The sequence below is a fragment of the Triticum aestivum genome, chromosome 1D, assembly GCF_018294505.1.
Source record: "Triticum aestivum cultivar Chinese Spring chromosome 1D, IWGSC CS RefSeq v2.1, whole genome shotgun sequence".
In the NCBI taxonomy this organism is placed as follows: Eukaryota; Viridiplantae; Streptophyta; class Magnoliopsida; order Poales; family Poaceae; genus Triticum; species Triticum aestivum.
Window position 1 is genome coordinate 394106190 of NC_057796.1, and position 72089 is coordinate 394178278.

Sequence of the window (72089 nt, forward strand, 5' to 3'; positions counted from 1 at the left end):
TTGTGTCGTCGGTTGTGAAATGTTGGGTTCTAGCGCGGATGTTTGGCCTTTGTTGGCCTCTTGGGATGTTGCGATTTCAATCTGGTAGCTTTTAGTCCTTCGTGTTAGGCTGGAGTTGTGCTGAACTTCTTGTGAATTGTGGTGGTTTTCAGTAATGAAAATCGGAAGGGGCAAGCCCTTCTTTGATAAAAAAATTAATCGTCCTTATATATTCATCAGTCTTGCTATAAGTCGCAGTAGATGCTATATAGGTCCGTCGGATCTTACATCAAGATCCGTGCTTTCAGATTTTCTTTTTTCTCTCTTAAATCTCAGTCGAGTGAGACATAGCCATGCCATTAAACAGAGGCTCGGGCGCCATTAATGGAGACCTTGGGAGAGAGGTGGACGGCAGATGGAGGTCAAAGGGCTCTCCTCCCGATAAGCACGCGCAGGGGTCTGATCGCACGCCTCTCGTACTCAAATAGCTACCCTGCACGGCGCCTCCTAGCTAATAAAAAATGGGGACGCGTGGCGGCACGTAAATGGTACTAGTAAGTAGAACGCCCACGGTTTCAATAATACTTGTGTTTCCGATTGTAACGTGACAACACTTGTTCCAAAATGACTTTGTTGATTGTTAATGTGTGTGCCTTCGCAAATCGGACTGCAAATTTACCACAGCATGTTGGTGCCATGTCATGGCACCAAGCCAAGTTTCATTATTTTCATGCGTGTTTTGGATTTACAGGAATTAAAAAACTAAGTTTCTCAATGTTTCCAACCCAGCCACGACGCCCAGAATTTTGAATTTCATTCCCATTTCTTGCATGGAACCTAGAAATTTACCCGAGGACACACATGTGATTTTTCAACCAACTTTGGTGCACTGGAACATGTGCTTGTATTTCAAATTTGAATTATGCACACAAAGGTGACACGTTCCCTCCCAGAACCACGAGCCTTCTTGAGAGAAGCTCCGATTTGCAAGAAGCTTATACCAAAATTTGTTCCTATTCGGCCAATTTTTTTACCACGGCATGGTACTACCATGACATGACACCATGCCAAGTTTCATGATTTTAAAACCAAGTTTCTCAATGTTCTCGACCGAGCCACGATGCCCAGATGTTTGAATTTTATTCTCATTTTTTGCATGGGACCTACTCCCTCCTTCCATCTATATAGGGCCTAATGTGTTTTTCAAGACAGCCTTTGACTATTGACAAGATTAATAGCACATGAGATGTATACTATGAAAATTATATTATTGGAAGCTCCTTTGACATACAAATTTGAAGGTATGCTTTGTGTAAGTTGCATGTCATATATTATTGCTCTAACGTTTGGTCAAAGTTAGCCTCGAAAAACGCATTAGGACCTATATAGATGGAAGGAGGGAGTAGAAATTCACCCGAGGACACAAATGTGATTTTTCAACCAACTTTGGTGCACGGGAGCATGTGCTTGTAGTTCAAATTTGTATTATGCACATTAAATGACCAAAAACTCAATTAATGTGTAAATAAGGCCAAACGAAGCCGGAATAATTCCAAAATTTAACAGGGCACTCATGTAGTTCTATGTTGCCTTTGTAAATAAACTCAAGGGGGACAACGTATATCGTTTCGCACTCAAAGGTGGCACGTTCCCTCTCAGAACCACGAGCCTTCTTGAGAGAAGCTTCGGTTTGCAAGAAGCTTATACCAAAATCTGTTCCTATTCGGCCAATTTTTTTACCACAACATGGTAGTACCATGACATGACATCCATGCCAAGTTTCATGATTTTCAGACGTGTTTTGGATTTACAAGAATTTTAAAACCAAGTTTCTCAATGTTCTCGGCCGAGCCACGATGCCCAGATGTTTTAATTTTATTCTCATTTCTTGCATGGGACCTAGAAATTCACCCGAGGACACAAATGTGATTTTTCAACCAACTTTGGTGCACGAGAGCATGTGCTTGTAGTTCAAATTTGACTTATGCACATTAAATGACCAGAAACTCAATTAATGTATAAAAAACGACAAACGAACCCGGAATAATTCCAAAATTTAACAGGGCACTAATGTAGTTCTATGTTGCCTTTGTTAAGAAACTCAAGGGGGGGGCAGCGTATATCGTTTCACACTCAAAGGTGGCACGTTCCCTCTTAGAACCACGAGCTTCCAAATCGGCCCAATTTTTTACCACAACATGTTAGTGCCATGACATGACACCATGCCAAGTTTCATGATTTCCAGGCGAGTTTTGGATTTACATGAATTTAAAATCAAAGTTTCTCGATGTTCTCGGCCGAGTCATGACGCCCAGATGTTTGAATTTCATTCTCATTTCTTCCATGGGACCTAGAAATTCAACCAAGGACACACATGTGATTTTTCAACCCACTTTGGTGCACCGGAGCATGTGCATGCAATTCATATTTAGATTATGCACATTAAAAGTCCAGAAACTCAATTAATGTATAAAAAGGCCAAATGAACCCGAAATAATTCCAAAATTTAACAGGGCACTCATATAGTTCTATGTTGCCTCTGTAAATAAAATCAGGGGGAGGCAGCGTATATCGTTTCGCACACAAAGGTGACACGTTCCCTCTCGGAACCACGAGGCTTGTTGAGAGAATCTCCGGTTTTGCAAGAGGCTTATACCAAAACTTGTCCCAATTCAGCCAAAAATTATACGTATGAAAACAGGGTTTAGATTATCCCAAACATCTCGCTACCTAGACCAATAATGTACTATGATTTGAATTCAACATAAAATGGATACAAATATTTGAATTGGAGAGCGTATGGTACATGTAGTTCATAGTGAAATATGATTACTGCTATATGTATGTTTTTTGTTATCAAGATAATATTTAAATTATTGTATAACTTGACAACAATCGTATTCAAATAAGGAAAATTGATTCAAATTTAGTCCATATGGTAGACGACAATATATATGTTCACATGGTGGAGTAAAATGTTCATATATGATGGAAGATCAAAATGTACGACTACATCAATTATAAACCGCAAGGTCACCTAACGATATATTCGAATTCAACATAACGTGGATTCAAAAATTGAAATTCGAGATCATGGCATCTGTAATCATATAAAAAGGGACATTACTCTTTCTTTGGTGGGAATTGATTTGTTTTTTGTTGTTGTTGAGGGAAGTGCGAATCGATTTGGTACTGTGCAGGGTAATCTTGTTCTCCCGATTTTTTTTACATTTTTCTTGTAGTTTTTTCAATGGCATCTATAGCAATATAGTAAAAGGGGACATGACTCTCTTGTGTCTTGTATGAATTGTTTTTTTACACGTTAAGTTTGTTCTGCCGAACAAGGAATCCGCACCTTGTTATCCCGAAATTTTCAAGCTCGAGTATCTTTTGTCTCACCTGCTTTGAAACTCCCGCTTCTTCAACCCGCGCCGCGCCTTGTTATCCCGAAATTTGGACGCGCGCGAGAACTCCCTCCTCATCCGAAATCGCTCCCGCAGCCCAGACACGCGAAATCCCCCTTCTACCCCTCAGCCGGAAATGAAGCTCCACGTCGCGGTGTCAAAACCGGTGGGGGTACGCTGGTAACTTACCCTACATTTCGGACAAGCGCGTCCCTAAGCTTGGCTCCCCCTCCCCCTTCGCCCCCCATTCGTACACCGAGGCCGCCAAAACCCGCGAAACCCCACGCTCCTCCGTCGGCCTCCCGACCGCCGCCCAGCCGGAGACTCTTCCCCGACTATGTCGTCCACCGCAACAGCTCGCCGTCCCTCATCCATCGCACCGGATGAGGATCCGTTGTCGATCTCGTCGTCCCGCCGGATCAGCCGCCCCGTCCTCCACCTCCAAGGAGCTGCCCCGATGTTCGCCTCGTCTATCGCGCCACCTCAATCCCCACAGCGCCGTCTTGACCTGCCCCACCGGAACCGCAGCACCCTCACCAATTCCTCCGATGAAGCCGAGGCCAACTCGGCGCCACCAAGGAGGTTCTGCACTCACCGCTGCATTTTATCTTTTATTCGATCTCACGGGGCTGCCGGTGCTCGATACCGAGCAGACATGGCGTGTCTCCATCGACGGCGCCGTCGCCGGCCACATCATCCACGGCGTCTCTCCCCCATGTCGTTGCTTCCTCAGCGGCGACTTCCACAATGGCACTAGCTGCACCTGCTCCGGCTCTCGCTCGCGCTGCGGCTCTGTTCTTGCTGTCGGTTGCGCTGCTGCACTACTCCTGCTTTCGTTCGTGCTGCTGCTCTACTCTTGCTCTCGCTTGCGCTGTTGCTGCTGCTGCACGACCTCCGGCAGCTACAGGAGTTGCTGCTTTAGCACTCGCTCGCGGTGCTACTGCATGACTTGCTCTCTACTAGTGCGTTCCCTGCTCGAGCGTCTGCTGATTTAGATCAGTGCTTCTCTGCTACTAGTGCTCGAACGCCCTAAACATCTATTGCAATGCTCGGTTACTAGTTCAATCAGTTTCGACAGTAAAATTCAGTTTTGACTGTGAAGTTCATTTTCTTCAGTTAAGTTCAGAGTGAACAGTACTTACAACATCTGTCGGAGCGGCCGTGGCGCGGCTGATGCTTTTACATCTAGCACTTTTTGGTGATGTTTTTACATCATTTATTGTAGATGATATTAGGGTCCCACTTCAGATTAACGTTGTCTGTCTTGTCATGCTTCAGCCTCGTCGCCGTACACCTTAGCGGAGCTGCTCCAACGACGGAACCGTCCATCACAGCGGAGCAGTACCCTCGGCGCCGTTTCCAGAGGCCTCGGATCTTCTTCCCCGCCTCCGACAGTCACACCAGCATCATCACCATCCTCCACGTCCAACCCAATGATGCTGAGGTCCACAAGGCTATGCCAAAGAGGTTGTACACTCGCCGCATCACTTTGTTTCTCCATTCCTCTGTTCTCCAATTCATGTGAGCCAAACACCCAGGTTGACTGAAATCCTATGTTTCCAAATGCTCTGTTTTGCACGTGCATTCCTATCCTATTCCTGTGTTTTTCCTGTCCCTGCGTTTATAGAATCCTCCAATTCTAAGGAGCCCTTATAGATTTACTTCATTTTCAGATAGGCGTCAAAGAAAACTTTGTTATGTCCTGCTCCTACCGTGCCGTCATCCACCCCACCTGAGGTGCACCATCGACAGAAGCGTTCAATGCAGCAGAGATCCCCCCTGCAGACTTCCTTTCGCCGCCTCAGATCATCTTCCCCGTTGCCGGCAGCCACGCCAACTGCATTACCATCATCGACTGAGCAGATGAACCTGAGGACTACACAGTTCCGGAAGAGAGGTCACAGTCTTTCGTGTTTGCTTACGTTATACATCGGTTATTATTACCTGCTACTTTATCATTCAATCTTGAGTTTTGAATTGCCCATGGGTCTCATATCGAGCCAGCAACGAATAGTATCTGTCTACTATCTGGTTCATCTGGGGTCTTCTATGTGGTTCATGTTGGGTGGGCAACAAACAATAGATGATCCATTGTCTATCTTTTTAAACTGAAGCTATAATCTACCTGCTATCATTAGTTTTGGATCCGTCCACTCGTTTGCTACCATCAGTCTTGATTTTTGCATGCACCCCTTAGGCCTTACAAAATCTAACTATTTTTTTATTATGCATGTCAGATATTGTACACAATCATACTGAACATGTAGAGAAAAAGAGAAGACCGTTGCATGCGAATATAATGTCATGCAGACGCCGCTCCATGGTGGGCGATGTGCCCCCCCTCCTGCATTTCCAGATTGTATTTCAGAGGAAGATAACTGTTCAGATGGAGATTCAGAAGGAGCCGACCACGCCTGTTTACCACCTGAGGTGTTTGCTCTAACCTGGCATGCCGATGTTGGTCATATCATGCATATGGCACCTTGCATTGCTTACATTATACATCTTATATGTCATCAGCTTAGTTTAGATTTGCTTTATGTGAATGCCACCTGTTTGGTTTCTATATCATACTCCCACCATTCCTAAATATTTATCTTTTTAGAGATTTCAACAAGTGACTACATACGGAACAAAATGAGTGAATCTACTCTCTAAAATATGTCTATATACATCCGTATGTGGTAGTCCATTTGAAATCTCTAAAAAGACAAATATTTAGGAACGGAGGGAGTATATGGGAATTATGCAATGCCATCTTCTTTAGCCAGGCATCATATACGTGAATCATGCAATGCCATCCTGTTTAGCCAGTCATCGTATATGTGAATTCTATTGTGCCATATTTTTTCCATAATGTATTCCATTTGTCAATAATGTTTATACATTCATCTACTCTTCCTGTGCATCAGCCATTTGAGTCGGTCATGGGAAAATCTGGAGTGAAAACAAGGTCTTCTGAGCAGTCAGTGCTACCTGTCGATGCATATTTCTTGCTGGTTACAGATAGCTCCTGAGAGGAGGATTCAGAGAGAGATGACCAGTCGTATTCCCCCCCCCCCCCCCGAGGTGCATGCTCTAACTTGGCTGGGTTATATTGCTCATATCATGCATATGGTGTCTTGCATTGCCATGCCATCTGCTTAGATTAGACATGCTTTGTGTGAATGCCTCATGTTTGCTTTCTATATCAGATATGTGAATTATGCAATGCCATGTTTTTTAGCCAGTTATCATATATGTGAATTATGCACCGCCATGGAGCCAGGCATCATATATGTGAATTATCTCATGCCATCTTTTTTTTCATTACGTATTCCATTTGTCGACAATCTGTGTATATTGAACTACTCTTCATGTGTATCAGCCATTTGAGCCGGTTATGGAAAAATCTGGAGTGAAAACAAGGTCTTCAGAGCAGGAAATGGTACCTGTTGAAGCATATATCTCGATGGTTACAGGGAGCTCCTCAGAGGAGGATTGAGAGACAGATGACCAGTCCTATATCCCACCTGAGGTGTATGCTCTAAGTTGCAATGTTTATATTTCTCATAGGATGCATATGGTGTCTTGCATTGCTTAGTTTAGACATCATATGCACAATATTGAATTCTATCTGCTTAGTTTAGAGATCATACATGCGAGTGCCAGCTGCTTAGTATATGAATCAATTATGTCAATTATATCATGCCATCCTGTATGCTTAGACAACATGTATGTGAGTTATTTCATCCCAACCTATTTTAGAAAGACATCATATAGTTTTGTCATGTCATCCTGTTTAGGTACTCATCATATGTTGAATTATGCTATTATATCTTGTTAAGTTATCCATCATATATCTGAAACTGTGTCATGCTATCCTGTTTAGTTAGGCATCATATATGTGAAATTGTGTCATGCTGTCCTGTTTGGTTAGACAACATATATGTGAACTACCACATCTGTCTATCATACAATGTCTGTACGTTCAATTTCTTTTCTTGTTTATCAGCCATTTGAATTGGAGGGGGTGATGGCAGTATCTAAGGGAGCAAAAACTCGTTCTTCACAAAAGACAGTGCTACCCGTCGATGCAGATAGAACCATGGTTGTACTGGCCCACAAACTAGCCCCACCACACATAATCGAGACTCTTCCAGATTGCACACTTACACCGTTGGACAGAGAACCAGCTACAACCCATCTAACCGCAACCCCAGCGGATAGTAACCCACTTATAGTTGACAAAGCACCATGTCCACCACAGAGTACCCCCACACGAGCAGTTTGTAAAGCTACTGCAGTGCCCAAAGCATGAAGACCACCACAGCTAACCCAAACTCCACGTTTAAAGCAGAAGAGCAACTGTTCTCAGGTCAGATTCCGTAGCTATGGTCCATACTCCTTTGATGTTGCATCACTGTATTTACTCATACCAACTATTTTCGAATTTGAAGGATCCAATTGAAACTCCAATGGCGCAACAGGTATGTTTTAAACCTATTTCTTTAACTGGATTGTTGTTCTAACTTCTTGCTCTATGTTGATTTCAGTTTAAGTTGTATAAACAGTTATGTTCTCATGTGATGCACATTACAAGTGCTGCCAATGCTGTGTAGTTTCTCACACTTATATTCTGTCTATGCTGCTGTGCCTTAAAAATATATGAGTTGAACTGTGTCTCTATCTTGATTAGGGAACATAAACTAGAATGATATGGACAATACAGTGACCATAGTACATAGATATATGTTTGTTTCATGATGTTATCCTGTCCACCTTACTACTAAACCGGTTTACCAAAATGAGTTTCGTATACTACAAGCTAAACCTGTGATGTGTCTGCTTGTTTGTCTTGTAGTATGCAAACACAATATTGGAGAAGAGCACCCCACTATGCAACGGTAGAGAAAGTAATGCAGATAAGGTTCAAGATAGTGAGACAACCCTGTTTGTCTCCAAGAAAGGTGATAAAAACAATCTTGTAGACAGTGAGAAAACCCCACAGTCCTGCATTGATATAGTGTTCGAGTTACTGGCCAGTACCGCTGGCACAAGCTCTTCGAACTCACTGCCTGAATCACTTCGGCTTCTTCAGTCTCAGCTACAAGCTGAAAGGCATCAGTCAGCTGTGCTGCGGCAAGAAGCCGAAGGACTGAGGAAGTCCCTGCAGAATTCAGATGCGTACTTTCTTGTGCAACAGCAAGCGCTGGAGGATTTAAGCTCCAAACAAGAGAAAGTTAAAAAGCTTGCTAAGCATCTTGCCAGCATTATGGGTACCCAAGATATTGTTTCTTGAACTCTTCTGAAGTGGTTTCAGTTCTGGACTTGTTTTGCTGCGGCGTTTATATGCTGCTTTGTTCCCTATATTTGCACTGGTGGCGAACTTTGATGCCCAGTGGATGTAATATGTCTAATAGCCGTGATAGCCTAGCATAAGTTGCTTGCTTATTTATTTCCTTGTTGTCTTGTTTATTTGTTTGCTTGTAGTCAGTGCAGTTCTTTTTCCGCGGTTTGCTAGTGGCTACAATAACCTATTTTTTAAAACTAGGCCACAATAACCATGGGCTAATATTTACTGTAGTGACACTGGGCCTCCTACGGGTCGTAGAAACAGTGGGCCTTCTACGGGCCGTAGAAACAGTAGGCCTTCTACGGGCCGTAGAAACAATGGGCCTTCTATGGGCCGTAGAAACAATGGGCCTTCTACGGGCCGTATCATCAATGGGCCTTATACGGGCCGTATGATCGATTGGCCAAACATGGGCCAATAACAGGCCGCATTATGGCCATAAACGGGCTAGACTTGGAATCGTCCATTCATGGGCCGACCAGAACGGGACATCGTTAATAGGCCGTATTTGATGACGCTATGAAAACGGCCCAACGTATTAACGGACCACAAACGGGCCGACTGTAACCACGGGCTGAATTTGGCCCACAAGCAGAAAATGACAGTAACGGGCCGTAAGTAATTGAATGCTGGAAATGAGCCCAAGAATAAATGGGCTCTGAGAATGCCGATAGATAACATGGGCTGTAAACGGCCCAACAGAATAATGGGCCTTTAATGGGTATAAAGTGATACACTGTTCATTACGGGCCAGTTTCACCACGGGCCGTTAATGGGTGTAAAGTGATACACTGTTCATTACGGGCCAGTTTCACCACGGGCCGTTAATAGGCCAAGAGTTACATAGGGTCTCATATGGGTCGAAAGACGTCATGGGCCATACATGGGTCAGAAGTGAAAACGGGCTGGAATCATATTGGATGGCCCAGATGACGCTACTGGGCCTAATTCGGATAGGGCGTAACAGGCCTTGGGTTAGCGGGCTGTAAATGGGCTATATGCGAACAGGCCGTTAACAGGCTTTCCATGGGCCGACCCGCCACCTTTTGACCAAGTCAAACGGGCCGGCCTTTTCACAGGAATGGGCCTCTGTTGGGCCGTGCCACGTGTCGACGTATCATAGGCGCCTTCTATCCAATGAGTGGATGATATCTGTCCCAACGATGAGCCGACACGTGTTTCCTCCAGCCAATGATGATTTTACACATGGAAAATCCCCATTGGTCAGGGCTGTTAACGGGTTATCGGATCCAAAACCCGACCCGATAGCTTAACGACGTTCCGTTACGGTGGATGCCACGTGTCGGCCACCCTTGACGAAAGCACTTCTGTGACGCGCGATTTATCGTCATGGAAGTGCACACTTTCGTGATGATAATTTTGATAATGTCACGGAACACTTCTACGACAGCACAGGATGACTATCTTGATTCTGTCATAAAATCGTCATGGATGTACATGCATGACAAAAAACGCGACCTACTGTGACAAACACGTATCATCACGGAAGTGTATTTTTTTTGTAGTGGAGGCGCGCTGAACTCGGGGACGATCTTCACGGGGCCTGCGGAGGCGCGCGCAACCGACGGGCCAGGTCGGTCGCACGGCGTAGATGAGGCGGATCGAGGCGGCGGGTGGGTGATCAATCCGATCGCGCGCGAGATCGGGGACGCCGCTCGGTGGAGGTGCGGTGGCGGCGGAGTCCGAGATGAAGCCGGCGGCGGCGGGCGGCAGGGCGGCTATGATTGGCCGCCGCATGGCGCGAGGCCGCCGGGTCGGGGTGATGCAGGAGTCCCGGTCGGAGCAGGGCGGTGACTGCCGACGTAGATCGACGGGCGGGTCGTCGCGCGAACGGCGGCGGTGAAGGGCCGCCGCATGACGCGAGGCCGCCGGGTCGGGGCGACCGGCGGGCCGATGCGCGGACGACGCGCGAGGCCGCCGAGTCGGGGCGACCGACGGGCAGACGCACAGACGACGCGCGAGGCCGCCGGGTTGGTGAAGAAGCCGGCCAATCACGCCGGTGTTGGAGTAGAGGCGCACGGGGTCGACGGCGGCGGTGGGCGACGCAAACCGGATCACAATGACCGGAAAACCAAAAAGTAGACGCCGATCAAAGCGAGCGGCGAGAGAGAGAAAACCCGAATCAAAGATCGGGAAAAAAGACTCTCTAGGGCAGCCGGCCAACACGGCCGGCGGACGAACCCTAGGTACGGGCGGAGCAACCCCCGGCGGCGGTCATGGAGGCCGATCGCCCCGGGGGCGGCGCGCAGGTGCGGAAGCGGCGGCGGCTAGGGTTTAGGATCGACTTGTGATAGATACCATGTTAGAAGGGAGAGAGAGGATTGGTGGAATATGATGGATGTATTATTGAGCCTCGAGGGCGAGTATATATTGAGTACAAGACTTGAAGGGTAAGACGTCTCTCCTAGAGATAAGGCAGGAATCCTAAACTACGAAATACATGTAACCCAAATATATCTCTAGCAATACCTAAACAATATGTGCAGACATGGTGAGAGATGCCGCTACATGTCACGGTTGTAGACCAGAAAACAGCTAGCCATTCCTATTGTGCAGATTTGCAAGTCTTAAGATGTGGTAAAATTCTACGTAAGCAGGTTAGCACTGCCGTACTTGTCATTTGGATCAAAGGCTGTTATACATCTCTGACTTCCTCAGTCTATCAGTAAAAGAGCAAACCATGTAAGGCTTGATTCATATAAGTAAGTGTGCACATGCAATGCACGTCTCAACTACAACATACTTTTATGATTTTAGATTCAAGACACTATTTAGGAAACACAAAATTCATCAAAGCACTGGAGTTAGTTTTTAGTTCTCCAATATCAACCTGACAAAATGCACTTAAGACTGATCCTAACAAAGAAATAGCAATTGTATAGGAGCACATCTAACAATAAAACTTAATGTATTTCTTGATTCAACTTTATGCAAAAGTTAAGGAACCAATAAAAGAAGAGTGTATACAAGGTTGCATATCAATCTGATTAATTCAAGATGCACATCAATGGGACACCATGCAAAAGAAAAATTATATCATGTAACACCGGGATTCAGCATCATGAAGAAACATAAGACTACTTATTTGACAGGGTTCGTAAATCTATATATGAGATGTTAGTTCGAAGTTAACAACAATGCAAATAGATCGACATGGAGAGAGGTAATTCTGCTGGACGGTTGCATCATAGGCTCATAGTAAATCACAACACTGTTACTTGACTGAAGTGAAACGCCATTTGTAGGCATTAAAGGAATGAGACCTGAAGCTGAAACACCATCATAGGCTCATAGTAAATCACAACATTGTTACTTGACTGAAGTGAAACATCATTGAAGAGGTTTCAGCTTCTTAATTTGCAGAGTGAAGAAGACAATCATCAAGTCTTGATTTAAGAGAAAAATTAAGTCAATAACATCAGGATTCCACTATTGTTTGAAAAAGGTCACAAGCTTTGCACTTGTTGAATCTCTTCTTCAACTCTGTAGTCTTGACCTATAGCTGCAACCTCTTGTTGTTGGCATTCCTCCCTTTGCTTCTTCCGTTGGGTCTTCTTATATGTATCCACAATGCCTTTATATCCTCCTTCTCTCCCTACAAGAAAATATATCGCCGTGATTTAATCAGAATCATGTGCCATTTGACAAAAAAAAAGATTTGCAGTTAACTTATAGCCAACAAAATCCTCACTTAGTCCAACCAACCACTTCAATCGTACCATAAGCGTAAGAAAAATGAAAATAAAGAATATTAGGAAGCCCATCTCCCAGGGTGATCGTTGTTATCGAGGATAATTGTGTCAATTGCATCGCAGGGAATTAACTCGAGTGAAGTCATAGAGGTCGAGCATAATCCATATCAGCCTTCTACAAGATGTGGTGTACGGGTCTGTCAGCACAAGATCAAACCGACCGAGGCAAGTCTACTCAAGGGAAAGGAAACTTGCTGAGGATGAAGCATCAACCTGACGAAGCAGATGTAACTGCTGACTTTTTTACATAGCCATCATATCAATGATGCAAAATTGGCTACCCGATCCCGTAGGTTGAAACGTTCAGCAAGATTTCATTGGTTGTAAGTACCATGATCTGACAGTTTACAAAATTCAGCAATATTTTAGAGATTGAAATGGTAGGCTATTCATCTACAAAATTAGCAGAGGAGGATATAGTAGAGGAGTTGCCGACACGGCACGGAGGTCGGAGTGGTGAGAGCCGGCTGGCCGCGTGCCATGGGTCGGGAACAAACTCCAGCAAGATATATACAGTGCACCTAATCTCAAACCATAGAAAATAGATCAAGCAACTACGGGCTAGAAGTTAAATAAACAAAATCTGATATGTAATCAGTAGTATTTCATCTACTCACTGCAATATTGGGGATATGCGCCTAATTGTAGATACAGAAGCCAGAAATCACCTCATATGAAGAAAAATCTCAACAACTAAATTTGTAACCAGATCGGTTGGGGGAAATGGTACTCACTTGGGCTTTCTCCCAGGTTGTGTTGGTGCTTCCAATCAAAGCTGGAACAAAAAAATCAAACAAAGGAGAGAGAGTTAGAGCATCTCTAGTGGATGGTGTAAATTTGGACGTGTATATCTCCATATACACGTCCATATACACCTTGCTAAAATATACACCTCTCAGTTTTTCAGTGGAACGTGTAAATTTGGACGTGTATATTCCAACGACTATATTTTCAAACGGCTATATTTCCAACGGCTATATTTTCAAACGGCTATATTTTCAACGGTCGTATTTCTAGTCTATATAATCCACCCCTACCATCTCTCTTCTAGCACTTCTATCTGTGACTTCTCTTCTCACCTAGATTTCTCTATCGTCTCTCACGCAACACAATGAACACATCCACTTTGGACATGAGTTCTTCGTCATCTTCATCTGGCGACGATGAACTCATACTTGCAGCACTCGCCGAGCGCGAGGAGGAAGAGAGGATGAACGCTCGACGCCATGGCGGTTCCAAGCATGGACGTCAAACAATCAATCGAGGCAGAGATGCCGGATTTGTTCTTCTGTGGGACGACTACTTCAAAGAAGTTCCTCGCTATCCCGAACATTTGTTTCGACGAAGGTTCGTAATTACTACACTTCTCTGCTTTAGCCCTTTTTTCATTTCCCTGTCTCATTTACTTTTTATGCACAGATTTAGGATGTCCCGTAATTTGTTCAAACGCATAGCCGATGGTATACTTGAGCATGATTATGATGGTTATTTTACTCAAAAAAGAAGTGCTTCTGGAGCTCTTGGGTTACATCCTCTGCAAAAGATGACCGCGGCAATGCGGATGCTAACATATGGAATAGCAGCTGATGGTGCTGATGAGTACATCCGGTCCGCTGAGGCTACTAATTTAGAGTCTTGCAAGAAATTTGTGATCAAAGTTTGTGAAGTTTTTGGGGAAAGGTACCTGAGATCTCCAAATGAAGAAGACATTGCTAGGTTACTTGCAATAGGGGAGGAAAGAGGATTTCCTGGTATGTTAGGGAGCATAGATTGCATGCACTGGGGTTGGAAAAATTGCCCCAAAAAATGGCATGGCATGTTTAAAGGCCATGTCAGCGAGCCCACTATGATCTTGGAAGCAGTTGCTTCACAAGATCTTTGGATTTGGCATGCTTATTTTGGTTTACCAGGGTCTCTGAATGATATAAATGTTCTTCAACGTTCTCCTGTTTTTACAAAGCTAGCTGAAGGCCAAACTCCTCCAGTGAATTATAGCATCAATGGCCATCAGTACACAATGGGGTATTATCTTGCAGATGGTATCTATCCATGGTGGGCAACATTTGTGAAGAGCATACCAGCTCCAGATACCAGAAAACATAAAACTTTTGCCAAGAGGCAAGAGGGGGCTAGGAAAGATGTGGAACGAGCCTTTGGAGTTCTTCAATCCCGTTTTGCCATTGTTCGTGGACCTGCTAAAGGATGGAAACGTAAAGAAATCGGTGATGTCATGAAAGCTTGTGTCATAATGCACAATATGATAGTTGAAGAGGAGCGACAAACTGGTCGGCAAAGCTGCACTTTTGAGGCAATGGGAGAAAGAGTCACGGTCTCTCGTACTCATGCGGAACAACTGAGCTCTTTTATTCAGATGACTCACCGGATTAGAAATCAAGGTGAACATGATCAGCTTAAACTTGATGTAATTGACCATGTGTGGCAAAAGTTTGGAAACGAGTGATGTCCTAGTTATAAGTCTGTAATCCATTTCTTTTCATCTAGTTTTAATTTATGCAATGAGTGATGTAATCCATGAATTTGTAGCTATCAATAAAATATTTATGCAATGAGTGATGTTATCAAATAGTTCATACAACAACTAGCGGAAAGCAGTAAATAGTTCATATAGCTCACATATCAAATAGCTCACATTACTCTAGGCCTCGAGCAAGGATCTCATTCTTCTTAGCTTCGTAGAACTGCTTTTGCACATCAGTCATACCACTAGAGTCGATCAGCATGACCCTCTCATCTAATTCAAACTGTCTCCATGCATCCTCCCTCTCGTTTCGTGCATCCTCCTTCTTTCTGAGTGCAATCTCCTCTTTTCGCAATTCAAATTGCTGTGCATAGCGAGCATTTCTTGCCGCTTCTTTGATCTCATCCTTCTCTTGCTTTGCTGCCCACACAGTTTCTAATGACAGCTTGCAAGCATTCTCATCAGCTTTACCTCTCTTGTCCTTCTTAACACCATCAGGTCTTTTCTCATGTTCAAGAGCATCAGTGTGTATCGAGGTTGCATCAGTGCGTACCAAGGATGCATCGGACGGATCATTGGTGGCTGTGCCTGGACTTCCATCAATGGTCTTCTTTTGTTTCTTAAGAGAAGTTTCAAGTTCTCTTGTCTGCCACTTTGGATACTTTTCAAACTCTATATAGCAATGCATCAATGTGAAAGGCCGTTTTTTTAACATCCATTTCCTTGAACAGAATGTGTGCATCGTTTGTCTGCACATACAAATATATTGTTAACAAATGCACAACACATATAGAATATTGCACATCACATATAGAAGTACAAGATAGGCAACCACATATACAAATGCACAACACATATAGAATATTGCACATCACATATAGAAGTAGATTATTGCGCATACCTTTTCTGCTATAGTCCTTCCACTTTCTTCCTTATTTAAAATCTGCTGAAGGCAACCACAAAATTTGGAGGTCTCTCTGTTAATCAATGTGTAACGGCAATTGATTGCATTAGGATTACGCTCCGGCCATGACGATTCCTTGTGTATGTTGTAGTACTCTGAAATTCTAGCCCAATAAGCATCTCGGTTTTGATCAGTCCCAACAATATCCAAACTTGTATTTGCCCATGCTGCTATGAGAACCTTGTCCTCATCACTAGACCAATTTTTTCCTTTGTTGGATTTTCCTTTCCCTATTATTGCAGAACGTTGCTGCGTTGATGGTGTTGCTTGATGCTGAGTTGATCGAGTTGCCTGCTCTCCAATTGGACTTTCTGGTTGTGTTTGCGTGTAACCAAAACCAAGGGTGTCCAAGAAGCTTTGGTCAGCATCCATCTGCAAGCAACCAATGCACAGCTATTTTAGACCACAATCTGGCATCAAATTGACAAGCAAAAAATTATTTTCTTCTCCTTCCAAAGAGCTATGCTTTGTGCATATGATCAATTTTACTATCCATTTACCCAAATTGCCTCTTAAATTGTGGACCTGGAAGCAGAGGCCAGCCCGGTCACCAGAGGCAGAGGATCCAGCAGAGGCCAGCCCGGTCACCAGAGGCCGCCGCCCCAGCAGACAGGCGCGCCCGGCCGCCGCCCCTGCATCTCCCCTCTCCCCCCACCGCCCAGCTCCCACTCGTCGCCCAGCCCCCCGTCCCCGCCCTCTATTCTCACCAGGGCGCGCGCCGGCACCGGCGCCGCCGCCAGATCGGGCTGCAGGGCGTGCGGCCGCCGCCCCTGCATCTCCCCACGGCGCCCCTCGTCCCGCCGCCCCAGCAGACAGGCGCGCCCGGCCGCCGCCCCTGCATCTCCCCCCTTCCCCCCACCGCTCCGCCGCCCAGCCCCCACTCGTCGCCCAGCCCCCCGTCCCCGCCCTCTATTCTCACCAGGGAGCGCGCCGGCACCGGCGCCGCCGCCAGATCGGGCTGCAGGGCGTGCGGTCGCCGCCCCTCTGCTCCCTCTCGCGAGAAAGGAAAAAATGGTTACCTTGGGCGGCGGCCGGAGAGGAGACGCGACGGCGACCTTGGGCGGCGGCCGGAGAGGGGCGACGACGACCTTGGGGAGGCGGCCGGAGAGGAACTGGAGCGGGAGCGGGAGGCTTTTTTCTCTTCTTTTCCCTTCTGTTCGCGAGCCCACGAGCGTGGTTCGGTCGTGTTTAGTCCCACGCCAGGTACGCTCATGGGAGCGACGTGTATAGGTACACGACCTGATACACGATCCACTGGGAAACATTTTTGATTTTGATCGTGTATATTTAGCATCCACCTCCATATACACCATCCACTAGAGATGCTCTTAGGGGCTGTTTGGTTGCCGGCCGCATCTTGCCACGCCAAAGGTGCGGCGCGCCACAGCTACCTAGACTGCCATTTGGTTTTCTACTAAGGTTAGGCTTGCCACAACCTGCAGTGTGTTTTGCAACAGATTTTCTGGCCAAAAGTGTGGCGCTGGTTTTGGCCGCCACACTCTGCGGCGCGCCACAAGTGTGGCTGGATAACTGCAAACCAGATCACCAAATCGCAAAAGCCAGCACCTGCTTTACTGCGAGGAGCTCGCCAGTGTCCAGATTCATCCCGAGGTAGACATGCCCGAACCCACCAGAGCCAATCATCTCACCCCTCCGACCACCATGCGACGGGACGGCGAAGGGCGCGGCGGCTCCCGTGGCGAATGGAGCGGGAGGAACGGCTGGGCGGCGAACGGCGCGGCGGCTCCCGCGGCGAACGGAGCGGAGGAACGGCGGGACGTGCGAACGGGGCGGCGGCTCCCGCGGCGAACGGAGCGGGAGAAACGGCGGGGCAGCGAACGGCGCGGGTGCTTCCGTGGCGAACGGCTGCGGGAGGAACAGCGGGGCAGCGAACGGCGCGGGTGCTTCCGTGGCGAACGGCTGCGGGAGGAACGGCGGGGCAGCGAACTGTGCGGCGGCTCCCGCGGTGAACAGCTGCGGGAGGAACGACGGGCCGGCGAACGGTGCGGGAGGATCGGCGTGCGGAGGCCCCCGCCCGTGCTGTGGCGTCCGTTGGGAGGAGGAGGAAGAGGGGGCGAGAGGTCGAGGTCGTGCGGTCGTGCGGGCAGCGGTTTATTTGAACGGCGGGGCTGATTAGCGATCGATGGAGTGCAGTGGCTTAATGCGTGGCTTGCAGCGTTAAACACAGAAGAATTATGAGCCATTAAATATTGATGATGAATGGATGTGGTTGTTTGGATCTGCCCCTCTCTTCCTTTTATAATGGTAGTAGATAGTAGATAAGGTTTTCATATTTTTATTGGAAACTTCGTTGCTGGAAAGGACGGAATAAAGTGTGCACACCAGCTAGTCATAGCCTATACTCATACGCACGAACAGAAGTTCACGACGTAATAGGCAACAATGAAATTATGTTTTGGATTTGTGAAATATGGCGAACCAGCGTATATAACAGACCGTAGGTTTTTCTTAATTGGTTGCCCTCGTCAAGACACCCAAGGGGAACAATATGAAGGCTATATTATGATGCAACTACATATCAGATAACAAAAGCAGTATTTACTTTACAACTGGCATATATATACAAGAACTTTCATGCATATATAATTGGAGGGATGTAGACCATAGTTACGAATTTATGTTTTAAAAAAGGAGGATGACCCCCGGCCTCTACATCTGGGAGATGCATGCGGCCATTTTTATTGATTATTCTTGAGGACCTTACAAAGTAGTACAACAATATGCCTGAACCCGCCATCTTGGCAACATATGCCGCTCCTCCTATCCAAATGATGAAGGGGTGCAAGCTGGGCCATATACCCAGATCTCTTACCTAGGCCTAACATCTAAAGCCGGAAGCCCCGACCGAGCCACATACCGGGTCCGGGGCACAATCCAGTCGGACGCACTCACATATGTCGTCGCCATCATCTTCCACTGGTCCATCTTCAGAGCAGATTGAGATACCATCCTTGGCAGGTTCCTCCGCCATCGACGCCACCATGACGCCAAACGACGACCACCATCTATGCCAGTCCATCTCCAAGCCGAAGGAGCGCTACCACAAGATGAAGACTGGCGGTAGAATAGATGAAACGTTGCACACATTGCCGCCGCCAAACACCTCACACGCACTGCAAAGCGCCCACCATGCTTTCGGGAACCCGAGGCGACGCCTTCAAGAAGGAACGCGACGAGGGTACGACGCCGTCGCCCACAAGGGGAACTAGAGCTTTCGCCCAAAAGAAGAGCACAGTGAAAGATCGGAGAGGACCTCGACAAGGCCTCCAAGAAGGGAACCGACGCCCAGCAAAGGCGCCGCCATTGTCGTGGCCTTTGCCGACGGCCAAGGGTTTCCCCCGGTCCCGCCCCCATCCCATCCACTCGGCCAAAGACCTGGCCAGAGGAGCGCACGCAGCCGGAGAAGGCGTTCGACTTCATCGATGCAGGCATCGGGTGACGGGGCACCCCGACCCACTGTAGTAGACGTCCACCGAGACCTCGCCGCCCGCGCGGCCAAAGTCGCGGACCACCAGCACCCACGGCCGTCGCCCGCAGAGGCAACGCCGTCCACACCACTCGAGGCCGCTGCCCCGGCATCCACACACCGCACACATCCCGTCGAAGCATGGATAAAGACCCACACCGCCACCACCAGGGAGCACCACATCGCGACCCAGGCCGGGCAGGACGAGGCAGGGCCACACCGGCCAGATCCGGGCGGATCCGGCGAGCCCTGGCCCACCAGCCGCCAGATCAGAGGAGCGCCCCGATCCAGGGCCGAGCCGGCCTGATCTGATGGGCAGAGCCGTCCCAGGAGGCCCCCGCACCGGATCGGGAGGGGACGACTAGACGTCAGCCGCCGCAGAGGGCCGGCAGGAAGCGGGCGGCGGCATCTGATGTGGGGGAGGGAGGGTCTCCAGAGGCCGAGGCGGGCGTGCGGGGAAGCCCCGCCGCCGCCTACCGCCGCGCGGGCAGGCCCGGCGACGGTTGCCGGCGGCGGCGGGGGAGGAGGAGGGGCGGCGGGAAACCGGCGGGTGACTAGGTTTTCGCCCCCGGGTCGCCCGAGAGCGGACGACGCGGGGGAGTGGTATGTGACCTCGAGAAAACAACATACCATATGCGGACACAATATGTATATCTCTCCCCCACCCCAATATGCGGGCACATTCTGAACTTCTCATAGATTAATGTGACAAATATGACATCCATCATAACAGTGAGATAATGTTCCGTTGTGAGGTTCAGATAGCACGAAAACAACGTACCATATCCAAATGAGCTCAAGATAGATGCCGAAATAAAGGGAATAGCTTCAGGTGCCGAGTTGATTAAAATATTAAGACCTATGCTTCATACATATCAATTGACCATGAGTGTGTGGAATTTCTGCTGATTCACAACCATCCGTAGTGGAAGGAAGAACCAAATGGCACTGATGTTTCATGGACCAGCCCCTGCAACACGAGAAATCGACATCAATGAGCATACAACGAATGGATCTGAAAACTCACAAAAATGAGAACTTGGAGGCAAACACAAATAGAAGAGAATAAGGAAACCAACTCTTCCGGTCCAATCGACCATGGGCGAGCCTCAAGTTGTTGAATCTGTACGACCTGACAAAAGAGGATGACATGGGAGGACTAACGAAACAAACAAATGACCTGACACAGGGACATGTATCACGGTGCCCTACAAACAGCAAAAAGTAAAGGTGTTCAGTTACATGCCATTATTTTCTCTTCCAACTTGTGTGGAAAACAGTGGAGAGACTATCAATTGTCATATTATTATTTTGCACTGATGTGCCTGAAGAAATTCACCTGTGGACTCGGCTTGCTTGTGACATTTTATCCAATAAAAACACAACTCATGCGAAAATCAGTAACTGGAACCTGCCAATTTTTTTCAAGAAAATCAATATGACCAAGCATGACACACACACACACACACACACATGCTCCATGCCTCCTATGCAGAATTATAAACAAAAGATTGATTACAAAGATCAGTAATTTGAAGTTCGTTAAGTATGATGCCGAAATCATGAGGCGTGAATGCTTCTGTGTTCTCCCTGAAATTTTCAGATACAAAGAAAAATTATGTTGGCGTACAACAAAGTTAGCCAAAATTGTAAGATATCGCTCCTCCTCCATCGACTTTTTCTATAACAAAACACCGAAATAAAAACCAAAATTAGGAGAAACAGAACCAGAACCGAACAGTGGGGTTAAGATCGTTGGTCCTGTCGATAGTCTCCTAAAGTTCTCCGTCTGAAGTCTGAACCCAATGTCCGCTGCAAACAAAACCACATAAATCACACTTCAGTTAGAGCCAAATGTCCGCAACAGTACTACTCTAGGAGAAACGCAGGAGTGAGAGGGGATATATGTCACCTTGTAGGCATGGGCATACTTCACGTTGGGTACCGGATGGAGAACCTGTCCGCGGCGTCAATGAAGTCCAACGTGACGAGGAATTTCATCCCCTCCCTGCGGACCTTGAGCCACTCATCACGCTTCACCATCTTCTACAAATACACGACGGAGGTAGGGGCATGATAGGTGGGAACCCGATGAATAAGTTCACGTCCAAGGGTGGCCCGATCTTCACGTCGTAGGATTGAATCGGGAGGGATAACTAGCTGCAAGCAGCCGGGATAACTAGCTTTATACCTGCCAAGGTTGGATGTAACCCGTACGTTGGGGGTGGCTGACCGAAGCTATAAGAACTCCAACCCGCTGTCCGAACAATCGCAGAACCACAAACCGGGACTAATCCACACAAAACGGCCGGAACCGTAGAGCACGAACTAGGGGGAACCAGAGGCTCCTTCTCGCGAATCCGAATGAACTCACAAGAGCAAATGTAGCAAGATCTCTCGGATATCTCTAGCAGTCTTGCTGCATAAGCTTGTAGCTGAATGGTTTGACAAAAGGTTCTCTAGAGGATGGGGGAGATGGGGTTTTATAGTAGGGACAACCCCCCTTAGCTAGGTGTGAAAATGGTTTCAAAGGTAAGCAGGTTTGCATGGCTTCCTTGGGTGAATAAGCAGTCAATTTTGAGAGTTGTTGCAGAGCTCCTCGGAAATTCACGAAGTCTTGACAGCCTGGACACCTTCCATGAGAATGACTAGAACTTTTGACTCACAACTCCAAATGATGTGAGGTTTTTTGCATTGGAAAGATAATTTGATGTAGCTTCTGTTGATGTACCCCTATGGCCCCGTCTCTCCATCATATGGGTGTGACACACCAAAACATCAGAGGTAAAAACTGACAGCATCAGCTTCACTTGAAACTTGTTTTCTCCAAACTTGTTCCTCTAAAGCGGTTGCTTCAAGAGCTCATAGGTTGTTGGATTGCTTCCATGTTATACCTAAGTTCAACCAACAACAATGGAGATGAAAGCATAGTTGTGTCATCAAGGTTACAAGGTAAACTTAAGTTAGCGTTCACTTGGTCACTTATTTGTTTGGCGCGACTTCTTGTGATTGGACCTATAATTGTTGGAGACTTGTCGATGGTTGTGGTGTCCTCATCATCCTCCCCCTCTTGAAGAGGAGTTGTCCTCGACTCTGATGGTCCAAAGTATGGAGAGAGGTCGGACACATTGAAAGTTGGACTAACACCATAATCCATCGGAAGGTCAATCTTGTAGGCATTGTCATTGATCTTCGCAAGAACTTTGAATGGACCATCTCCACGTGGCTGCAACTTGCATTTGCGTTGATCTGGGAAACGATCCTTCCGCAGGTGTACCCACACAAGATCACCTTCTTCAAACAACACCTTCTTTCTTCCCTTGTTTGCTCGTTTTGCATATTGTTCAGTCATCTTCTCAATATTTTCCTTGGTCTTCTCATGAATTTTCTTCACGAAGTCAGCACGCTTACTTGCATCAAGATTGGTTCGCTCCTGCAATGGTAAAGGCAAAAGATCTATGGGAGCAGCAGGTTTAAAACCATAAACAATTTCAAAAGGACAAAATTTAGTGGTCGAATGTACTGCCGTGTTGTATGCAAACTCCACGTGGGGGAGACATTCTTCCCACATCTTCAAATTTTTCTTTAAAACTGCTCTCAGCATCATGGATAGCGTGCGGTTGACAATTTCAGTTTGTCCATCCGTTTGTGGGTGGCATGTAGTTGAAAAGAGAAGCTTTGTCCCGAGCTTTGCCCACAACGTTTTGCAAAAATAGCTCAGAAACTTGGTGTCACGATCTGAAACAATAGTGCGTGGTACTCCATGTAGCCGCACAATTTCCTTGAAAAACAAATTAGCAATGTGTGAAGCATCATCGCTCTTATGACACGGGATAAAATGAGCCATCTTGCTAAACCTATCAACCACCACAAAAACTGAATCACTCCCCCTCTTAGTGTGTGGTAATCCAAGAACAAAATCCATAGAAATATCTTCCCAAGGTGTAATAGGAATTGATAAGGGCGTATAAAGTCCATGAGGGTTTAAACGTGACTTAGCTTTGCGGCAAATCTCACAACGTAGTACGTAGCGCTCAACATCACGCCTCATCCTTGGCCAAAAGAAATGGTCAATCAGCACACTCTCAGTTTTCTTTGCTCCAAAATGTCCCGTGAGACCACCGGCATGAGCCTCCTTCAAAAGCAACAAACGAACAAAGCATTCTGGGATGCACAATTTGTTAAAAACAAAAGTCCATCATGCAAGTGAAATTTTTCCCAACCTTTTCCCTCACTACACTTTGAGTGTGGTTCAGCAAAATATGGGTCATTCACATACAATTCTTTAATGCTTTGCAACCCAAGAATTTTAGTATCAAGTTGTGAGAGTAAAATATGGCGTCTAGACAAAGCATCGGCAACAACATTATCTTTTCCTTTCTTGTACTTGACAATATAGGGAAAAGATTCTATGAATTCACTCCATTTTGCATGTCTACGGTTCAGTTTTGGTTGACCCCTAAGGTGCTTTAAAGATTCATGGTCGGAATGTATCACAAATTCTTTAGGCCACAAATAATGTTGCCATGTTTCTAAAGATCTCACAAGTGCATATAATTCTTTGTCATAAACTGAATAATTTAGAGTTGGACCACTTAGCTTCTCACTAAAGTATGCAATAGGCCTACCTTCTTGCATTAGTACGCCTCCAATACCCACACCACTTGCATCACATTCAATCTCAAAAGTCTTACCAAAGTTGGGTAGTGCAAGCAATGGTGTAGATGTCAATTTTTCTTTCAGCTCTTGGAAGGCCTTCTCTTGTGCATTTGCCCACTTGAAGGGAACATCTTTCTTGGTTAGCTCATTCATTGGGGCAGCAATGGTGCTGAAGTCCTTCACAAACCGACGGTAGAAACCAGCAAGGCCAAGAAAGCTTCGTACTTGGCTTACATTTTGTGGGGGCATCCACTCACGGATGGCCTTGACCTTCTCCTCATCTACCTCCACACCTTGTCCTGAAACAACAAAGCCAAGAAACACAACTTTTTCTATGCAAAATGTGCACTTTTCCTTGTTAGCATATAATTTCTCCTCTCTTAGGACAGCAAGCACACACCGGATGTGTTCAACATGTTCATCCAAAGTTTTGCTATAAACCAGGATGTCATCAAAGTAAACAACCACAAACTTGCCAATGAACATTCTAAGCACATGATTCATTAATCTCATGAAGGTACTAGGTGCATTTGTCAATCCAAATGGCATAACTAACCACTCATACAAACCAGATTTTGTTTCGAAAACAGTTTTCCATTCATCACCCTCTCTCATTCTTATTTGGTGGTAGCCACTTCGCATGTCAATTTTAGAAAAGATGGTGGCACCACTAAGTTCATCAAGCATATCATCAAGCCTAGGTATTGGGTGCCTATACCTCACGGTGATGTTGTTAATAGGCCTACAATCACAACACATTCGGGAAGATCCATCTTTCTTTGGTACTAAAAGAACAGGTACATCACAAGGAGAGAGACTTTCCCTTACATAACCTTTGTTTAGTAGGCCTTCAACTTGTCGCTGAACCTCCTTGGTTTCCTCCGGGTTTGTGCGGTATGGTGGTCGGTTCGGCAATGGGGCTCCTGGAACCAAATCAATTTGGTGTTTAATGCCTCTTTGTGGTGGCAGCCCTGATGGTATGTCCTCGGGGAACACATCTTCATACCCCTGCAAAATTTCAACAACAACACTAGGAGTGGTGGAGGTTAATTCATTAGTAGAAAGAAAATTGTCCTTGTACAAAAGTACAAAGAACACGGAATTGGGTTCTCTCAACTCTCTCATGTCCCTTTTCCTAGCCATCATAACTAATCCCTATTTTTCCCATGTCTTGGTTAATTTAAGCTATGGGGTTTTATTTGGCTTTGGATTCTCTCGCTCACTATGTTGGTGGATGTCACTCAAGTGTTTCTCGCTCACTCTCTCTTTCTTTTTCAGATCATCCATCAATATTTCTTCGGGTGTCAAAGGGAGCAAAGATATGCGCTCCCCCTCGTATTGGAATGAGAGACGATTAGTACGGCCGCTGATTTGCACACCATGATCATACAACCAAGGTCTTCCCAACAGCAATTGGGATGCTTGCATTGGTACCACGTCACATTCCACTTGATCTCGGTACTTCCCAATGAAAAACTGAACGGTGACAATGTTGCTTAGTCGAAGTGTACCACAATCATTGAGCCATTGCATCTTATATGGACTTGGGCGCCTTCTTTGTTTCAGTCCCAACTTCTCTACCAAATCTGAACTTGCAATGTTATTACAACTGCCATTGTCAACAATAATTCTGCAAACCTTGTCCTTGATGGTGCCACGGGTGTGAACAATATTATGTCGCTGCCCTTTCTCTTCTCTAGCTGCATTAACACTAAGCACACGACGAGAAACAAAGCAATCTCCCATGTCGGCCTGAATATCACAACCACTCTTCTCGCCCTCTTCATCCTCATGATCACCCGATGCTCCATTATCTTCATGCTCACTCTCAGATTCCCATTCACCTTGTTCATTCACAAAGAGAACTCTCTTGTTTCGACATTCAGAAGAAATGTGACCATGCCCTTTGCACTTCCAACACTCAATATCTCGGCTTCGAGATGATGGTACAGCCGTGGGGTTAGAGGTACTTCCAGCAGCAGAAGGAGCACGCTTGTCCACATTCCTTGGGGCTGGTGATGATGCCGATGAAGCCGATGTTCGCCGGGTGGCAGTAGGGTGTGAATTATGCTGAAATTGAGAACCACCATGAGAGGAACTTGGCTGCAACCTTTGCCATGGTGTGGTGGTGCGGTTATGAGATATCCGTCCATGACCACTCCGCTGCACCTTCCTCTCCGTGCGCTTTGCTTGCTCCAAAATATCTTGTAGAGTGTTATAGGGAAACATCTCCACAAAATCAGAAATTTCATTGTTGAGACCATGCAAAAATCTTGCCATCTTTGACTCCTCATCTTCATGAATTCGAGCACGAACCAACAAGAAATTCCATCTCTTTATAGTACTCATCCACCATGCGCGTACCTTGGCTGAGACGCTGCAATCTGTTTCGGAGATCTCTTTGATATTGTGAAGGAACAAACCTTCGCCTCATGGCTTGTTTCATCTCTTCCCAAGTGTCAATGTGATCACGGCCTAGCAGCAGTTGATTTTCTTGTAGTTGATTCCACCAAGTGAGTGCATAACCAGAAAACTCAACACAGGCAAGGTTTACTCTCTTCGGATCAGCAAGGTTATGGATACGAAAAATCTGATCACACTGCTCTTCCCAATCAAAATATGCCTCAGGGTCTTCCTTTCCTGTGAACTTGGGGATATGCAACTTGATTCTTGCTATGTCATCTCGACCATCTCGATCACGACGTTCTGCACGACACCCATCTTCAGCAGCACGACGGTATGGGACACCATCATAATCATCTCCATGACCACGAGCAACACGCTCATGAGGGTCATAGTAGTGCCCACGAGGACCATGCCCTCACCCTCGAAGTTGTCCTCCTCGCTGCCCTCCATGAGCAGCAACACCACGCCCACGAGCAGCAGCCACATGTCCACCATGGCTGTTGTTATCATCCTCCAAGTCACCACCACAGTAGCATGCACGGAATTCTCATCCCCAACTTCCTCAAGTGGGTCAATAGGGTGTTGTCGGTGTCGAACCCTATCGCCACCTGCTGGAGGTCGCTCGTGAAACATCCTTCCAAGGTCTCGAACCATGTTCCGTAATTCCTGAAATTCAGCACGTGTGACCGGGGCATCTTCTTCCCCATGGTTTTCTCCATGAACACTCGATCTAGATCCTCATGTTAGTAAGGCCAAAAGTGGAATAGGATAATTTTGTGGAATCACACAACCTCACCTCTTACTCACCAAAGTTCTTATGAGTTCACATCAGATTGTGCTTCTCTCGGATGTGTTAAAGCGATCGAAAGACAGGGATCAAAGAACTAGCTTCAGTTTTTGGTGGAGCTCGGTGGGGTAAACAAAAAGGGGCTTGTGCTGAAATCAAGTTGATGCAAACCAAGAAAATAAGGGGATAGATCTACTGCACTTTTGCACCAAGATTGAACAACACACACAAGCTTCTGAAATTTTTCTACCAAGCTGAAACTTTTGGATCTTAAACAACACTTTCTTTTTCTCTCTTGACTTTTTTTTGCCACTTTTTTTTTCTCTTTGAATTTTTTTGCCACTCTTTTTTTTCCTCTCTTTTTCCAAAGCACAACAACCAAATCTGAAAGCAACTACAAAGATGAACTTGGTGCAGATCTAAAAGATGAAGAACATGCAAGGTATGCAACAACAAGATCTCAGCACCAACAAGGCTTGGATTTATTTTTGGTGGGGCTTTGGACTTTTAGGACAGAAAATATAGCATGAAAAACACTCGATCTAAAGGGATGATAGCAAGATAAACTCGAATAACAGATCCTACCGTGTCAACGAAGGCTCTGATGCCAGATGATAGGTGGGAACCCAATGAACGAGTTCACACCCGAGGGTGGCCCGATCTTCACGTCGTAGGATCGAATCGGGAGGGATAACTAGCTGCAAGCAGCCGGGATAACTAGCTTTATAACTACCAAGGTTGGATGTAACCCATACATTGGGGATGGCTGACTGAAGTTACAAGAACTCCAACCCGCTGTTCGAACAATCGCAGAACCACAAATCGGGACTAATCCACACAAAACGGCCGGAACCATAGAGCACGAACTAGGGGGAACCAGAGGCTCCTTCTCGCGAATCCGAATGAACTCACAAGAGCAAATGTAGCAAGATCTCTCGGATCTCTCTAGCAGTCTTGCTGCATAAGCTTGTAGTTGAATGGTTTGACAAAAGGTTCTCTAGAGGATGGGGGAGATGGGGTTTTATAGCAGGGACAACCCCCCTTAGCTAGGTGTGAAAATGGTTTCAAAAGTAAGCAGATTTGCATGGCTTCCTTGGGTGAGTAAGAAGTCAACTTTGGGAGTTGTTGCAGAGCTCCTCGGAAATTCGCGAAGTCTTGACAGCCTGGACACCTTCCACGAGAATGACTAGAACTTTTGACTCACAACTCCAAATGATGTGAGGTTTTTTGCATTGGAAAGATAATTTGATGTAGCTTCTGCTGATGTACCCCTATGGCTCCGTCTCTCCATCATATGGGTGTGACACACCAAAACATCAGAGGTAAAAACTGACAGCATCAGCTTCACTTGAAACTTGTTTTCTCCAAACTTGTTCCTCCAAAGCGGTTGCTTTAAGAGCTCATAGGTTGTTGGATTGCTTCCATGTTATACCTAAGTTCAACCAACAACAATGGAGATGAAAGCATAGTTGTGTCATCAAGGTTACAAGGTAAACTTATGTTAGCGTTCACCTGGTCACTTATTTGTTTGGCGTGACTTCTTGTGATTGGACCTATAATTGTTGGAGACTTGTCGATGGTTGTGGTGTCCTCATCAGGGAAGGAGTTGACTGACACCGCGATGATGGCTGCGAAGGTCATCAGAGGGAGGGATGTGTGGGGGAGGGGCAGAATTGAGGCGTCAGCGGTAGAGAAAACCAGGGACGGCCGGACCAGAGGGCCTAGCCGCCGACATGGAGCACACAAGGAAGAAGCGACACGAAGATTGCGTGCGTATTAGGTTTCGGGTGAGGGCAGATGATACGGGAACGACAACGACGAGGCCGGAGACGATGAACGCCTGTGCGATCTGGAGAGACGGCTGCAGCCACCCCGACGGCGACGGCGGCGATCCGGACGGCGGCGATCCGAGGCGAGGAGACGTTGGCGGCGATTCCGACGGCGACGGCGGCGATCCGGATGACGGCGAGGGCAGCGATCCGGGGCGGTGACGGCGGCGATCCGGAGAGGGGTGGCGGCGATCTGGAGGACGCTGAGCTGGTCGACAAGCTCCCGTGTGGCGGCGGCGCAGGAACCCTAGCACGTGCGAGGGTACCAAGGAGAGGATGCTTGCGCGAGGAGAGGGAGGGGAGTGGTTATCGTGGAGCAGGGGGGAGTGCTGGGACGTGGGAGGTGGTCGGAAGGACGAAAACAAACCATGGTAAGTAGGAAGAAAATAAACTCGGAACAGCGACTACCAATTGAGACATTAGGAGTAATTAATTGGACGCCAATAGCTGGGCTGTCGTTAGCTGGGAGCGATCCTCCAAACGAACGAAATTGTTTGCTGGAGAAGCAAACAACCAGAAAACGAGAAGGAACTTTATAATTTGAGAAAATACAATGCTCTAATTGTTTTTTGTTGTGCTACCTTGTAAAACTGCCCTCCTCTAGATAAAAAGTTTTATCTCAAAAAAAACTGTCATGCCATTAAAATAAAAATGCCATCCTCTCAAACATTAAAAAATGTCATCCTATTTGTAAAAAAAGAAAATGCCGTCCTCTCAATAATAAAAATGCCAAATCCTCTCAAACATTAAAAAATGTTATCCTATCTATAATAAAAAATGCTATCTTCTCAATAAAAAAATGTCATCCTATTGTTAATAAAAATGCCATCCTACTGTTAATAAAACTGCCATGTCATTAAAAAATAAAAATACCATCTCTCAAATAATAAAACTGCCATGTCATTAAAAATAAAAATACCATCTCTCAAATAATAAAAATGCCATCTTCTCAATAATAAAAATCCCATCCTATTATTAATAAAAATACCATACTATAGGTAATAAAAATGCCATGCGCTTGGTACTAAAAATGCCATGCCATGAGAAATAAAAATGCCATCTCTCAAAAATATAAATGTGATCTCTCAATAATAAAAATGCCATCTGATCAATAATAAGAATTCCACACTCTCAAACATTAAAAAAATGTCATCCTGTCTATAATAAAAAATGCCATTCTCTCCGTAATAAAATGCCATCCTATAGTTAATAAAACTTCCATGTCATTAAAAATAAAAATGCCATCTCTCAAATAATAAAAATGCCATCTTCTCTATAACAAAAATTCCATCCTATTATTGATAAAAATACCATCCTATTGGTAATAAAAATGCCATGCACGTGGTAATAAAAATGCCATGCCATGAGAAATAAAAATGACATTTCTCAAAAATATAAATGCAATCTCTTAATAATAAAAATGCCATGCCATCTTCTCAATAAAAAAATCCATCCTATTATTAATAAAAATACCATCCTATTGGTAATAAAAATGACATGTGCTTGGTAATAAAAGTGCCATGCCATGAGAAATAAAAATGCCATCTCTCAAATATATGAATGCAATCTCTCAATAATAAAAGTGCATATTTTGAATAACAAAAAATGTTATCCTCTTAAAAAATGCCATGCTTAAAACATAAAACTGCCATGTGAGAAAATGAAAAAAAAAATAGAATTTTTGGATGAACTAAAAAAAATTAACTTCAAAAAATATATGTAGCATTTCAAGCACATAATGTTTAGATATGGCCTCTCAGCCTAGTGGCGATGTGCTCTTGTGCATGGTCGTGGGTTCCACCTCCCCCCCCCTACCTCGTGACCTTTGTGTGCATTTTTTTGACGAAAAAAACCGACACGTCCGCCGGGAATCAGCGTACAGCGAATGACTGGATATGATCTACTCCCTCCGCCCGGAAAAACTTGCCCCAAGCTTGTTCTTCGAATGGATGTATCTAGCACATTGAGGGACAAGATTTTTCGGTCGGAGGGAGTACGTGGCAATGGACTTGTGCCAAGATCTGTGCACGTGCAATGTACAGAGATGAGGGCGTTTACTGGCTCTTGCCTCCTGGCTACGTCATCTACCATTTCCATATTAATTTGATGACATGGTATCAGTAAATTGAATGACACTTAATAGTAACATGCAAATAAGCATAATACTGAAACGCTCATCATAAACTCGTCACATGTCTCATACAAATATGTTTCTCTCAATGGAGTTAAAGATGCGGATGCATCCACCTTTTGCTACAAAGGGATGAACGTGGGCTGCTTAGTATGGAATCTGAACAAACATCAAAATCCCCAAACCCAAACATCTCCAGATCCGCAAAATCCGAGTCCCACCATCACCCATCACGCATTGTTAACAGATAGGTTTGTAGCTGTGTAACGTGACATATGTGTCACGGTTGTGTATGCGTGCACATTGTGTAATCTAGGTACGTGGTTAGGGTAGATATGATCTCATCTCATGTATAGTCTGGAGTATGGGTCAAGACTACCAACTACCCGCCGATCCTTGTAAACTTGTTGAGCTATATAACATGCACGCGTCCCTGCAGGATTGCATACGCTTCCGCAATCGTAGCTTTTACATGGTATCAGAGCCATCCTCGAGCACATCCATGGCGTCTTCAAGTTCCTTCCCATCCTCACCATTCGCACACGCCGCCACCGAGAAGCTCACGAAGTGCATCCAGGCTCTATGGCGGGCGACGGTGCTCTCGGCCATCCGAGGAGCACAGATGGCCAAGTACCTCGACGTCGAGCAACCGCTACCGCCCATGCATATTGATGTGGCCTCATCTGATGGCAAGAGGACGGCGAAAGCGCCGAACCCTGATTTCCAAACCTGGTATGCTCAAGACCAACAAGTCTTCTCCTATCTCCTGACGATACTTCCTCGTGAGATAGCCATCCAGGTTGCTTCATGCCACACCTCTGCTGAGCTCTGGAACACGGTGGAAGGGATGCTTGCATCTCACACCTGTTCCCAGACCACCAACGTCCAGATCGCCCTTGCCAACTTGCAGAAGGGCAACTCCTCCATCATCGACTACGTCGGGAAGATCAAGTCTCTCTGCGACGAACTGATCACTGGAGGGAAGAGGGTGGACGACGACGACATCGTCACCCACATCTTGGCCGGGCTAGATGAAGACTTCGACTAGGTGGTGTCCGCTATGTGTTCCCGGGTGGAGCCAGTGACCGTGGCCGAGCTGTTCTCACAGCTACTGAGCTTCAAAATGAGGCTCAATCTTCGGGGTGGAGGGTCCCAATCCTCTTCCAACGCCGCTACCCGAGGCCGTAGAAACGGCGCTGGCGGTGGTGATCGCGGTCGCCGCCAAGGCGGCAATGGTGGTGACCGCGGCGGGCGCGGCGGCGGCTACTCCAAACCTGGAGGACGCGGCGGCGGACATGGCGGCAACAACGGCGGCGGAGGCAACTACAACAACAATCATGCCTCTGCCCCTAGGGTCCAGTGCCAGATCTGTGGCAAGATGGGCCATCCAGCTTGGAAGTGCTGGAAGCGCTATGATGAGTCCTACCAAGGCATGGAGGAGAGGTCGGCCAACCTCGCTGCACCTCAGTACGGGGTGGACACGAACTGGTACCTGGACAGTGGTGCCACCGATCACATCACAGGAGATTTGGAAAAGCTGACCGTGCGTGATCACTACACTAGAAATGAGCAGATTCATACTGCCAGTGGATCAGGTATGGTTATCAAACATATTGGTCATTCAGCTATTCATACTCCTGATCGAGATCTCCTCCTAAATAATATTCTTCATGTACCTCAAGCCAACAAAAGTCTAATCTCTGCTAGCCGCCTTGCTGTTGACAATGATTCCTTTGTTGAAATTCATCCCTACTCTTTTCTTGTCATGGAACGGGGAATGAAGAAGGTGCTCCTTCGAGGCAGGGGTAGAAGAGGACTCTACCCAGTTAGGCACACGGGATCCGACGCCAAGAAGCACATGCTCAGTGCCACCAAGCTATCTTCGGATAGGTGGCACCGGCGTTTAGGCCACCCATCTCCTCTTATTGTTAGCAAAGTCATTAGCAAGAATAATCTCCCGTGTGCAAATTCTTTCAGTAAAGATTCTGTATGTGACGCCTGTCAAAAAGGCAAAAGTCACCAGTTGCCTTATCCTAAGTCAATAAGTGAATCAAAATTTCCTTTAGAGCTTGTGTTTTCTGATGTTTGGGGTCTTGCTGTTGAAACAGTAGGAAGGAAGAAATATTATGTGAGTTTCATTGACGATTTCAGTAAATTCACTTGGATATACTTGATCAAACACAAGTCTGAAGTCTGTCAAAAGTTTCATGACTTTCAACATCTAGTAGAGCGTCAATTTGATCGTAAGATTCTTGCTTTACAAACGGACTGGGGAGGGGAGTATGAAAAGTTGAACTCCTTCTTCACCAAGATAGGCATATCTCACCACGTCTCGTGCCCTCATGCTCACCAATAGAACGGGTCAGCTGAGAGAAAAAATCGACATACTGTCGAAGTGGTTCTGTCTCTTCTTGCTCAAGCCTCTATGCCCTTAAAATTTTGGGATGAGGCCTTCATTGCCGCAACCTATTTGATAAACCGAATTCCTAGCAAAGTCCTCAAGTTTGAGACACCCTTTGAAAAACAATTCTATGAAAAACCCAACTGTTCCATTCTTCGGATCTTTGGGTGTGCCTGCTGGCCGAATCTTCGACCCTACAATGACCACAAGCTTCAATTCTGTTCTAAGCAATGTGCTTTCCTTGGGTATAGCAATCTCCACAAAGGGTTTAAATGTCTTGACATATCCACTGGGCGTGTTTATATCTCCAGAGATGTAATCTTTGATGAAAATATCTTTCCTTTTGCAAGTCTCCATCCAAACGCCGGCACTTGTCTTCGTGCTGAAATTTTATTACTTCCTCCAGAGTTATTAAATCCGTCTGATCATGGGGGTGAATGTTATGCTGATGATCATGTGTTTAATAACCCTAATCCTGCCACTAATGGAGACTGTGCTGATGAAAACAGTGCTCCAAACCATGATTTTATGCAGCGATGTACAGGCGCCAGACACGAGGTTGATTCGGCTGGCAGTGTTGATCCCGAGCGATTCGGTGCAGAAGAAGCAGGCGGGACCTATGCGGGTCCCGGGAGTGATTCGCCGCCGCCAACACCGCGTGGTGGATCTGGCGCATCAGTGCGTGCCACGAAGTCCGGCGCGCCAGTGCGGTCGGGCGGGGGTGACACTGTTGGGGAACGTAGTAATTTCAAAAAAAATTCCTACGCACACACAGGATCATGGTGATGCATAGCAACGAGAGGGGAGAGTGTGTCCACGTACCCTCGTAGACCAAAAGCGGAAGCGTTAGCACAACGCGGTTGATGTAGTCGGACGTCTTCACGATCCGACCGATCCGAGTACCGAACGTACGGCACCTCCGAGTTCAGCACACGTTCAGCTCAATGACGTCCCTCGAACTCCGATCCAGCCAAGCTTTGAGGGAGAGTTCCGTCAGCACGACGGCGTGGTGACGGTGATGATGATGCTACCGATACAGGGCTTCGCCTAAGCACCGCTACGATATGATCGAGGTGGAAGATGGTGGAGGGGGGCACCGCACATGGCTAAGAGATCAAGAGATCAATTGTTGTGTCAAAAGGTGCCCCCCTGCCCCTGTATATAAAGGACCAGGGGGAGGGCGTGCCAGGGAGGAGTCCTACTCCCCCCTCTTTTCCTAGTTGGAGTAGGAGGGGGAAAGGAAGGGAAGGAGAGAGGGGGAAGGAAAGGGGGCGCCGCCCCCCTTCCTTGTCCAATTCGGACTAGAGGGGGAGGGGGCGCGCGGCCGGGCCTAGCCGCCCCTCCTCTTCTCCACTAAGGCCCATCTTGGCCCATTAAACTCCCCGGGGGGTTCCGGTAACCCCCCGGTACTCCGGTATGTGTCCGAAACTCCCCGAAACCGTTCCGGTGTCCGAACATAGTCGTCCAAATATCGATCTTTATGTCTCGATCATTTCAAGACTCCTCGTCATGTCCGTGATTATATCCGGGACTCCGAACTACCTTCGGTACAACAAAACACAAAACTCGGAATACCGATCGTCATCTAACTTTAAGCATACGGACCCAACGGGTTCGAGAACTATGTAGACATGACCGAGACACGTCTCCGGCCAATAACCAATAGCGGAACCTGGATGCTCATATTGGCTACTACATATTCTACGAAGATCTTTATCGGTCAAATCACATAACAACATACGTTGTTCCCTTTGTCATCGGTATGTTACTTGCCCGAGATTCGATCGTCGGTATCTCAATACCTAGTTCAATCTTCGTTATCGGAAAGTCTCTTTACTCGTTCCGTAATACATCATCTCGCAACTAACTCATTAGTCACAATGCTCGCAAGGCTTATGGTGATGTGCATTACCGAGAGGGCCAAGAGATACCTCTCCGACAATCGGAGTGACAAATCCTAATCTCGAAATACGCCAACCCAACAAGTACCTTCGGAGACACCTGTGGAGTACCTTTATAATCACCCAGTTACGTTGTGACGTTTGGTAGCACACAAAGTGTTCCTCCGGAACGGGAGTTGCATAATCTCATAGTCATAGGAACATGTATAAGCCATGAAGAAAGCAATAGCAATACACTAAACGATCAAGTGCTAAGCTAACGGAATGGGTCAAGTCAATCACATCATTCTCCTAATGATGTGATCCCGTTAATCAAATGACAAGTCTTTATCTATGGCTAGGAAACATAACCATCTTTGATCAACGAGCTAGTCAAGTAGAGGCATACTAGTGACACTATGTTTGTCTATGTATTCACACATGTATTATGTTTCCGGTTAATACAATTCTAGCATGAATAATAAACATTTATCATGATACGAGGAAATAAATAATAACTTTATTATTGCCTCTAGAGCATATTTCCTTCCGTCTCCCACTTGCACTAGAGTCAATAATCTAGATTACACAGTAATGATTCTAACACCCATGGAGTTTTGGTGCTGATCATATTTTGCTCGTGGAAGAGGCTTAGTCAACGGGTCGGCAACATTCAGATCCGTATGTATCTTGCAAATCTCTATGTCTCCCACCTGGACTTGGTCCCAGATGGAATTGAAGCGTCTCTTGATGTGCTTGGTCCTCTTGTGCAATCTGGATTCCTTTGCCAAGGCAATTGCACCAGTATTGTCACAAAATATTTTCATTGGACCCGATGCACTAGGTATGACACCTAGATCGGATATGAACTCCTTCATCTAGACTCCTTCATTTGCTGCTTCTGAAGCAGCTATGTACTCCGCTTCACACGTAGATCCCGCCACGATGCTTTGTTTAGAACTGCACCAACTGACAGCTCCACCGTTAAATGTAAACACGTATCCGGTTTGCGATTTAGAATCGTCCGGATTAGTGTCAAAGCTTGCATCGATGTAACCATTTATGACTAGCTCTTTGTCACCTCCATAAACGAGAAACATATCCTTAGTCCTTTTCAGGTATTTCAGGATGTTCTTGACCGATGTCCAGTTATCCACTCCTGGATTACTTTGGTACCTCTCTGCTAGGCTAATAGCAAGACACACATCAGGTCTGGTACACAACATTGCAGACATGATAGAGCCTATGGCTGAAGCATAGGGAACATCTTTCATTTTCTCTCTATCTTCTGCAGTGGTCGGGCATTGAGTCCGACTCAACGTCACACCTTGTAACACAGGCAAGAACCCTTTCTTTGCTCGATCCATTTTGAACTTCTTCAAAACTTTGTCAAGGTATGTGCTTTGTGAAAGTCCTATCAAGCGTCTTGATCTATCTCTATAAATCTTGATGCCTAATATGTAAGCAGCTTCACCGAGGTCTTTCATTGAAAAACTTCTATTCAAGTATCCTTTTATGCTATCCAGAAATTCTATATCATTTACAATCAGTAATATGTCATCCACATATAATATCAGAAATGCTACAGAGCTCCCACTCAGTTTCTTGTAAATACAGGCTTCTCCAAAAGTGTGTATAAAACCATATGCTTTGATCACACTATCAAAACATTTATTCCAACTCTGAGAGGCTTGCACCAGTCCATAAATGGATCGCTGGAGCTTGCACACTTTGTTAGCTCCCTTTGGATCGACAAAACCTTCTGGTTGCATCATATACAACTCTTCTTCCAGAAATCCATTCAGGAATGCAGTTCTGACATCCATTTGCCAAATTTCATAATCATAAAATGCAGCCATTTCTATCATGATTCGGACAGACTTAAGCATCGCTACGGGTGAGAAAGTCTCATCGTAGTCAATCCCTTGAACTTGTCGAAAACCTTTTGTAACAAGTCGAGCTTTATAGACAGTAACATTACCGTCAGCGTCAGTCTTCTTCTTGAAGATCCATTTATTCTCAATGGCTTGCCGATCATCGGGCAAGTCAACCAAAGTCCACACTTTGTTCTCATACATGGATCCCATCTCAGATTTCATGACCTCAAGCCATTTTGCAGAATCTGGGCTCACCATCGCTTCTTCATAGTTCGTAGGTTCACGTTGGTCAAGTAACATGACCTCCAAAATAGGATTACCGTACCACCCTGGTGCGGATCTTACTCTGGTTGACCTACGAGGTTCAGTAGTAACTTGATCTGAAGTTTCATGATCGATATCATTAGCTTCCTCACTAACTGGTGTAGGTGTCACAGGAACCGGTTCTGTGATGAACTACTTTCCAATAAGGGAGCAGGTACAGTTACCTCATCAAGTTCTACTTTCCTCCCACTCACTTCTTTCGAGAGAAACTCCTTCTCTAGAAAGGATCCATTCTTGGCAACGAATGTCTTGCCTTCGGATCTGTGATAGAAGGTGTACCCAACAGTTTCCTTTGGGTATCCTATGAAGACACATTTCTCCGATTTGGGTTCGAACTTATCAGGTTGAAGTTTTTTCACATAAGCATCGCAGCCCCGAACTTTAAGAAACGACAACTTTGTTTTTTTGCCAAACCACAGTTCATAAGGCATCGTCTCAACGGATTTCGATGGTGCCCTATTTAACTTGAATGCAGCCGTCTCTAAAGCATAACCCCAAAATGATAGCGGTAAATCAGTAAGAAACATCATAGATCGCACCATATGTTGTATAGTACGATTACGACGTTTGGACACACCATTACGCTGTGGTGTTCCGGGTGGCGTGAGTTGCGAAATTATTCCGCATTGTTTCAAATGTAGACCAAACTCGTAACTCAAATATTCTCCTCCACGATCAGATCGTAGAAACTTTTTTTTCTTGTTACGATGATTTTCCACTTCACTCTGAAATTCTTTGAACTTTTCAAATCTTTCAGACGTATGTTTCATTAAGTAAATATACCCATATCTGCTCAAATCATCTGTGAAGGTGAGAAAATAACGATACCTGCCGCGAGCCTCAACATTCATTGGACCACATACATCAGTATGTATGATCTCCAATAAATCAGTTGCTCGCTCCATAGTTCCGGAGAACGGCGTTTTAGTCATCTTGCTCATGAGGCATGGTTCGCAAGTACCAAGTGATTCATAATCAAGTGATTCCAAAAGTCCATCAGTATGGAGTTTCTTCATACGCTTTACACCAATATGACCCAAACGGCAGTGCCACAAATAAGTTGCACTATCATTATCAACTCTGCATCTTTTGGCTTCAACATTATGAATATGTGTATCACTACTATCGAGATTCAACAAAAAATAGACCACTCTTCAAGGGTGCATGACCATAAAAGATATTACTCATATAAATAGAACAACCATTATTCTCAGATTTAAATGAATAACCGTCTCGCATCAAACAAGATCCAGATATAATGTTCATGCTCAACGCTAGCACCAAATAACAATTATTCAGGTCTAAAACTAATCCCGAAGGTAGATGTAGAGGTAGCGTGCCGACGGCGATCACATCGACTTTGGAACCATTTCCCACGCGCATCATCACCTCGTCCTTAGCCAGTCTTCGCTTAACCCGTAGTCCCTGTTTCGAGTTGCAAATATTAGCAACAGAACCAGTATCAAATACCCAGGTGCTACTGCGAGCATTAGTAAGGTACACATCAATAACATGTATATCACATATACCTTTGTTAACCTTGCCATCCTTCTTATCCGCCAAATACTTGGGGCAGTTCCGCTTCCAGTGTCCAGTCTGCTTGCAGTAGAAGCACTCAGTTTCAGGCTTAGGTCCAGACTTGGATTTCTTCTCCTGAACAGCAACTTGCTTGCTGTTCTTCTTGAAGTTCCCCTTCTTCTTCCCTTTGCCCTTTTTCTTGAAACTGGTGGTCTATTTGACCATCAACACTTGATGCTCCTTTTTGATTTCTACCTCCGCAGCCTTTAGCATTGCGAAGAGCTCGGGAATTGTCTTATCCATCCCTTGCATATTATAGTTCATCACGAAGCTCTTGCAGCTTCGTGGCAATGATTGAAGAATTCTGTCAATGACACTATCATCCGGAAAATTAACTCCTAGTTGAATCAAGTGATTGTTATACCCAGGCATTTTGAGTATATGTTCACTGACAGAACTATTCTCCTCCATCTTACAGTTGTAGAACTTATTGGAGACTTCATATCTCTCAATCCGGGCATTTGCTTGAAATATTAACTTCAACTCCTGGAACATCTCATATGCTCCATGATGTTCAAAACATCGTTGAAGTCCCGGTTGTAAGCCGTAAAGCATGGCACACTGAACTATTGAGTAGTCATCAGCTTTGCTCTGCCAGACGTTCTTAACATCGTCAGTTGCATTTGCAGCAGGCCTGGCACCCAGCGGTGCTTCCAGGACGTAATTCTTCTGTGCAGCAATGAGGATAATCCTCAAGTTACGGACCCAGTCCGTGTAATTGCTACCATCATCTTTCAACTTTGCTTTCTCAAGGAACGCATTAAAATTCAACGGAACAACAGCACGGGCCATCTATCTACAATCAACATAGACAAGCAAAATACTATCAGGTACTAAGTTCATGATAAATTTAAGTTCAATTAATCATATTACTTAAGAACTCCCACTTAGATAGACATCCCTCTAATCATCTAAGTGACCACGTGTTCCAAATCAACTAAACCATGTCCGAACATCACGTGAGATGGAGTAGTTTTCAATGGTGAACATCACTATGTTGATCATATCTACTATACGATTCACGCTCGACCTTTCGGTCTCAGTGTTCCGAGGCCATATCTGCATATGCTAGGCTCGTCAAGTTTAACCCGAGTATTCCGCGTGTGCAAAACTGGCTTGCACCCGTTGTAGATGAACGTAGAGCTTATCACACCCGATAATCACGTGGTGTCTCGGCACGACGAACTTTGGCAATGGTGCATATTCAGGGAGAACACTTTTATCTTGAAATTTAGTGAGAGATCATCTTATAACGCTACCGTCAATCAAAGCAAAATAAGATGCATAAAGGATAAACATCACATGCAATCAATATAAGTGATATTATATGGCCATCATCATCTTGTGCTTGTGATCTCCATCTCCGAAGCACCGTCATAATCACCATCATCACCGGTGCGACACCTTGATCTCCATCGTAGCATCATTGTCATCTCGCCAACTATTGCTTCTACGACTATTGCTACCGCTTAGTGATAAAGTAAAGCATTACAGGGCGATTGCATTGCATACAATAAAGCGACAACCATATGGCTCCTGCCAGTTGCCGATAACTCGGTTACAAAACATGATCATCTCATACAATAAAATATAGCATCATGCCTTGACCATATCACATCACAACATGCCCTACAAAAACAAGTTAGACGTCCTCTACTTTGTTGTTGCAAGTTTTACATGGCCACTACGGGCTGAGCAAGAACCGTTCTTACCTACGCATCAAAACGACAACGATAGTTCATCAAGTTAGTGCTGTTTTAACCTTCTCAAGGACCGGGCGTAGCCACACTAGGTTCAACTAAAGTTGGAGAAACTGACATCCGCCAGCCACCTGTGTGCAAACCACGTCGGTAGAACCAGTCTCGCATAAGCGTACACGTAATGTCGGTCCAGGCCGCTTCATCCAACAATACCGCCAAACCAAAGTATGACATGCTGGTAAGCAGTATGACTTGTATCGCCCACAACTCACTTGTGTTCTACTCGTGCATATAACATCTACGCATAAAACCAAGCTCGGATGGCACTGTTGGGGAACGTAGTAATTTCAAAAAAATCCTATGCACACACAGGATCATGGTGATGCATAGCAACGAGAGGGGAGAGTGTGTCCACGTACCCTCATAGACCGAAAGTGGAACATTAGCACAACGCGGTTGATGTAGTTGTACGTCTTCACGATCCGACCGATCCGAGTACCGAACGTACGGCACCTCCGAGTTTAGCACACGTTCAGCTCGATGACGTCCCTCGAACTCCGATCCAGCCGAGCTTTGAGGGAGAGTTCCATCAGCACGACGGCGTGGTGACGGTGATGATGATGCTACCGACGCAGGGCTTCGCCTAAGCACCGCTACGATATGATCGAGGTGGAATATGGTGGAGGGGGGCACCACACACGGCTAAGAGATCAAGAGATCAATTGTTGTGTCTAGAGGTGCCCCCCTGCCCCCGTATATTAAGGACCAGGGGGAGGGGGCGGCTGGCCAGGAGGAGGGCGCGCGAGGGAGGAGTCCTACTCCCACCGGGAGTAGGACTCCCTCTTTTCCTAGTTGGAGTAGGAGGGGGAGAGGAAGGGAAGGAGAGAGGGGGAAGGAAAGGGGGCGCCGCCCCCTTCCTTGCCCAATTCGGACTAGAGGGGAGGGGGCGCGCGGCCAGCCCTAGCCTCCTCTCCTCTTCTCCACTAAGGACCATCTTGGCCCATTAAACTCCCCGGGGGGTTCCGGTAACCCCCCGATACTCCGGTATGTGTCCGAAACTCCCCGAAACCATTCCGGTGTCCGAACATAGTCGTCCAATATATCGATCTTTATGTCTAGATCATTTCGAGACTCCTCGTCATGTCCGTGATCATATCCGGGACTCCGAACTACCTTTGGTACATCAAAATACAAAACTCATAATACCGATCGTCATCTAACTTTAAGCGTGCGGACCCGACGGGTTCGAGAACTATGTAGACATGACCGAGACACCTCTCCGGTCAATAACCAATAGCGGAACCTGGATGCTCATATTGGCTCCTATATATTCTATGAAGATCTTTATCGGTCAAACCGCATAACAACATACGTTGTTGCCTTTGTCATTGGTATGTTACTTGCCCGATATTCGATCGTCGGTATCTCAATACCTAGTTCAATCTTCGTTACCGGCAAGTCACTTTACTCGTTCCGTAATACATCATCTCGCAACTAACTCATTAGTCACAATGCTTGCAAGGCTTATAGTGATATGCATTATCGAGAGGGCCCAAAGATACCTCTCCGACAATTGGAGTGACAAATCCTAATCTCAAAATACGCCAACCCAACAAGTACCTTCGGAGACACCTGTAGAGTACCTTTATAATCACCCAGTAACGTTGTGACGTTTGGTAGCACACAAAGTGTTCCTCCGGTAAACGGGAGTTGCATAATCTCATAGTCATACACTACAAAAAAAAGACACATCCGTGACATTTTGGGCCGACCGAATTTTTTTTCTGTCATACATATGACACTTCTATGACGATAATTGTGACAAAACCCGGTATCATCATAGATGTGGTGGGCTCCTACTTCTATGACAAAAAATCATGACAGAAAATGGGCTTTTCGTCCTGGGCGGGCCGGAGACGCAGCTGCTTTCTTTGCGCCGTCCATGACGGAAAAAACCGTGGTAGAAGCGAGGGCGAGGAAAATTTCGGGGAGTTCCCGGTTATGGTGGTAGGTCGGGGGCCGACCGATGCGCGTTTCTCTCGTACACGCACGCGCGTGTGTGCGAGGTGTTGGCTCTAACTGAACCCGAGCGAGGCGTTGGGCTCTAACTGAACCCGAGTGATTGCACTGCAGGCTACGCATTACTGAACCCGAGTGATCGATCGATGGCTGTTAACTGAACCCGATCGAGCGATTCCTTCGCTACTACTGCTAACTGAAGCCGATCGATGCTGCCTCTGGGATGAACACTGAGCGGTGGCGTTGCCTCTGGATGAATAGGACCCCGTGGTGTGGTGGAGGGCTGGATGAGCAGTAGACGGTGGAGGGGTGCCCGTGGAGGGGTGGTTGAACAGGACCCCGTGGTGTGGAGGGCTGGATGGACAGTAGACGGTGGAGGGGTGCCCGTGGAGGGGTGGTTGAACAGTAGCCGGTGGAGTAGCGCGCGGTGGAGGCTGGATGAACAGGAGCCCGTGGAGGCTGGAGGAGGTCGACGGTAGCCCGTGGAGGCTGGAGGAGGTCGAGCGTGGAGACGAACAGTATCCCGTGGAGTCCCGTTTTGTTGTACGCCACACCCCTCCCGATGAACAGGACCCCCGTTTCGACCGTAGGAGGTCCGTTTCGTCCATTTTGCAGTACGCCACACCCGTCCCGATGAACAGGACCCCCGTTTCAACCGTAGGAGGTCCGTTTCGTCCGTTTTGCGGTACGCCACACCCCTCCCGATCAACAGGACCCCCGTTTCGACCGTAGGAGGTCCGTTTCCTCCGTTTTGCGATACACCATACCCCTCCCGATCAACAGGACCCTCGTTTCGACCGTAGGAGGTCCGTTTCCTCCGTTTTGCGGTACGCCACACTCCTCCCGATCAACAGGACCCCCGTTTCGACCGTAGGTGGTCCGTTTCCTCCGTTTTGCGGTACGCCACACCCCTCCCCATGAACACGACGCATTCCGTTGCCTCCCCATGAACACGACGCATTCCGTTGCCTCCCCATGAACACGACGACGACGCTGTTTCTCCATTCCGACCCAGCCATGTACACGAGCCCTGGCCGTACGTATGCGCGAGTAGGCGTTCGAGACCCCGCCCGTATGTACACATACGTGGCCGTATTTTCTTTCTTGCACCCTGGCCGCTGTACGTACGTGTACATGCTACGTGCACGCCTCTACTACGACACGTACGCGCCTCTACTACGACACATGCGCGCCTCTACATCCACCAGTATATATGTACGTACACGTTCGCGACCAGAATGACAACGCTACGTACGCTTGGACCAGGTGGGTACCGACTGTCAGGCACTTCCTTGCCTGCGAAGATGTAGTTGGTGGGTCCCAGCAGTCAGGGGGGCGAATCGTTTTTTTTTGCCCGGACGCACTTCCTTGCGTGTGAAGATGTAGCTGGTGGGTCCCAGCAGTCAGGGGCAAACATTTTTTCGTGAAATACGGTGGCCCGTTCGGTGGGTCCCCGCTGTCAGGTGGAGGAATAATTATTTTGCACGTAATAAGGAGGCACTTCCTTGCTACGGCCGTGGACCCAGCTGTCAGTCTCTCCACGTATAGTCCACGTCCGATGGAAGCCGTTCCTTGACAACGTTGACCACGCCGCGCCGAGAGCACCAGGGCGGTGGACGACAGCGAGGTCTAGGAAGGGGACGACGCGGAGCCGGGGAAGACGCGGCAGTGGATGCCCACGCTTAGAGGAGTACGAGGGTTCACTGGTTCGCTGCGATGTGAGGCTGCCGTCGCCGCAGAATAACAGGGGGTGTGGTTGAGTAGAGGGATGGCCTGGCCAGCGGTGGGAGTAGTAGGGGGCGGTGAGGCCTCCGCTGCATCGCAGCCGGCCACGGGAGGCAGGAGCACGAGGCACGACCAGCGCTGGTTTGGGCGGCTGGAGCAAGAAGACCAGAGGTTGAAGAAGCACTACGGCCGTTGGATGAACATCGTACGGTCACTGGAGCTAGAATCGTGCATATTGACTAAGTTGACAAAGCCCTCCGTCCCCGTCAAAATAGTAGGCCCACAAGTCAGCCTGCCACTATACTGGGTCCCAGCTAACAGGGGGAATATTCATTTTTTTGTGCGTAATAAGGAGGCACTTCCTTGCGTGCGAAGATATAGTTGGTGGGTCCGAGCTGTCAGCGGCGGTAACGTTTTATTCACGAAATACAGAGGCCCTTTCGGTGGGTCCCTGATGTCAGGTGGAGGTTTCATTATTTTGCGCGTAATAAGGAGGCATTTCCTTGTGTGCGGCCGTGGACCGAGCTGTCGGCCTCTCCACGTACAGTCCACTTCAGATGCATGTCGGTCATTGACCACGTTGACCAGGCCGCGCCGAGAGCACTAGGGCGGTGGACGACGGTGAGGCCTAGGAAGGGAACGACACGGAGGCAGAGAAGACTCGGCAGTTGTTTCCCACGCGGAGTGGAGTACGACTGTACGAGGGTTTACTGGTTCGTCTGCCGTTGCCGGAGAATAACAGCAGGTGTGGGTGAGTAGAGGGATGGCTAGGCCAGCGATGGGAGTACGATGGGGCGGTGAGGCCTGCGCGGCAGCAGAGCCGGCCGCGGGGAGGAGGGAGCAGGCAGTCCCGCCGGCGCTTGTTTGAGCGGCTGGAGCAGGAAGAGCAGAGATTGAAGAATCACGACGGCCGGTGGATGGCCATCCAACAATCACTGCTTGTGCGTCAACCTTTTTTTAGGAAAGCCTCAAATCTGTGGAAAACAGCATACATCCCATCTGCCATTATTTCTAATAATTTATAGCACATTTGCTAATTATTAAGGTTTTTTTGGAGCCCATATTCTTTTTGTTAGCATTACAGCCCATATTGTGGCCACGGTTAAAAAATTATACAATTTTTTTTTGCATATTTCGGTGCGGTCCGAACTGTTTTTAATCCCGAAATTTCGACTCACATTCAAACTGATTTTAAAAATAAATGTATATCAATATAAAATCCAACAAATTCTCCATGCATAAGAATTAATGTAATTTAAAATCTCGAAATGAAAAAAAAGATATTTGAAACTAATTGCCGGTTTGATGTGTTTTTAAAATGTACAGCCCACTTCTCATTACTGATGGGCCATTTTCACAGCCAACCGAATGAAAGCTCTCCTCGTCTTGAAAGATTTGCAGCCCAACAGGCCTGACAAAGCGACTTACTTGGCAAATCGCAAAAAAACTGGGCTGTGGCCGTGGACCCAGCTGTCAGCCTCTCCACGTATAGTACTCTTCTGATGAAAGTCGTTCCTTGACCACGTTGACCACGCCGCACGGAGAGCACCACGGCGGTGGATGACGGCGAGTCCTAGGAAGGGGACGACGCGGAGCCGGGGAAGACGCGACAGTGGAAGCCCGCGCGGAGAGGAGTACGAGGGTTCACTGGTTTGGCTGCGGTGTGAGGCTGCCGTCGCCGCAGGGCCTGGCCAGCGGTGGGAATAGTAGGGGGCGGTGAGGCCTCCGCGGCAGCACAGCCGGCCACGGGAGGCAGGAGCATGCGGCACGACCGGCGCTGCTTTGGGCGGCTGGAGCAAGAAGACCAGAGCTTGAAGAAGCACTACGGCCGTTGGATGGACATCGTACGGTGACTGGAGGTAGAATCGTTCATATTGACTAAGTTGACAAAGCCCTTCGTCCCCGTCAACTTAGTAGGCCCACAAGTCAGCCTCCCACCAAGGTGGGTCCTAGCTAGCCGGGGGAGTATTCATTTTTTTGTGCATAATAAGGAGGCACTTCCGGTGGGTCCGAGCTGACAGCGGGGGAAACATTTTTTTCACGAAATACGGTGGCCCGTCAGGTGGGTCCCAGCAGTCAGGGGGCAAACGTTTTTTTCGCAAAATACGATGGCCCATCCAGTGGGTCCCTGCTGTCAGTTGGAGGAATCATTATTTTCCGCGTAATAAGGAGGCACTTACTTGCTGCGGCCGTGGACCCAGCTGAGACTCTCCACGTACAGTATACTTCCGATGGAAGTCGTTCCATGACCATGTTGACCTCGCCGCGTTCCGTTGCATGCATGCGTCCATGGGCGTGGTGCGTCCCCACTGTCAGCCTCTCACGTACAGTCATCTTCTGATGACTCTCGGTTGTTGACCACGTTGATCACACCATGCCGAGCGCACCCAGACTGGAATGACCCGGAGATGGGGAAGACGGGGGAGTGGAGTCACACATGGAGAGGAGTGGGAAACTTCACTGGTTCGGGTGCGCGGCAGCACAGCCGCGGTGCCGCCCACGGGAGACAGGAGCAAGAACAGAGGTTGAAGAAGGAGCACGGCTGTTGGATTAACATCCAACGGTCCAGCTGCTAGAATCATTTGTTGATTAAGTTGACAAAGCTGTGCGTACACGTCCGCTTAGTAGGCCCACAAGTCAGTCACCAAATCTGACGGGTCCCAGCTGTCAATGGGATGAATCATTTTTTCGCAAAACAAGGAGGCACTTCCTTCCCTGCGAAGATACAGCCGGTAGGTCCCAGCTGTCAGGTGGAGAAATATTTTTTTCACAAAACAAGGAGGTCCCTCCTGTAGATGGTTCGAATCCAAACCTAGACTATGACTATATATGGTGCTATGCTACTCTGCAAGAAATGAAACTGACATATCCAACGTTCGCTTCTCCTCTTCTCAACTTACTCTGCCTAGCATCAGAAGCTCTGGCCGCAGCAACCATGTCCGCTGGCTGCTCGTCCACCTGCTCTTCAGCAGGCAACAACCAGATAGGCACCAAGTCGCCACCCGTACCATTGCCTGTGGGTCTCATCTATGACGCCCCTGATTTGACCATACACTAATCATGCACGCAAATGTGTACGATCTAGATCAGGGACTCACGGGAAGATATCACAGCACAACTCTAATACATAAATAAGTCATACAAGCATCATAATACAAGCCAGGGGCCTCGAGGGCTCGAATACAAGTGCTCGATCACAGGCGAGTCAGCGGAAGCAACAATATCTGAGTACAGACATAAGTTAAACAAGTTTGCCTTAAGAAGGCTAGCACAAAAGTAGCAACGATCGAAAAGGCAAGGCCTCCTGCCTGGGACCTCCTAACCTCTCCTCGAAGCCGAACTCCATGTAGAATCATCCTCGGGATCTCTAGCTCCGGGACTCCAGCATCTGGTTGCGACAATCCGGTATAGAAAAGGGAAAATAGGGAGAAAAGCAACCGTGAGTACTCATCCAAAGTACTCGCAAGCAAGGAGCTACACTACATATACATGGGTATATGTGTAAAGGGCCATATCAGTGGACTGAACTGCAGAATGCCAGAATAAGAGGGGGATAGCTAATCCTGTCGAAGACTACGCTTCTGGCCACCTCCATCTTCCAGCATTTAGAAGGGAGTAGAGTGAAGTCCTCCAAGTAGCACCGCATAACATAATCCTACCCGGCGATCCCCTCCTCGTCGCCCTGTTAGAGAGCGATCACCGGGTTATATCTGGCACTTATAAGGGTGTGTTTTATTAAGTATCCAGTTCTAGTTGTCATAAGGTCAAGGTACAACTCCGGGTCGTCCTTTTACCGAGGGACACGGCTATTCGAATAGATAAACTTCCCTGCAGGGGTGCACCACATAACCCAACACGCTCGATCCCATTTGGCCGGACACACTTTCCTGGGTCATGCCCGGCCTCAGAAGATCAACACGTCGCTGCCCCACCTAGGCTCAACAGAGAGGTCAACACGCCGGTCTAAATCCTATGCACGCAGGGGTCTGGGCCCATCGCCCATTGCACACCTGCACGTTGCGAGGGCGGCCGGAAGCAGACCTAGCCTAGCAGGCGTTCCAGTACAATCCGGCGCGCGCCGCTCCGTCGCTGACGTCAAGAAGAGCTTCGGCTGATACCACGACGCCGGGATACCCATAACTACTCCCGCGTAGATGGTTAGTGCGTATAGACCAAATGGCCAGACTCAGATCAAATACCAAGATCTCGTTAAGCGTGTTAAGTATCTGCGAACGCCGTCCAGGGCCAGGCCCACCTCTCTCCTAGGTGGTCTCAACCTGCCCTGTCGCTCCGCCACAAAGTAACAGTCGGGGGCCGTCAGGAACCCAGGCCCACCTCTACCGGGGTGGAGCCACCTGTCCTTTCAGCCCCCTCATCAGAATCACTTGCGGGTACTCACCGAGCTGACCGACTTTAGTCACCACATGTGTCATGTATATAATGTATATAGTATATACCCGTGATCACCTCCCGAAGTGATCACGGCCCAGTAGTATAGCATGGCAGACGGACAAGAGTGTAGGGCCACTGATGGAACACTAGCATCCTATACTAAGCAGTAGGATAGCAGGTAAGGGTAACAACTGTAGCAACAATGATAGGCTATGCATCAGGATAGGATTAACGGAAAGCATTAACATGCTACACTACTCTAATGCAAGCAGTATAGAGAAGAATAGGCGATATCTGGTGATCAAGGGGGGGGCTTGCCTGGTTGCTCTGGCAAGGAGGGGTCGTCAACTCCGTAGTCGAACTGGGGTCGCCGGCAGTCTCGGGGTCTACCGGAAAGAAGTAACGGAGGGGGAACACAATAAATAACAAAGCAAACAAGGCATCACAAAGCGTAACATGGCAATACGGGGTGCTAGGTGTGCCCTAACGCGGTAGTAGGTGATACCGACGAAGGGGGGAAACATCCGGGGAAAGTATCCCCGATGTTTCGCATTTTCGGCAGATGAAATAGAGGGGGAAAGTTGCGAGTCCGATATGTTAGGGATGTGTGGCGGACGAACGGGCTGCGTATCCGGATTCGTCTCGTCGTTCTGAGCAACTTTCATGTACAAAGTTTTTCCATCCGAGCTACGGTTTATTTTATATTAATTTTTAAAGATTTAAATCATTTTTAGAATTTAATTAATTAATTTAATTTGAAATTTAATTAATGCATCAGCATGACGTCAGCAGTCAACGTTGACCGTTGACCTGGTCAACCTGACAGGTGGGTCCCACCTGTCAGGGGCTGTTAGCTAATTAACAGTAGTTAATTAGGTTAATTAGTTATTAGGTTAATTAATCTTAATTAATTAACATTAACAGGATTAATTATGTTAATTAATTATCTTTATTATTTATTTATTTTTATTAATTTAATTTTTTTAAATCATTTTCATTTTTTTATTAAAACGTTTAGGGGGCGGGGCCCAGCTGTCATAGGCCCTTGGGGCCATAGCGGGCATGGGCGAATGGGCAAGGGGCGCCAGCGCCCGTGCAGAACCAGGAGCGCTGGGCGCGGCGATGCAAGCCGGCGTGGCCGGACGGAGCGGGGGTGCTGCGGCGGAGGTGGTGGCTGAACAGGGCGGCAGCGGAAAGGAGAGAGCCCGGGGTGGGCGCCGGAGTTGGCCGCCGGCGCGGTGATGGCCAGCGGGGCTAGAGGCGGAGGCGGGGCATAGGCAGCGGCGGGCTGCAACAGGACGAGCGCGCGCGGGCGGGGCACCGCGGGGTTGGTCGGGTGAGGCTGTCCGCGGGCGCCGCCGGGCGGCGGAGCCGTGCGCGGGGGAGAGGCAGGGCGCACAGGGGGGAAGAGGAGAGGGGAAGCTCACAGGGGCGGTAGGGATTCGGGCAACGGGGTCGAGGAGGTCGTCGGGGACGACATGCGGCGAGGAGGCAGACCGGTGGGGAGGCTCCGGTGAAGTAGATCGACTGTGGGGTCGTGCGGTGGCCGTGGGCGGAGGCGAGGTGGCGCGTCGGGGGCGGTGGACGACGGCGCGGCGGTGTCCAGAGGGGGACGGGGAACGCGGTGGCGGTCCGGGAGCGACGGGCGGCGGGATCGACGATGGGGTCGGGGGGGTCGTTGCCTCGATCCAGAGGGAGTCGGGGGAGGCAGAGAGAAGAGTGGGGAGTCGTGGGGGAAGTGGGGAGGAGATGGCTAGGGTTCGGTCGCCCCAGGGGGCTGTAGGCGCTGGCTGGGCTGGTTCGACCGGGCTGGCGGAAGTGGCCAGCTGGGCCGGTTGGCCCAGTTGGGCCAGGGGGCACTTTTCCTTCTTTTTTTGTTTTATTAGTTTACTATTATATTTTCTATATAATTTTGTTTTATAAAATATACAAATATTACCTAAATTATTGTTCCAAAATACCCCAATGCCACAAAAAGTTTGGTGAGTAAATAAAATAGTTTAGTAATTTATTAATTGTAAAAGGCATTTAATTAATTGTTTTTGCCACTGTTTTAATTATTTTAGGGCCTTTAAACATTATATAAAAGTGTGGCTCCTCCACCATAAATACCTATGCATTATTTGGCACAACCCAAACATTTTAGTTTTAATGTTTGAAAACTTTTACCGTTTGCTTTCAATTCAATTTGAATTTAAATCGTTTTGAACTAACGCGAGATTAGCAACAGTAATCAAGGTGACGTGGCATCATTAGCAGAGTTTTACTGTAGCCTAATTATCCGGGCGTCACAATTCTCCTCCACTACAAGAAATCTCGTCCCGAGATTTAAGAGGGGAGTATGGGGAAAGTTCTGGTTACGGAATTCTAACGAATCTTCTCGGTCCTGGTGGCTCTTCTCGAAGAAGTTGATCCGTTACGTTGATGTCTTCATTTTTCCTGCTCAAGGTCATCATGATGAAGCTGGCATCCTTTCTTCGGGAACTCCATCGTACTTACGAAGGACAAGGGGTAACTTCGGAATAACAGACCTCTGAACGGTTGACTATCTGGTTGTTAACATCGGGGAAGGTGGCGGAAAGTAACTCTCGAATTGAAACTTAAGAAAATATCGAGAGCAAAGTAAGGAGGTACCATGGGAAGTTTCAAGCGGGCAGGCAATCGTTCGATGCCTGAAATAGGGCGTGAAAGGGGCTCAAGGCAACGAACATAAGTATTGTGCATGATACCAGAATTGATCACTAGGAAGGTGGCCCGCGAATTACATACGAAATCAAGCGCGAGGAATAGCTTTGGGAACAGGGGTGTACAAGAGAGTCAGGTTTCGATCCTGTGGAACTGTGGGTTATGGGCCCACCATGTGGTTTTTTTATAGGAGCAGTGACATCTTGCACGGTCATGATAGCAAGGCATGTCAGAGAGTACCCTGTCAGTCATGTCGGCAACACGTTGGTACCAAGGGCGAGGGACGAAGAGAACCATTTTCCTGCTCGTTGAAACGAGGCGGACCAATAGGCAAAGTTCTCGTCCATCGGTGGCTACCGGAATGTCATCAACAAAAGTAACAGGGTCTTACTGACACGGTTGTACATCAACGTGTTTACATAAGCGGAAGAATATTACTGCTTAGATCATATAGATCACAAGAAAGGTCAACCAAACAATGGAAAGGAAAATGTGATCATCAGATGAAACAGAACAATGGAAAGGAAAATGTGTTTAAACACTATTTCAGGGGGTATATCCATCCCAAGAACAAGCAGAGCATGATATCCATGACAGGATAGAAAGTAGAAAACCATTTAGGTAATGGGAGAGGAATTTCATGACATGACCCATACAACGGTGTATGGATAATTGATAAAGAAAATTTAGCATTGTGCTTCAAATGTTCTTATTGAAAATTGGAGTACCAGTGACATGCTTTGAGATAGCATTGACAATGTATTCAAGCAAAGGTCAGACTTTGGATACAGGAAGGATCCATCAGGAACAACTTGTAGAAAAAGTCTTACAATTTCCTCATGAAAGAATAGCTAACCTTGCTAAAAGGAAAGCTTATAACAATAGGTCCTCCGGCCAGGTGTGTTTGGCATGTCATCACCTTACCGGGTCATAAATAGGCCAATGTTATAACTCTTGGAAATATGTTCCAACCATCATATCTGACCGAGATTCAGATCTGATTGGTGTCAGGATAACTCAGACTCAGGATGCCTGAGAAGAAAGGTGCAACACAAATTGTCGAAACGACATCGAAGATTCTCGGGAGATGAACTATGGAAGCGAGTTCCACAAGGGTTCATCATTACATCAAGGAGAGGTGAGGAGGTGACTGATTGACTCAGCGACAATCCATTGAGATTTCCGAAAGATGGATTTCCACCACTATGTGAACAAGGAGATAACATTAGCTAGATCGAATGACTTAATGATGTATGCTCGAGGAAAACATACACAGTTAAACATTGGTTGAAATGTGCACCCGAAATATGGGCTAGGTAGCACAATCAATGTTCGAATGATGATTCATTAAGCCATAGACGTAGAATGAAACTATAGACCAATAACTTCAAAGCAATAGGGTTGCTAGAAGTTTAGAATTTACACATCACAGACCATTTGTCGGTATTCCTTTCAGAAACAACACGGGGACCAAGAAAGAATGGTGATGGGGAGAAGTATCACTGTACCAAGAATTCTTAAGAGGTGGAGTAATGCTCACGACATTCTTGACATCAAAGATGGTAATACTCCACGGTAGAACATAACATAGGTTGGATAGTAGGGAAGTCAAGATACAACACAAAATATGAACAAGTTTGTGTTGGAGGGAAGGCAATAAAGTGGCCGATGATCACACAACTCTTCGAGGGCAAGGATGGTATCTCTCTTCATGAATCCGGTTGAAATCCATGACGAGCTCTTAAGGTTGATTATGACCAAGACACATTTGTCGAGAGATTTCAAGAAGATGTAATCAATTAGCGACGACATCAAGTCAAAGGAATGATGAAGCGAAAGGTTATTGGAACCATGGGTACGACACAAACTCGAAATCAAGCTTGCTGTTCAAGGCGAAATGATATGGCGAGGAAAATCGACGTAAGCTTAGCTCATCGTCGAAAGTTGTGCTCCGGGGTTAAGGACCAGGTAGCACAGTTAAAAAGTTTGCACGATTATGATATAGCCGATAAGGCTAGGAATGACTTGAAGGATTATTAAACTCGCAAGAAACAAGAATTACTTAGAGTTATTGAATCGGAGTGCGGAATCGATTCAATTATCGGCGTTCTCGAGTGACTAATAACTCAGAGCCCGTGGAAAATTGGAATCAGTGAGAATATAGCACTTGATGAAAAACTCATAAGAAGTTATGCAGTTCCATGATAATCTCGAGATACCAGGGGGTAATACTCGACGACAGATCAAGGTAAAGGTTGGACTAGGGTATTGCCCTGCAGAAGACAAGTGCTCAAACTTGCACGAGAAACGGAATCAAGGAGAAACATGGTCGGAACCACGTCCACGGATACCAGATGAACTTAATACAAGGGGGTAATTATTATAAGAGAAGCTTCCATGATAAGGTATACATCGTGTCCATGGGCATGAACACAGGGTTCAAGGTCGACTCCCACTTGTTCAAGGCATAACCTTTCATTTACCTCTTGTATTTCGAAAATGACATTAGTTGTTGAAAGTTTTTACCTGATGCAATACCAGATAAGTATGACCCGTGAAATCTTTCGGGTTCACACGGATTAGGGAAGGCGTAGGTTCAACCCATCAGGGCATCTTAGGAACATATACCACAAACTTCGGAGTAAATAATACAAGCTCGAAAGTACAGCATGGTTCACAAAGCAGAGGATACAATTTACCAAAGGCATCATGTATCCGAGGAAAAGCTCACAAGCTTACTTAATATGAAGGACATTGTCGGATAAAATCCGACAAAAGGGTCTGGTGATCCACAAGGGATCTGATGTGATCATCAGTACTCAACCAGAGGAAGAAAGAATGCAAGGAGATCAGATTATAGAAACAATTGACTAACTCAAAGCTCAATGCAAAGGAATTATAATTTCAAATTCAAGGGATCAGAAGCAAACGCCCTGATTGAGGATGGATAAGTCGAGTAAACTTACGGGTACAATCGATGGCAAATTTGATTGGTCGAGATCTAGCTCACGTTTAAAATGACGTCTGAGCCGGAAGGATGAATACTAGGATCTGATTTGGGGATTGCGAGCATTCGCAACAAATTGAATCAACGGACTCAAAATGATAATGACAAGAGATGCCAATAAGATTATAAACTTATGGGATTAACCATAATGTAAGCAAGTAAGAATTTCAAGAGCAATAGGCTACTCAGGATTTCGGAAGTTCAAATGGTATTTTGAACACTTTTGTGAAATACTTGCATCAACTGGGGATGAGCGGATACTCGGTAAGTGCGAGAATTATCCGTAGTGGTATTCAGGTGTCAAAGAACAGCAAGGCAGTAAGCTCAAAGGATTCTCGGAACAACAGAGAGAATTTCGGGGTATCTTGTAATAACAAGATCAACTGGGAAACATTGTATGAATGGCGAGTATACGTGGTTATCCATAGGAGTTTATCGATGAAAGGGAATTGCAAAAGCGATGAACACAAGTTCTCGGGTTATCAGCGGAGAGTATCTTCAGGGTCTTCACATGCAGCAGACGATCATCAGTAATAAGGGGCTCTCCGGATGAAAGTGATAACGAGATCCTAATGTCAGATTTAGCAAAATTCAGTTAACCCGAATAGAAGAGAGATCAGAGTCCCAGAGTATAGACAAGGAGTAAAAGATCCTAATACCACCCAGTGGCGACGTGGGCCCGTAAGCCACACAGCCATGTCAGTAAAAGTTTTTCAATGAATAGACTCGACTTCGGCCAAGGAGTTGGAAAGGGGGATTCCTACAGGCAGTTGGCTCTGATACCAACTTGTGACGCCCCCGATTTAACCGTACACTAATCATGCACGCAAATGTGTACGATCAAGATCAGGGACTCACGGGAAGATATCACAGCACAACTCTAAAACATAAATAAGTCATACAAGCATCATAATACAATCCAGGGGCCTCGAGGGCTTGAATACAAGTGCTCGATCACAGACGAGTCAGCGGAAGCAACAATATCTGAGTACAGACATAAGTTAAACAAGTTTGCCTTAAGAAGGCTAGCACAAAAGTAGCAACGATCGAAAAGGCAAGGCCTCCTGCCTGGGACCTCCTAACTACTCCTCGAAGCCGAACTCCATGTAGAATCATCCTCGAGATCTCTAGCTCCTGGACTCCAGCATCTGGTTGCGACAATCCAGGTATAGAAAGGGGAAAAGAGGGAGAAAAGCAACCGTGAGTACTCATCCAAAGTACTCGCAAGCAAGGAGCTACACTACATATACATGGGTATATGTGTAAAGGGCCATATCAGTGGACTGAACTGCAGAATGCCAGAATAAGAGGGGGATAGCTAATCCTGTCGAAGACTACGCTTCTGGCCACCTCCATCTTGCAGCATTTAGAAGAGAGTAGAGTGAAGTCCTCCAAGTAGCATCGCGTAGCATAATCCTACCCGGCGATCCCCTCCTCGTCGCCTTGTTAGAGAGCAATCACCGGGTTATATCTGGCACTTATAAGGGTGTGTTTTATTAAGTATCCAGTTCTAGTTGTCATAAGGTCAAGGTACAACTCCGGGTCATCCTTTTACTGAGGGACACGGCTATTCGAATAGATAAACTTCCCTGCAGGGGTGCACCACATAACCCAACACGCTCGATCCCATTTGGCCGGACACACTTTCCTGGGTCATGCCCGGCCTCGGAAGATCAACACGTCGCAGCCCCACCTAGGCTCAACAGAGAGGTCAACACGCCGGTCTAAATCCTATGCGCGCAGGGGTCTGGGCCCATCGCCCATTGCACACCTGCACGTTGCGAGGGCGGCCGGAAGCAGACCTAGCCTAGCAGGCGTTCCAGTCCAATCCGGTGCGCGCCGCTCCGTCGCTGACGTGAAGAAGAGCTTCGGCTGATACCACGACGCCGGGATACCCATAACTACTCCCGCGTAGATGGTTAGTGCGTATAGACCAAATGGCCAGACTCAGATCAAATACCAAGATCTCGTTAAGCGTGTTAAGTATCTGCGAACGCCGACCAGGGCCAGGCCCACCTCTCGCCTAGGTGGTCTCAACCTGCCCTGTCGCTCCGCCACAAAGTAACAGTCGGGGGCCGTCAGGAACCCGGGCCCACCTCTACCGGGGTGGAGCCACCTGTCCTTTCAGCCCCCTCATCAGAATCACTTGCGGGTACTCACCGTGCCGACCCGAGTTTAGTCACCACATGTGTCATGTATATAATGTATATAGTATATACCCGTGATCACCTCCCGAAGTGATCACGGCCCAGTAGTATAGCATGGCAGACGGACAAGAGTTTAGGGCCACTGATGGAACACTAGCATCCTATACTAAGCAGTAGGATAGCATGTAAGGGTAACAACTGTAGCAACAATGACATGCTATGCATCAGGATAGGATTAACAGAAAGCAGTAACATGCTACACTACTCTAATGCAAGCAGTGTAGAGAAGAATAGGCGATATCTGGTGATCAAGGGGGGGGGGCTTGCCTGGTTGCTCTGGCAAGGAGGGGTCGTCAACTCCGTAGTCGAACTGGGGTCGCCGGCAGTCTCGGGGTCTACCGGAAAGAAGTAACGGAGGGGGAACACAATAAATAACAAAGCAATCAAGGCATCACAAAGCGTAACATGGCAATACGGGGTGCTAGGTGTGCCCTAACGCGGTAGTAGGTGATACCGACGAAGGGGGGAAACATCCGGGGAAAGTATCCCCGATGTTTCGCATTTTCGGACAGATGAAACGGAGGGGGAAAGTTGCGAGTCCGATATGTTAGGGATGTGTGGTGGACGAACGGGCTGCGCATCCGGATTCGTCTCGTCGTTCTGAGCAACTTTCATGTACAAAGTTTTTCCATCCGAGCTACGGTTTATTTTATATTAATTTTTAAAGATTTAAATCATTTTTAGAATTTAATTAATTAATTTAATTTGAAATTTAATTAATGCATCAGCATGACGTCAGCAGTCAACGTTGACCGTTGACCTGGTCAACCTGACAGGTGGGTCCCACCTGTCAGGGGCTGTTAGCTAATTAACAGTAGTTAATTAGGTTAATTAGTTATTAGGTTAATTAATCTTAATTAGTTAATATTAACAGGATTAATTATGTTAATTAATTATCTTTATTATTTATTTATTTTTATTAATTTAATTTTTTAAAATCATTTTCATTTTTTTATTAAAACGTTTAGGGGGCGGGGCCCAGCTGTCATAGGCCCTTGGGGCCATAGCGGGCGTGGGCGAACGGGCAACGGGCGCCAGCGCCCGTGCAGAACCAGGAGCGCTGGGCGCGGCGATGCAAGCCGGCGTGGCCGGACGGAGCTGGGGTGCCGCGGCGGAGGTCGTGGCTGAACAGGGCGGCAGCGGAAAGGAGAGAGCCCGGGGTGGGCGCCGGAGTTGGGCGCCGGCGCGGTGATGGCCCGCGGGGCCAGAGGCGGAGGCGGGGCACAGGCAGCGGCGGGCTGCAACAGGACGAGCGCGCGCGGGCGGGGCACTGCGTGGTTGGTCGGGTGTGGCGGTCCGCGGGCGCCGGCGGGCGGCGGAGCCGTGCGCGGGGGAGAGGCAGGGCGCACAGGGGGGAAGAGGAGAGGGGAAGCTCACAGGGGCGGTAGGGATTCGGGCAGCGGGGTCGAGGAGGTCGTCGGGGACGACATTCGGCGAGGAGGCAGACCGGTGGGGAGGCTCCGGTGAAGTAGATTGACCGTGGGGTCGTGCGGTGGCCGTGGGCGGAGGCGAGGTCGAATGCGGCGAGGTGGCGCGTCGGGGGCGGTGGACGACGGCGCGGCGGCGTCCAAAGGGGGACGGGGGAACGCGGTGGCGGTCCGGGAGCGACGGGCGGCGGGATCGACGATGGGGTCGGGGGGGTCGTTGCCTCGATCCAGAGGGAGTCGGGGGAGGCAGAGAGAAGAGTGGGGAGTCGTGGGGGAAGTGGGGAGGAGATGGCTAGGGTTCGGTCGCCCCAGGGGGCTGTAGGCGCTGGCTGGGCTGGTTCGACCGGGCTGGCGGAAGTGGCCAGCTGGGCCGGTTGGCCCAGTTGGGCCAGGGGGCACTTTTCCTTCTTTTTTTGTTTTATTAGTTTACTATTATATTTTCTATATAATTTTGTTTTATAAAATATACAAATATTACCTAAATTATTGTTCCAAAATACCCCAATGCCACAAAAAGTTTGGTGAGTAAATAAAATAGTTTAGTAATTTATTAATTGTAAAAGGAATTTAATTAATTGTTTTTGCTACTGTTTTAATTATTTTAGGGCCTTTAAACATTATATAAAAGTGTGGCTCCTCCACCATAAATACCTATGCATTATTTGGCACAACCCAAACATTTTAGTTTTAATGTTTGAGAACTTTTACCGTTTGCTTTCAATTCAATTTGAATTTAAATCGTTTTGAACTAACGTGAGATTAGCAACAGTAATTAAGGTGACGTGGCATCATTAGAGAGTTTTACTGTAGCCTAATTATCCGGGCGTCACATCATCACACCCCCGCCGGCACGCGCACCGCAGCCGATTGCTCATCGCAACCCGCTGCCGTTGGTGTGGTGCCACTGCTGCAAATCACGCAGAGTCATCCATCGCGTCTCAACCACAATTCGCAACCCTCGCCGAGTCTTCTACAAATTCCCGAATCATGGGGTAATAATATGTTTAAGTGTTGTTCTGCTGCTTTCAGTTGCTAATTTTTTTAATAGTTTGGTTGATGATCTTCCAATTTGATTCGTGCAGAAAAGGGAAGATTCGTGTGATTTGTATTTCTAGGAAGTTGCTGATGTGGGGGAATGCAACTACGCCGATTATTTGGTTAGCCGAGGAATCCCAATACCAGCAGGTTGGGGTGTTGGACAAGTAACTGAAGGAACGACAGAAGAGGAAGATGCATAGCAGAAGGTTAAAGATGCAGTTCCTCTGATCATGACCAAGCAATAGCTGCTGAACGGCCTTGACATCAATGAGGAGATGAAAGAGCTTGTGAAGATAATGGGCAAAATCGATGTGCTCTGTAGGATGATTGTCTCTTTATTTGCAGTGTATGTAGCACTCGTGATGTATTCAGTGGCTACGACATGAGCACTTTGCTGAAACTAGTAATGAATGAAACCTGTGTAGCAGGCTGGGCGTAGTGTTGTGAACATATAATGATTTCTATTAATGGAAATCAGGGGGTATCCCCTTTTGCTCATATAAATAAATAAATAGCAGAGGCCCTGTCGAGTCAGCTTTGTTCTCATTCAAAGACGTCGAGCAAATTGCAGTCCAACAACAAACTATGTCATCAAATTCAAGTTTCACAGCCAAATATGAGTACAAGTAAACAACAATGTCATCATGTTTTAGTTGTCATACAATCACCAAACACAAATCAGCATACATAACAAGTGATGTTCTCACAGCAAAATACTAAACAACATGTTCATCAGGTTTTAGTTGTGATAGCAAACACAATTTCACATAGTAGATAAAAAAACGTCTTCTGACAGGAAAATACGACAAAAGCAATGTAATCATCATCCGCAGCAGCAGCGTCAACATCTTCGCCATGTGTATCAGTCTGAATCGTAATTCCCCACGGTGTCATTTTCTTCTTCGTCCTCAACGTCCCCGAACGTTGGCTTCTTCTTGATCAACTCTTGTATGTCCATAGCACAACAGGCAATCTTTTCGCCGGCATCATTGACGTGATGGTTCTCAAAGATATTAGGAACATCTGTGTTATCTTGTACATCAGGAGCAGTGTAAGCACCATCTTGTTGTGCAACTTCATTAAACGAATTCCTCTGCTCAAAACTTTGCAATACTCTCCAGTCATCGCTACGTGCAAATGTGTCTTCCAAGAAAAATATCTGTGTTGCTTGATTTGCCAAAATAAAAGGCTCGTTGGTCTGGTATGCTGCCTTGACATTGATGGATTTGAAATAATCATTAGCTCTGGGTTTTGCGATCCTGGAAAACAGGTTATACCAACGACAGCACAACAGAACCACACACCGATGATCCTCGAAACTGGAGATATACTGCAACTGAACAATGTCTGTTATGTTACCATACATTTCAGTTGTCTCTTTGTCATACGTATCCGTGCTCATGATGGCACTGTTTTGTGTATTCCTGCCTTCGTCTCGTGCAAGGGTGTTGTAGCGCACATCTCCAACAACGCAAGATTCATAATGTCTTACCCGAGTATCAGGACCCATTGCTAGTGAGTAAAGGGCATCGTCAACTGCCTGCCCATCCTCCCGCATCTTCTTAATCTATGGTTAGAAAATAGACAAGCTGATCATCTTATGTACTCAATATATTAAAAAAACTGACAGTGCACTTCAAAAGCTTACATGGTTCTTGAACCATTTCGCAAATCCTGCCATAACCAGTTTGCCAATGTTTCTTGGATTTTGCGGCAGTAACTCCTCTTTGTAGATGTTGCACAACATAGTGATCGCGTCAAACATCTAAATATATAAGAATGTACTGCAAGTTTAGTAGATTACGATGTATAAGCTGCAGTACTGCACTTACTTGATATAAGGTAGTATCTCAGGACAGTTATTCAACACATACCAAACCATTTTGTCCAAATCTTTAGGTTTGTCCTCTTGTCGACTCTTCCCTATAACTCGAACAGAATAATCGAAAACATTGAGCCCGGGATTGTCTTCACCCACCTCTTTGCTAAGCTGATCAGCTGTTTCAATGTATTTTGAGCAGAATGTCAACGCTTCTGTAGCAATGTAAGCCTCTGCAATGGAACCCTCGGGTCTAGCTCTGTTCCTAACATAGCCCTTGAAAGTGCCTAGCCGCCTTTCAATAGGGTACATCCAGCCATACTGTACTGGACCTCTAAGTAGTGCCTCATCAGGTAGATGAACAGCCAAATGCACCATCACATCAAAGAAGGCTGGAGGATATATCTTCTCAAGGTCGCATAGGATAGTTGATATCTTGTCTCTAAGACGCTCCAAAGCATCTATCCTGATATTCCTACTGCAGAGTTCCCTGAAGAATTGTCCCAACTCTGCAACTGCTCTGTATAAGTCAGGGCGGCCCAATCCTCTAAGGATAACAGGTAGAACCCTTTGAAGTAGGACGTGGCAGTCATGAGTTTTCAACCCTTGTACCTTGTTTCCATCTGCACTAACTCTCCTTTCAGGGTTGGAAGCAAATCCATGTGGGAATCTCACACGTGACAGGACCTCGCAGAATTCTTTTCTTTTTTACCTTGTCCAAGACGTACACAGCTGGTGCCATATCCCGTGGTTTACCTTCATCTTGCACCTGCAAATCCTTTCTGATATCCAGGTGTGTCAAATCAATCCTAGATTTTAAGGTATCTTTCGTCTTGCCTTCAATATTAAGAAGTGTGCCGATAATTCTGTCACTTATATTTTGCTCGATGTGCATCACATCAAGATTATGCCGCAGATCCAAATCTTTCCAATACTCCATGTCCCACAAAGTGGACCTGCGGGTAAACAATAATCTCTCTTCTACCCTGCCACGCTTCCTTTTCCCGCTACCATTACCAGGATGGTTTCCTGGTGTAATATGCCCGACCTTCTCTAATTCCACTTGCAACTCATCGGCGGTGAGCCGCTTTGGCGCATCACGGTTTTCATGCTTTGCATTGAACACATGTCTTCGGTATTTTCTAGGATGCGGCTTGTCCTTGGCAAGGAAACGGCGGTGTCCAATGTAACAGATCTTGCTAAGTATTGCGTATGACAGCGGATTCTTGTCACAGCGAACACATGCATTGTAACCATGTGTCGTTCGCCCTGACATAGTGCCCAAAGCCGGATAATCGTGGATGCACCAAATTATAACAGCACGCAGAAAGAAATCAGCTGGTGGGCTGCTATATAGGTCTCGAGTGAGAACACCCTTCCATAGCTGTTGAAGTTCCTCCACAAGAGGCTCCATGAACAAATCAAAATCCTTTCTAGGACTTTTTGGACCTGGGATGAGCAAGGCCATCATGTAGTTTGAATCTTTGGTGCAGACATTTGGAGCCATGTTGTAAGGGATAACAAGCACTGGCCACATGCTATATGTGGCGCTCTGGTGGCCAAATGGGTTAAATCCATCTGAAGCTAAGCCAAGTCTAATGTGTCTCGGGTCAGCAGCAAACTCTTTGTGTTTATCATTGAAGCTTTTCCACTCACTACCTTGAGATGGATGGCTCATTACATTCTGATCTCTATACTCCTGGTTCCTAGAATGCCACAGTACATCCTCTCTTGTTTCAGCATCATGAAACAACCTCTGCAATCTTGGTATAATTGGAAAATGTCTCAGAACATTATGAGGAATCCTCTTCACAACATCGACATCTTTCCATCTTGATGATTAGCATTTCGGGCATTCACTTAAGTTGGCATAATCCTTCTGGAACAGAACACAATTATTCTTACAAACATGGATCATATCATATCCAATTCCAACTGCACGAAGGGAATTCTTCATTTTACTGTAGGTGTGTGGCTGCTCAGATGCATCTGGGAAAGATTCGCGGAAAGCAGCCAACATCGCATCGAATGATTTGTTGGTCATCCGCTCAGATGTCTTCACCTGAAGAAAGGTGACCATAGCTGAGAATACTGACAGCTTATTTCCTGGGGTGACAGCAACGTTGCATTGTTCCAACATGCGGGCCCACCGTTTTTCTTCTGCACGTGAAAGTTCACGGAATGCACGAGCATTTCGTAGCATTGTTTCAATGTTGGTCAAACTCACTGGCTCCGCCACCACCACCTCCTCCTCCTCTTCCACCTGAGCATTAGGTAGATCAAGATGGCGATCTGCTGCTTCCACGTAGTCAATAACATTGACGTTCACAGCTTCACCATGATGAACCCACCTAGTATATGTGACCGACATCCCATACAAGTGTAGATGATTTTGCACAGTTGACTGGGGTCTTGTAACTGAATTCATACAACTGCTACACGGGCAGAGCACATCTGATTTCGGACCACCGTACTCAGCTCTGATAAAGTTCATGAAGTTTTCAACCCCCTCGACATATGCAGCGGAGAATCTTCGAGCAGAAGTTATCCAAGTCTTGTCCATCTGTTAGACATACAAATTAGTTCTTCTACTAGATATTACAGGAAAAACATATATGCTTTTTTATGAAGTCCAGAAAAAAAATACCTAGGTCGATGTCTAAAGCTATGGCAAGATATTTGGACGAGCAGATCTAAGTAACGGAATATATGTAAAGCTAATTCAGCAAACAGATTTGAGTGCCAAATTATGGCAGGCTGTTTCAGCAGTCAATGAGGCCGAGCACACAGCCATCGAACTATCGAAGGCCATCGCAGCAACAAAGATCGAGTATAAAACGGTGTAGAGCTATTTCACCTAACAGATTGGCTACTAGACCATGGCAATCTACGTCACAATAAATATATGGCAGGATATTTTAGCAACTAATCGGCCTTGGCATGCCATCTCAGCTAAGAAGATTGAGTGTAGAACAGGGCAAGGAAGCTTCTTAAGTAGAGCATATTGACAGTAAACTACTTCGGCAAACAGTGAGATTAACAGCGTCTATCAGCTAACATTCAGCGCTACACCAACATGAACGGGGCGTCGGTCCAGAATGCGCTTACAGTGGGAGAAGCTGACCACCGTGCGTCTCCACACGAACGTCGCCAGCGGTGGCGGCGCTGACTGCCATGCGCCTCCACAAGAACGTAGCCAGAGGTGGCGGCGCGGCTAGAGGACAGCAGTCTACGAGAGCGTACTGTGGGAGCGAGAGGATCGCCGAACCGCGGCGCCGACGTATCGGCGCGGCGGGGAGGGCGGCTTTGGCGGAGCGAATGGAGTGGAGGGGGACAGGGGGGAGGGGGTTTGGGGAATATTATTGGCTAGTTGGCCGAAGGGCGGTTGAATCGGATTTGGGGGGAATTTTTGGGTGGGGGGGGGGAGGATTTTCGCGCTGTGGGCGGGGGGAGTTTGGCGCATGGTCGGTTTCTCCAAGTGCAGTCCCACGTGTCAGTGAAGAGGCAAGCCGAAGCGCGTTCCGTTTGCGTGAGCCGTGTGCAGGACCGAACGTGTGTGGGGTGCAATGCGACCGCGACAGGAGTGCTGTGAGTGTACCGCCTTTTTTCCTTTTAAACTAGGTGCTTCGCCCCCTCAAAAAAATTTTTGTTGCTTCGCGCGATCCATCGATACTACTACTAGTAATCCGGTAATCCCGACTAAAACGGCGCGGCCGGGTCTTTTCCCGCGCGATATGCTGGGAGGTTGGCTTAGTTGGGTTTTTAGGACGAGTAATGCTACACCTACGTAATCCCAGTTACGTAATTAACGTAATGTGAAACGTGTGAGCTGTTGATTGTAGATTGGGGGGAGGGAGGGGCCCACCACCATGAAAATCAGGGGAGGAGAGAGAGAGGCAATTTACGTTAACCCTTTCGTAGGTTCCCGTAGATGTAGAAAGATGTGAAATGCGTGAATGTGTAGTGGACGTACTATTGGAGTGCCTAAGATAATTTGTGTATTTATAGACCCTATGTGTTTATTTTACTTCGCATGTTAGATTTGTCTCGGTTCAATAAAAGCAGAGTTGGTGATGATGGTGTGCCTGTCATCCTGCAATATAGGCCGTCCGATCTATATCTAACGGATAGGAAGGAAACTATGACAATTTACCCGCACTCCTCTCCACATTTGCAGATAAGGCTTTCCCTCGTTCATCCTTTTCTCCCACAAGATCTTGATCTTCCGTGCAACGCACGGGCATCTTGCTAGTACTCCTACAATATGTATATTATTGTGAAAGTTCATATACACCGGCCGAGATTAATGCAAACACGGCAGATTTTCATTACATTTCGAACTTTTATAGGACAGAAAAATAAAAGAAACCCGACCCTAAACCTATTCTACGGCGGCGACCGACGTCCTCCATCTGCGATCTCTATGTACGGGGGCGGGGTTCAAGACCCGTGAAGTGAAGGTGCGGTCTCCGGCGAGGAAGAGTAGAACACGGGATACGGACCGGCCAGTTGGCACACCATGCCCTGCCGCCTCCCATGCCCTACTCATCCTCGGAGGAGTCCCCGACCTCGCGGTGCCGGACGTTGGATGGCGGCAAGTAGGACGCGTGGCTGACGGTGCTCCCGTCGTCGGCCGCCAGCGTGGCCACCGCTTGTGCGGTCGCGTCCGCGTCCGGCTACGCCGCTATTGCGTCGCGAGAGGCGACTTGAGCGAGGGCGGCGACCTCGAGCTTCATCCCCGAAGACAAGCTCTCCCGCAGAGCGTTCGCACTTGCGGTCATGGCGGATGTGGTGCCAGGTAGGAGGACGATGCGCTATGGTGTGGAGGTTAGCTGGGCGTTGCCGCTTTAAGTAGCGCATTCCGGTGAGGCCAAGCGTCCGGGTGCGTCATTAAGTCGCCGGAGTTGGTTCCTCGGGCACCGAGCCTCTTAACGACGACATACGAACGGACGGCATGAATGCGGGCAGCTGGCGCCGGCTGGGAACGCACCGCGCGACGGCGCGAGGGACGAGGGTTTTGGTGTGCCAGGGTAGTCAGCTGCGGTCGTGGCAACGTTGGAGATGCCCTTTGCTCACATGCGATCCCCGCATGTCATTGAAAAAGCAAGACGACCCGGCATGGTCTCAGGTCCAGAGGATGCAGTTGGCCGCGCTACACCACTCCGCGGACGCGTCGCGGCGCCCCGTGCATCCTCGACGAGCCGGGTGTTGGGGTGTGTTTGGATTGTGGCCAAAGTGCACCTTACCAAAATTTTGGTCATGACCCAAAGATTGGTCTTTGTTTGGATGGTTGCCATTTTTTGGCATGCCAATGAACTCTAGCCAACTCTAGTTCATTTTTCTTGCCAATGTCGGCCAAATCATGGGCAACCAATACCTCAACCAAAATTTTGGTCATGACCCAAAGATTGGTCTTTGTTTGGATGGTTGCCATTTCTTTGGCATGCCAATGAACTCTAGCCAACTCTAGTTCATTTTTCTTGCCAATGTCGGCCAAATCATGGGCAACCAATACCTCAACCAAAATTTTGGCTACCCAATGCTTTGATGGGGCAACCTTGGGCACAAACCAAACATACCGTTGGTCGTGCCACAGCACTAACGCCACCCTCGGCACACTGAAACCGACCGTGTCTAGCGACGATATGAGCGTGTCGCTCACCGCGGTCGCCGTGTCCAGAGGCGGTGCTGGAGCTGCGCCCCGTTGTTGGCCCCAACGACCCACATGAACGGTTGTCGGTGGCGAGGAGGTCGTGGGCCAGCTCCTCCATTGGACTAGTCTGCGCTACGTCGTCCCGACGGGTGTGCCCCACATGTCGGTTTCCCTGTTTTCCCGGCCATATTCGAGCGTCAGTGCTCCGCGTTGCGCATTAGGCCTTTCACTATGTAGGCCAAGCGAGACAACTTATTGTTTATTTGAGCCGTTCAAGTATAATCATGTGGCGTTTGCTTATTTCTCATTCCTCTCCAACCCTCTTCTCCATCGATCATGTCGCCCTCCAGTCGAGTCCATCCTCCCGCATGCCTCATTTGAACATTCCGCCGAGTATCATTCGCATGTACCCACCCTAGTCCTCTTTCAATAGATCTCCGGACCCCGAGATGAAATCGAGAGGGAACGAGTGGGGGCACGTGATACCTAAGGCGGATTCAAAATTTTGAACCGGTGATCATAGCATCCGCAAATCATATATAAAGGGTATTCAATGTTCGTTTCGTTTTTGAACGTACAATATACTCCCCCTATCCTTTCTAGTTTACATATAAGTTTTATGTGTAGTCAAAGTATCTCTACTTTGATCAAAAAGGTATCAACATTCAACAACGCCCAATCAATATTGTTAGATTCGTACGTACTCCTAGATTTGTACTCGAGATGGTTTCCAATTTGACTATTGACAAGATTAATAGTACATGAGATGTATAATGTGAAAATTATATCATTGGAAACTCCTTTCACATACGAATTTGACCGTATGCTTTGTGTAAGTTGCATGTCATATATTATTACTCTAACATTTGGTCAAAGTTAGCCTCGAAAAACGCATTAGACCCTGTATGCTTTGTGTAAGTTGCATGTCATATATTATTACTCTAACATTTGTGTAAGTTGCATGTCATATATTATTACTCTAACATTTGGTCAAAGTAGTATAGTGGAAGTGGATCCTCTGACGTAGGTATCCCTGCCTTACCCTCCCTTTCGGTCACTTACTGGCGGACCCCATGCTTGCTAGGCCCCGCATGTCAGTTACTCAATGGGTTCGGCCACGTCAGGGGATCCTCATCCGTAGTATACTCCCTCTGTTTTTATTTACTCCGCATAAAACGGAGGGAGTGGTGGTATAATAAATGACGCGGGCGGGGGAGGGGGAGGGACGTCGGTTTGCTCTCAACTGCGGTCCCACAAGCGAGCGAAAACGCAAGACGAAGCGCGTTCCATTCGGTGAGCGACGTGGAGGGTCCAGCGTGCCGGGCTGCAACGCGAACGCGACAAGAGCGATGTACAGTCAAAACCGATTGACCGGTCGTCACCGGAACCACTATTCACACCAGAACCTTCGCTGCTCGGCCTACGCCAGCCACTGCCCTAAAACCACACCAAATCTCCAGCCCATTCCCCCACCTTTCGATCCCCTAGCCCGCATCAAGCGTCCCCTAGTTCGCCGGAAAGCCATGGTGCGCCGCAAGATCACTTACTACAAGATGCTGACGCCGGAGCGCCGCGCAGAAATCGCGGCGGCGGTCGGCGCCACAGACCTCCGTTCCCAAGCTCGCTTTGCGGCGGGCCAATCCCCGAGTTCTCTGGAGCCAAGCTACGAGGAGGAGGAAGCCGATCCAATGTTCATGGCGGAGGTCGCGGCGCAGAAGGCCCCCGATGGGTATGAGACGATGGACGTCGACTTCGTGCCGGCGTCCGAGTCCCCCATGGTGCAGGCGGACCAGCGGTTCAACATGGCGATACTAAAGGAGGACCGGGAGGAGAGGCTCAACTCGACGCGGAGCGGCGCATGCCGCTGCCATCGAGGCTCTCCTGCAGGCGGAACGGATGTCGTGGATGTGAACGGGCGGCGGAGGCTCAACTTGAGGCAGAGTGCGCGCATTGCCGCTGCCATCGAGGCTCTCCTGCAGGCGGAAACCGGATGTCGTGGATGTGACCGGGCGGCGGAGGCTCAACTTAGGGCGAGCGCGCGGATGCCGCTGCCATCGAGGCCCTCCTGCGGCGGAACCGGACGTCCTGGACTTGAACCGGGCGGCAGAGGCTCGACTCGACGCAGAGCGCGCGGATGCCGCTTTCATCGATGCCCTCCTGCAGGCGGAACCGGACGTCCTGGACTTGAACCGGGCGACGGAGGCTCGACTCGACGCGGAGCGCGCGGATGCCGCTGCCATCGAGGCCCTCCTGCAGGCGGAACCGGACGTCCTCGACTTGAACCGGGCTGTGCTCTCGTCCGTGCAGAGCACCCGCATGCTCCGCTTGAACGAGTAGCTGGAGGCCGAGGACAACCACGGCGCGGAGACACACGTCGGCAGCGACGGCTGGTTCGCGCCGGCAGCCAAAGACGACGAGGTCGTCTCTTTCCGCGAGCAGTGATAGTTTTTCTTTATGTTGTTGTTTTTATGGATCTTTTGCTGTGTAAAAACATATATTTGTTATGCAAGTCGCCTGACTTGGGTCAGTCTACCATTTCAGGCGGTTGGATGAATATCCTACGTCTCCTAACCCTTCTTTCCTTCTTCCTCACCTCTTCTTCTTCCCCAACAGACCACCGCACGGGCCGTACGGATACTCCCCAACATGCGGTTGGATAAACATACTCTATGAACGAAAATTATGTGTCAGCGATAGGATGGCTGAGTTTGGTTTGTTCACATGCGACAGCACGTGTCAGTGAGGGTGCGTTCCCTTGGTTGGGTTTGCGGCGTGCAGGAGCGACTGTGTGAGGGTGCGGTGCGACCGCGGCGTGCAGGAGCGACCGTGTGAGGGTGCGGTGCGACCGCGACAGCCGTGCGCAAGTGTACCTCCTTCTCATTTTGAAAACTTTAGGCAAGCTTGGCAAAAATGTGTGGCGAAGTTTGGCAATGCAAGGCCTAGACCCAAACAGGATAAGTACGTACGTACTAGGAGTACTAGTGTTAAAAAAGAAAGGCGGGGTTTTCCTTCGCGGGATTTAATCGATACAAATCCTCGTTTCACGTGTCAATTAATGCGTATTTTTTTCTCCAAAGACCAAAGAGCTAACCATCTCACTCCTCATCGCTTGATTAATGCAGCGCCATGCAAACCAACCTTCTCACTTCCGCATGCATGCAGGGGATATTAATGTCCTTGGTTGCTAACCCCATCAATTTTGCCTCGATTAGTGTTAGTGGCCCTTTGCAAATTGTAATTTTGATATACTGGCCTTGTGTACAAAAAATGGAGGTAGTAACTATATTTGACTTCCTTCCCCATTGCGGTGACGTCGACGATATCTTTTTTTGGTGGTTTGGCGAAGTGCGTTCGACGGAGAACACCATTGAGGGAGACCACGGTAAGTCGTTCGCAAGTGCCGCCTGCAAGCCGAGACAACCGCCTTATTTGCATCCAGGAAGTCCTTTACTAGTACTACTAGGAGTACTAGTGCGGTGAGATGGTTTCTCGAAGAAGACGATGGAGAAGCGGAGTCAGCGAAGAGTGAAATGATGGTTGCTTCGTCCGTGCTTTTGTGATTTGACGCCTCACTGCTTTGTGATTTGTGATAGAAGGGACAGGGGAGTAGACTCTGTGCTCTATACTGTACTACATGCGTCCAAGCATGGGAGAAAGAGGAGAGACGTTGCATTTTTCTATTCCTTCAATCAATCAATCAGGGAGCTTCGGTTCCATCTTTTTGGCTTTGGCAACACCGTCCACAATGGTTCCCACGATGCCAAAAGCTATTTTCACATTTGGCTACACATTGTGGATGCCCTTAACCGTACCACTTGGTTTTGCTCCTGTGTGCTATCTATACAAATCTCAATTATATTGATCTAAAAAATTATAGAATCAAGATTAGTAAAAAGGAGGTGATTTTGCCGCGCGGATGGCGGGGGAGGTTTCTTATTTGAGCAATGCTACATCCACGTAATGGTTTACGTAAAGTTACGAACTGATGTGATGTGGGACTATTTGATTGGATTAAAGGAGAGGATTAGGCCCACCCCACCTGAAAATCAGGGGGGCATATATAGATTAGATGGAAAGTATACGTAGCAGCTACGTAGCCCTTTGTAAGTCTAGGATTAGGCTTCTTATTTTCGGAGGACGTTGTCCTGGCGGTTTGCTAACATGCGGTCCCACGTGTCAGTGCTTTACCAAGCCGATCCGCGTCCCACATGAGGCAGAACAACGGCAGAAGCAACACGTGGTTAAGTTGAAGAAGATGAGGGAGAAGCGGATTCAGCAACGAGTGAAATGATGGTTGCTTCGTCCCTCCAACTTAACTGCGGGAAAGGTGCAGCTTGTGATTTGACGCCTCATTGCTCATTACTACGCCGGCGCCATGACTGGGGTGCTTCACCCCGGCTGCTCTGCACTGTATTCCGGTATGGCACGTGGACCCGGTAGCTTGATGTCCCACATGTCGGCGAAAGGGACTAGAAGATTTATGAAAGCGAGCGCTCCACTCTTACGACGGAGGAGTAGACGACACGACGGCCCAGTGAACTGTCACTTGTAGTACTGTATAGTACTATAGTTTTGCTGTTTCGCACGATCCATCGATACAAACCCGATTAAACAGGAAAGGGCGGGATTTTTCCCGCGCGGTAGATGATACTGGCCATACATTTCAAAGGCAATTTTAATGTATGCAAACTGAATAATTATAAGTAACAATATGATATCTAGTAAAACTAAAAACACATATGATTTATTGTGTTAGAGTGTAGTAGTAGTGCTGTATTGCATAGTTGTTAGATGTAACATGCGAGAACGTGTAGAGATGTAGTTTTGGAGGGCCTACAGAGAGAAAAGCGTAATACGGTCACCGAACTTCAGAATAAGCTGATTACGGTCACTATATACGTTTTGCGGTGATTATACGGTCACTTGCTCACAGTTCAGCATCGGATTGCACTCTGTTGACCGGCCAAATAGTCTGCGTGGCGCCATGTTGACTAGTTAAATTGACCACGTTCCTTGTGGGTCCCACCTGTCAGTTCGCATAGGCAAAAGGTCAGATAAACACAAATTTACGCAGGCGCGACAAGGCTCCAACCCGTGCGCGGGAATCACCTGGTTGTGTATGTG

At 47.4% G+C, this 72089-nt stretch overlaps 1 protein-coding gene and 2 pseudogenes across 1 annotated transcript; 1 reads left to right on the top strand and 2 right to left on the bottom strand.

Annotated features, from left to right (window-relative positions):
• Positions 1-13793: 13793 nt before the first annotated feature.
• Positions 13794-14952, top strand: LOC123159591 (uncharacterized). The gene is made up of 2 exons (XM_044577411.1): positions 13794-13838; positions 13911-14952. The coding sequence occupies exon 2, from the start codon at positions 13918-13920 to the stop codon at positions 14950-14952; it is 1035 nt and encodes a 344-aa protein (XP_044433346.1). The 5' UTR covers positions 13794-13838; positions 13911-13917.
• Positions 14953-15142: 190 nt separating this feature from the next.
• Positions 15143-16710, bottom strand: LOC123159602 (glutathione S-transferase T3-like; annotated as a pseudogene).
• Positions 16711-20818: 4108 nt separating this feature from the next.
• LOC123159609 (uncharacterized) lies at positions 20819-26981 on the bottom strand (annotated as a pseudogene).
• Between the last annotated feature and the right edge of the window lie 45108 nt (positions 26982-72089).

Excerpts from the sequence above, each read along its gene's own strand:
- LOC123159591 (XM_044577411.1), top strand. The coding sequence starts at position 13,918 with ATGTCCCGTAATTTGTTCAAACGCATAGCCGATGGTATACTTGAGCAT.